Source organism: Capricornis sumatraensis, chromosome 8, assembly GCF_032405125.1.
Source record: "Capricornis sumatraensis isolate serow.1 chromosome 8, serow.2, whole genome shotgun sequence".
In the NCBI taxonomy this organism is placed as follows: Eukaryota; Metazoa; Chordata; class Mammalia; order Artiodactyla; family Bovidae; genus Capricornis; species Capricornis sumatraensis.
Window position 1 is genome coordinate 106,453,130 of NC_091076.1, and position 70,382 is coordinate 106,523,511.

At 53.2% G+C, this 70,382-nt stretch overlaps 1 protein-coding gene across 4 annotated transcripts; it reads right to left on the reverse strand.

Annotated features, from left to right (window-relative positions):
* Positions 1-15,747: 15,747 nt before the first annotated feature.
* Positions 15,748-32,632, reverse strand: GPRC5C (G protein-coupled receptor class C group 5 member C). 4 transcript variants are annotated; one of them, XM_068976850.1, is made up of 5 exons: positions 32,594-32,632; positions 23,808-24,893; positions 20,939-21,033; positions 18,659-18,814; positions 15,748-17,054 (listed from the first exon to the last, which is right to left on the reverse strand). In XM_068976850.1, the coding sequence occupies exons 2-5, from the start codon at positions 24,859-24,861 to the stop codon at positions 17,022-17,024; spliced, it is 1,338 nt and encodes a 445-aa protein (XP_068832951.1). In that variant the 5' UTR covers positions 24,862-24,893; positions 32,594-32,632; the 3' UTR covers positions 15,748-17,021. The 4 variants fall into 4 exon arrangements, with proteins under 4 accessions (XP_068832951.1, XP_068832949.1, XP_068832950.1 ...); XM_068976848.1 differs by lacking the exon at positions 32,594-32,632 and adding an exon at positions 31,653-32,143; XM_068976849.1 differs by lacking the exon at positions 32,594-32,632 and adding an exon at positions 31,266-31,370.
* Positions 32,633-70,382: the final 37,750 nt, after the last annotated feature.

Genomic DNA, 70,382 nt, shown 5'->3' on the forward strand with positions numbered 1-70,382 from the left:
GACCCGACCCTCCGAGGGCCCAGGCAGCTTGACCAGCCGATGTTCTGGGGCCAACGACCACGACCAACCTGAGGGCCGCCAACACGCTCTCCTGCCTGGGTCTGAATGCGCTGTGGTCCAGACCAAGAGAAAGAGGAAGCTGCAGGTGGGCGACCGCGCCAGCCAAGGCCTGAGAGCCCTCACGGCCCCCGAGGGGTCCTCCAGGCTCTCTGTCATGTGCAGAGCCACCACTCATGGGGCCTGGCCCCAGGGACACTCTCTCCACCCTGGGGAGGGAGCTGGGGCTGGCACCTGGTCCAGCAGGGGCCTGGGGAGCTCACCCAGCACCCACGGTTGGGGTGGGGGTGGTCAGCAGGGGGGCGTCCACCTGCGGCCTCTCCTGCCCCTCTACAAGGTGGTCAAGCGCTCCCCAGGGTTGGACACAGGGATGGGGCTCCTCGAGCAGGAGGGCTGTGGCTGGCTCTTCATCCTCAGACCCCCCTCCCCCACCATGCCTGTCACTCACTCTCCCCCAGACAGGCTCAGCTACCTTCTCAGAAGACCCCCTCCTTCTCCCGGCCCCTCTGAGCCCCTCAATGCCTCTTTCCGATGAGATCACCTCTGCCCAGGTGTCACCGGGTGCCCTCTGTTTTATGGAAAGGCTGAAGATCTCACAAAAGCAGGGACCACCAGCAGCTCCAGGCTTACACACACCCGCGCCCCTCCTCTGCACTTCCCAGGGAAGGAAAACCAGATTGGAGACGTGTCCAGAGAAGGCCAGGCCACCGAGGTCTCTCTTGTCTTCTTGCTAAACAGCACCGCCAGGGAGAAGAAAGGGACAGAACTTAAAATGGTGCAAGCCTGTTAAATCTGTCCAACCGAGCTCGTGAGGCGTGTGCATGTCACCTAGGTTACATCGCAAATGAAGTTCAAGCAGAGGCCAGCAGCCTGACGCCAGGAAGGGGGAAGCAGCAAGCTCTGGACTGACCACCAGCCCCTCCCAAGCACCCAGGACCACTGAGCGGCTGGTGTCTAAGCAGGCAGCCTTCTCCTGGCTCTGGCCTCCAGCATCTCTGCTGAATCACCTAAGATCTCTGCAGGGAGCCGGGCTGAGGGTGAGGGGTGGGAGAGGGGAGCTGGCTTCCCCAGGACCCTGGATTGTGACGATAGGGGGGAGGGGCCAGCCTTTGTGTCGGGGACCCGAGCGGCTTTCCGGCTTTTTGTGTGTCCTTGTTCAGTCAGCTTCTCCTTCTGTGAAAGGGGAACCCTACTCCTCACCCTGCCTCCTTGGCGGGAAGGCATAAAATGAGATCCGAGATGTGAATCCATCTTCCTCAACATCTGCTGTGTACCCGTGTTCATTTCTACTCCAGGCAGGAAGATGAGACATCGCACTTGTCAGAACCCACATCCATCCGTGGTAAACCTGAAACTTCTGCCCACCAGCCCGTGACTCAAAGGGCAGTGAGCACACAGGCCGGGGCAGGGAGAGGGTGCTTCCGGAAGGCGTGGAGGGCACCCACACTGCTGACTCGGGAGCAGGGTGGGGAAGAGGGTGTTGCTGCCTTGGGAACCAAACTGCTTTGCCAGGGCGTCCCTGCCCGCCCCGCCCCCATCATCACCACCTCCCTCTGTCTCCTTCTCTTTCTCAGGCCACCCCAGGCGAAGGCACACCTGCGCCTGCAGGGGAAGGCCTGGCTGCCAGACCAGGGACACCTTCCCTTGTGCTAGTAGGGGATCAACCAGGAAGTGGTCCACTTACAAATGTCTATTCTTTGACTTTGAGAGGCACACTTTGCCTTGAGCTTGAATGTGTGAGTTTCATGCTGAAGGTGACCCTAGCTCCCAAGGCTGACCTCGGGAAGGTCAGAAGCTTTCTCCCCACCCCCAGCACTCCTTTAAGCCTCCTGATCCTGGGCCTTCCCTGATGCTCCAGTGGCTAAGACTCCGTGTTCCCAATGCCAGGGGCCCAGGTTCGATTCCTGGTCAGGGAGCTAGATCCCACAAGCCAGGGCTAAAGATCCTGCATGACGCAATTCAGGCCCAGCACAACCAAAGTAATTAATAAAAAATAAGGGAATATTTATTTTAAAAAATACATCCTGACCCCACTGCTCATCTGTCTCACACCACAGCAGCCTTCCTGCAGACGTTTTTCAGAAGCTGATAGAATGTGTATGTTTCAAAGGGCCAGTGCAGACTACAGGGCTTTGTAATAGGAGAGCGCTAACTACAGAGATAGATGGCATCACCGACTCCATGGACATGAGTTTGAGTCAACTACGGGAGTTGGTGATGGACAGGGAGGCCTGGCATGCTGCAGTCCATGGGGTCGCAAAGAGTTGGACACGACTGAGCGACTGAACTGAACTGAACTGAACTATAGACAAGAGCTTCCCAGGTGGCGCAAGTGGTAAAAGCTAACCCACCTGCCAGTGTAAGAGACCTAAGAGATGCAGGTTCAGTCCCTGGGTCGGGAAGATCACTGGAGGAGGGCCTGGCAACCCACTCCAGTATTCTTGCCTGAAGAATCCCCTGGACACAGGAACCTGGCAGGCTACAGTCCATGGGGTCCCAGAGAGTCGGACATGACCGAAGCAACTTAGCAAAAACAAGAAAAAGCAATTATAGACAAGGATGTGTCTCCATTCATGTTCCAAGGCATTGTGTTGAATATTACATGTCCTGCCGGTTAGGCAAAGCCAGCCATGCTGACTTACCTGGCCCTGTGTCTTTTGTCTTCCCTTTATCTCTTTCTGGTTTCCTGTGCCACCCTGATACTCAGAGAAGTCTAGCCCACTTCTGTTTTCTGAGCCTGTTAGCATGTTACAAAATGAAGAGACACAAAAAAGAACTAGTGAAAATTACGTATTTAACAAATCAGAGTTTTTGCAAAACACACAGAGCAAGAAATTGGACTATTCTTTAGACTTCTGCAAGATTTGTAAAAATATTAATTCATGGTGCAGGCTGGTCATGGGCCCCAAGTGTAGAGTTATGGGAAAGGCTCCCTCACCCTCTCTTTTCTGGGAAGTCCCATAATTTCTGAGCCTTTATGGAGAGACTCACTGAAAATAATGTCAATACTAAGTTTGAGGAAATGTTCTGAAATTGGGTTCTGGTGATGGTTGTACAACTCTGTAAATGGAGTAGACATTATTGAATTATACTGATACTTCTGGAGCTTCAGAGGTAAAGAATCCACCTGCCAAGCAGGAAATGTCGGTTCAGTCTTCTGGGTCAGGAAGATTCCCTGCAGAAGGACATGGTAAACCACTCCAATATTCTTGCCCAGGAAAGCCTGTGGACAGAGGAGCCTAGTGGGTTACAGTCCATGGGGTCGCAAAGAGTCAGACACACTGAGCAACTGAGCACGCACGCTTGCCTGCTTCATGCTGTGGACAGGTGGATTGCTGAAAGGAGAAAAAAAGAAAAAGTGGAGTTGAAGCCGGTTATGAAGATGAACCAAAAGACCTCTCTCCACCCCTCCCCACCCTATCCATCGTGCTGGGCCCTGCAGGTCTTTCTCCTTGGGTTTTGTCCCCTCATCTGTCCCTTGCCACCAGACCCTTTCTGATCAAATGTTACTACACCAGATGGCTGATTGCCCCTTTCCCGCAAAGGGGGAGGAAAACAGGGGAGGCTGTCAACAGGCCGGGACAAAGCCATCAGAAACTTTCAGCAGAGGGCATGGGTGTCTACCTGTCTCTCCCTGGGGAGCCGGGAATTAAGGGCTGTGGTGTGGGTGCCGCTTGTCAGCAGAGCTGAAAACAAGACAGCTCGCTGCCCTGGCCTGGCGTCCACTCCGTGTGCCCAAACCATGCCCATCTCCTCCATCACGCTCTGAATTCCGGCACCTTCTATGCTTCAGCTCCCAAATGCCCACCTGGCTTCAGAGCCCTGGGTATATCTGGGCTCCTCCCTTGCTTGTCTGCCCCGCCTCTGGTCAGCCCCAAGGGGACACATGAGAGCCCCAGGGATTCAGGGTGACAGGGAGAGGAGTCAGCAGGGGCTGGACAGGCGAGTTGGGGTGGACCAGATGGCCAAGCCTGGCCTTGGCCCGGGCGGGTCTTGGGGCGGCGGTGCTGGGAGGTCCCACAGGCCTGGGCCTAATTCCCAAGGTGGCCAGAGCCTGGGAATGCTAGTCAGGCAGCTGAGAAGTGGTGCAGCAGGGACTAGAGACGGAGGAGCCTGGTGGGCTACTGTCCCGAGGGTCGTAAAGAGATGACACGACTGAGTGCTGAGCACGACTGGCCCCCACAGGGACAAGTAAAGAGGCTTCCTTAGCACCCCTGCAAGGATGCAACGGGCCAGCCGTGAGCAGTCCCTGTTGCCATCTGGTGGTGGTTGCCAGAACTGTTGGCTTTCTGGGGCCGGTAACGATGCTTTTGATCTGTGGTGTTGGAGAAGACTCTTGAGAGTCCCTCGGACTGTAAGGAGATCAAACCCAGTCAATCCTAAAGGAAATCAGTCCTGAATGTTCATTGGAAGGACCGATGCTGAAGCTGAAACTCCAATATTTTGGCCACCTGATGCAAAGAATTGACTCATTGGAAAAGACCCTGATGCTGGGAAAGACTGAAGGCAGGAGGAGAAGGGGACGACAGAGGATGAGATGGCTGGATGGCATCACTGACTCAATGCAGATGAGTTTGAGTAAACTGCGGGAGTTGGTGATGGACAGGGAGACCTGGCGTGCTGCAGTCCATGGGGTCGCAGAGTTGGACATGACTGAGCGGCTGAACTGAACTGAACTTTATTTCTGTTTCTGCAAGTCAGGAAGTGCAGAGGCTTCTTTCCAGGTATGCAGGGGTGTGGCACCGATCCTTCCAGATCCCCCAGCCAGGAGCCCAGGAATAAGGGGAAGGCTGAGGCCCTTGAAAGGAGGATGCGGGGGCTTCAGAGAGGTGGTGGAGGAATAGGAGATGAAAGCAGAAGGGATGGAGCTGGAAAGAGAACAGTGCCCGGCTCTCAGACCAGGAGGGATGGGAGACACTGGAGTTCAGGCTCTGGGGTTTCGTGGGCTCCTGGTCCGCAGCCAGCAAGACCAGGAGCGACTCAGATGCCCAACTAGACCCTCACCTCTGAGGCCAGCCAGGGATGGTCCAGCTGCCCCATTAAGGTGGGTAGGCTGGTGCTCCACTTCCGGCTACCTATGGACTGTTCTAGAAGAGGGGCGGGACTGAGGCTGCAGGTGGCAGAGGGTAGCAGGTTGGGAAGCAGAGACAGAGAATCAGGTCTCACCCCTCCCCCCGCCACACACACACACATGCTCTGCCCTCCTGGTAATGTCCTCCACCACCAGGCTCTGCTCGGTTGCTGTCAGCAGGAGCCCTGGCTGTTGCAGCCTTGCAGGGCCCCCTGCTGACAGCAACCCCTTTCTGAGCATGTGTTTTGGCCACAGGGACCAGAGCATGAGAACTTAAACACTGTGAGGTTTCTAGCGCTAGAGAACAGGAAGCCCAGCTCTTGTCATGGGCAGTTTCAGGGGTCAGAGTGCATGTATGTATGGCTCGGGTAGGGAGGGGGAGAGGGTAAGAACCAGCAGAGCACTGTGGGGCCTGGGGCAAGGGGAGAAGCAGAAAGAAGCATAAACCTAATTGGGCTCCTCCATCCCACTCACCAGCTCATTTGCACAGAAGCTGCCGGGGGTCTCCACCCTGGATGCATATTACACTCTCCCAGGGAGCTTTCAAGAAAACACCCAAGCCTAAGCCACCTCCTTCACCTCCCTCCCCGTTTGCCCTAGCCAGCTGGACCCTGAGATCCTGACTCAGTTGTTCTGCGTGGAGTCCTGGCAAGCCATTCATGCCCCCAAGGCAGCCGGAGGAGGGAGGATGCACCAAAGGAGAGAAGATGTTCCGGGCAAACCCTGGATGCATCCTGGAGCCAGTGCAGGCCGCACAGAAGTCCGCCAGGGACTCACTCCAAGGAGCCACTCTCTGATCCCCGGACCACCACCCAACAGCTCTCCTGGGAAGGAGAGGACTCAAACAGAGGCACTCAACATGACAGTGAAACCTGTGACCGGGGGATTTGGTGCCCACCGCAATCATTCCACGGGGTCAGATCCACAGTGGTGGTGCTGAAAATGAGCGGACGGATGAAAGGATGGATGGACGGACAGATACTGAAAGCGCTTAGGAGCTTAGACTCTGGGTCTCACTACCTGGCTAGCCCTGGCTATCCTAGGAGAGCCATGCCTTTCAAAGGCCCAGCCCATTCTTTCCCCTCAGACTTTGTCCAGGGACCCCCACCCCTAGTCACATGACCTCACACTTGGACAGGCTGCCCTGACACGGACTGCCAGGACAGGTCCCTCCAGGTTTATTCCAGGCGAGATCCAAGATCCTGCCATACTATCTGTCTCCACCAGGGGGCGCTCTATGCCCAGGCACTATTTATCGGTCTGTTTGACAACTATTAACGGAGACCTACATTGTGCCAAGCGCTGGGTCCAAAGACGGGGGTAGGTAAGGTTAGTCACTCAGTCCTGTCTGACTCTTTGTGATCCCATGGACTGTAGCTCGTCAGGCGCCTCTGTTCATGAAATTCTCCAGACAAGAATACTGGAGTGAGCTGACATTTCCTTCTCTAGTTTCTCAATAGAATTCTTCAATTTTTTTTTACTCAGTTCAGTATTATCTTCTGAAAGTCAGAAACTTGTAAAGTCCTTTTTTTGTAAAAGTGCCACAGTACAAAACTATCTATAAATGACAAAAGACTTAAAAGTCATGGTTAAATATCTGATAAATTGATAAAGACAATTGGACAATACTTATTCCTTAGTCAAAGTAACCAGAGATCTCAAAATCAAATATAAGTCACTTAAAGGCAGAGAAACTCATATAATCAGTTTATCAAAAATGCATTCCAACCTGAAGATAAAAATACAGCCTGGGATGGGCTTGCCCAGGGGCACCTGGAGAACTGGGTCTTGCTGGACTGGGAGGAGGGAGCTGGAGATGAGAGACCCCAGGGGGAGGAAAGTCAGTCCCTGGAGGAGGTGGGAGGGGAGGGGGAAGGGAGCGAGTGTATGGCAGCGCAAAGGATTTTAGGATTTGAAACTTGGAAGAGGAGGGAGTCCGAAAAGAAACTCGGGACCCTTAGGAAGATAAAACCGGGAACTTCCAAGGTCAGCAGCAAAATAAACAACATTCCTCCTGGAGGTCCTGACTCGATCCCCGGAGCCCCCCTCCCCTGCTGAGATGTCCAAGGGTGGCCAGAAAACCTTCCCCTGGTCACCGCTAGGACATGAGGGCAGGATGGTCATCTGAAAAGATCCCTCCTCTCTCTACAGCCATACCACCCTGAGCATGTCCAATCTCGTCCGAAAAGACCCCTCCTCCATGCCTTGCACCCTGGAAATGCCAGGGTGGGGGCTCTCCCTCCTGCCAGACAAGGTTGAACTTCCTTCATAATCTCAATGAGCCCGAAACTGGTCAAGAGGACCACGGTCCCTTGTGGCCTCCAGTTGGAATACGACCCTGTGTACAAGTTTCACCTCCTTGGAGGACGGGATCTTTAACTACCCACCCAGGTGGTCTTGGGCTGAGAGCTGGTGAGTGATGCTCCCTCCTGGTGTGGCTGACACTTGACCGAGGTTCTCTGGGATCTGGATGGGGAGATGCCCGTAGCTTTTAAGGCTTTCCTTGTAGGCAACAGTGGGTCGCAGGTATATCCAATCACAGCTCTCTTACCTCACTTGGGATGCTGTGGGGGGTGGGGGGTGGGCAGCCCCTTCCCTGTTCTTTTATTGACACAGGAAGGGCAAGGATGCAGCTTCCTAAACAGAGACTTTCCATGTGACGTGTGCTCAGTGTCTGCCCTCCCTCGACCCAGATCTGTAGCCCATATCTGGGAAGAGGCACAAGGATGTCAACATTCTTGGCTTATGGACAAGCGAGATAATTGTCTTCCTTTATTTATTAATGCCATCTGCTTTCCTGGAGGAGGGAAAAAAAATCTCAGCGGGGTGGTGCCAGGGAGTCTCAACCTCCAGGCAGGGGCACCCAGCCCAGAGAGAACCAAGTGAAGTACGCACGCACGCACGGGGCGCTTGAAACAAAACAAGTGTCTGCAAGTCCCCGCTGACTGAGAAAAGACACATTCTCTGACTTTCACTTTCAACCTTCGAGTTAAAGCCTAAGCTAAATAGTGGTAATATCTTGGTTCACGAAGAGATTTTCTTGGCAAGAATTTTGGTTTCATGCTATATTTGTGAATTAGAGAATAGCTGTTAGTCATTATTTTATGGATAACTGATTTGCATATGATTGGTTACAAATAAAACCTACTAGAATCCAAAACCAAAAAGGCTTCATTATGCACCCAGTCCCTTTCTGGGGTCCTTCTCGTCAAGCCACCCCAGCGTATAGCCCACCCTCCTCAACCTCACCCGAGACTGGTCCAGGAGGGTATGGGAAGGATTGTATCTCCCCACCCCCTGAATCCATATGGTGAAGGAAGTCCTAGGGCCTCAGAAGGAGACATGATTTGGAGAGACTCTCCTTACAGGAGTGATCTAGTTGACATGAAGTCGTGAGGGTGACCCCTGGCCCAATATGACTGGTGCCCCCTTGAAGAGGGGACATTCGGACTCAGACACACACAGAGGGAACAAGTGATGAGACAGAGAGGAGACGGCCGTCGGCCCGCCAAGGGGAGCCTGGAACAGGCCCTTCCCTTGCAGCTTCAGGTGGGACCAGGCCTCCTGACTCCCTTCATTTTCCTTTGGTTGCCCTGCACAGCGTAGCCTTTGCTGGTGGCTCAGGGATAAAGAATCTGTCTGCAATGCAGGAGCCGCCGGAGACACAGGTTTGATCCCTGGGCCAGGAAGATCCCCTGGAGAAGGGAATGGCTATGCACTCCAGTTTTCTTGCCGGGACAATCGCCTGAGCAGAGGAGCCCGGTGGGCTACAGTCCATGGGGTCACAAAGCGCTGGACACGACTGAAGCGACTTAGCATACATGCACACACACAGCACGTGGGATCTTAATTCCTCGACCAGGGATGGAACTTGCAGTCCCTGCAGTGGAGTCTCGAAGTCTTAACCACTGGACCACCAGGGAAGTCCCTCGTCGCTGTGATTTTGGACTTCCGGGCTCCAGAACCATGAGATGATACATTTCTGTTAAGTTGCCCAGTCTGTGGTACTTTAGCAGATGGTGAAGCAGCAAATATATCAGATTCCCTACTCACTGGCCTCCGTGGAGAAGGGACCTTCCGATGACTCACAAACTCCCCTGTTGGCCTTGGTGATTCTGACCAGGGAAGAGACCCCCTCGCCCCACCCAGGCTGGTCCCCTGGGCTCCACATTCCGGTCTGACCACCTCCCCCAGGGAAGCCCTCAGCCCCAACACAGGTACTCGGACACCTGCACACTTATGGGTAACCGTCCTTGCAGCCCAAGAGTTGCGCAGCACCTTACAGAAACGGTAAGGCGGCTGTAGAAATCACACGGGCGGTGGGCGGTAGTGTAAGTCCCAGAGACGTCTGATTCGGAGCTCAAGTGACACCCAGAGACCGAGTTCACAGGTCTGAGGTGTTAGGAGGATCGTGTACCTGATGGAGTTCAGTTTGGAAACAGACGGCAGTGAGCCTGATAGCAGGGGACAGCCTTTCACAAATACTGATGAAGAACTAAAGAATGAATGAGGGACTCCCCTGGTGGTCCAGTGACAAGGCTCCACCTCCCAGTGCAGGCGGCCCGGATGGGATCCCTGGGCGGGGCACTAGATCCCACGTGCCCTAACTAAGAGTTCACGTGCCACAGCTAAAAATCCTGCATGCCACAGCTAAGACCTGGAACAGCCAAATAAATCAATGACAATATTTTTTTTTTTAATGAGTGAATGAATGAACCAGCTAAATGTTGTCCCCAAGTCTGTTCCCATGCCGTCTGGACACGGCATGTTTTATAACCATGAGCTAGCTACACAAAGAAAAACTGCAAAGAGCATACCAACCTGTGCCGTGAATATCACATCCTGAGTTCTCCGAATTGCAATTATTTAGCAAGGAGGGGTGGGGTGGGCGTGGGGAGGGTGGGTCCCATGCCCCTACATGCAAAGAACACACACAGTCTTCCCTAGGGCCTCAGCCTCAGCCTTCTCAAAAATAAACTCCCCAGGGAAGAATGTAATGGAAAAAGCAGGCAGGGTGAGGGAAGCTTATCTTTCTCTGTGACTTCGCAGAGTGGCCTCCGTAAGGGCAGGGCAGGGACCACACAGGCCCGTGGGAAGAGAGGCAACTGCAGGGGAAGTTTCACTTTGGGGCATCTTTTCTTTCTTTCAGATCAATTTTTTAAAAAAATATGTAATTTATTTTTGGAACTTCCCAGGAGGTCCAGTGGCTAGAACTGGACCCAGTGCGCTCCCAGTGCAGGGGGCCCGGGTGGGATCCCTGGTCAGGGAACAAGATCCCACATGCTGCAACGAAGTCAAATAAATTAAATAATAAATATGTTTAATTAAAAAATAAAAATATGTAATTTATTTTCATGGGGAAGGAAAGAATGAGAAGAAGGAGGAAAGGAAGGGACAGGAAGGAGAGAGAGAAAAACAGTGAAAAGTCTTCCTGTCCTTCATCTGCCTGGTCCCCGGGACCCAACTCCTCTTTAATCTGCTATGATGGCTTGCGTCTCTTTATGCAAATACAGGAAAATATGGATACAGGGAAAGAAAAAAAGTGAAAGTCATTCAGTTATGTCCGACTCTGCAACCCCACGGAGAAGTCCATGGAATTCTCCAGGCCAGGACACTGGAGAAGGTACCCTATACTAGAGAGAGGTCTCCCGCATCGCAGGCCGATTCTTTACCAGATGAGCCACCAGGGAGGCCCAGGGCCCAGCAAAACTCCCCTCTCCAGGCTGAGGCTGGAGCCTTTTGAAAATTCTACTTTGCATGTGGTCGGGGGTGGGGGAGAAACGTGGCAGGGGTGGGGACCAGCCAGGAGCGCCGTCCCGCCCTCCTCTGTCCTTCCTCTGTTTGTGCCGACCAGCCCCAAACGGGCCTGCTTAAGGAGCCCAACAGAGCCTCCTCCAGCCGGGACCGAGTCACTTTTCGTCCCTTGAAAACTGCTTTCCCCTACCCTCTACCTCCAGGTGTGTCTGTGTGTGTGTGTGCGCACAGGCGTGCATAAGAGGTTGTCTGATGTTTTGCCTGTGGAGAGAGGGGCTCCCCAGGTGGCAAAGTGGTAAAGAACCTGCCTGTCAACTCAGGAGGTACAGGAGACACGGGTTTGATCCCTGGGTGGGGAAGATCCCCTGGAGGAGGGAATAGCAGCCGGTTTCAGTATACCTGCCTGGCAGAGGAGCCTGGAGGGCTACAGGTCGCCAAGAGTCAGACATGACTGAGCAACTGAGTACACTCAGGCACACATGTGGAAGAGGAACAGAGGCTGAGCCCGGCCTCATCTGGTTGACCCCAAAGACGGGTCCACAGCAAAGCCCCTGCCGACGGGGACGCCCCCTCCTGACAGCCTGGGCTCAGCCCCCTAAGCCCCCTCCCCAGATCCTCTCTGTGAGCAGGAAGCTGCCCAATGGATGGACGTGCCCTGTAAGTCTCCTTCTGGTGCCCGGACTACACTGACTGCTAATGACCGAAAAACATCTGGGTCTCCCACACCTTGGGTCCCAGGGCCTTCTGCGCAGCACCCGCTCAGGGAGGAGTGGAGAAGGGCTCCCACAGTGAGAGGAGCTGGCTGGTCACATGCTGCCTGAATGCTGTCAGCTGAGGGTCACGGTCCTCAGGCTGGCCTGAAGCACCTGTAAAACAGCTGGGGGAGGGGAAGCCCAGCAAAGGCAGAGTCCTGGACTTGCGGGGGGCGGTCGGGGGTGGGGAGGGAGGGGAAGACCCCCAGCTTCAAAGCCAGTGTCTGGGAGCCTGGCTGGATGCCCACTGAAGCACCCCAGAGGAGCGACTCTCAACCCAGGAGTCTGCCTCCAGGGGACACTGGGCAATGTCTGGAGACATTAGCGGAGGTGGGGGGTGGGGTGGGGGAGGGGTGGGGGATGGGGTGGAGGCGGGGGTTGGAGGGGCGGGCATCTAGACGTGGAGGCCAGGGATGGGCCCCGAGTCCTCCCTGGATAGCACGGCCCCCACCGCAGACAATGATCTGGCCTGGCAGTCTGGGAAATCCTCCCCCCAAAGGCAAGGCGGGCGTGAGGCGAGGCTCCCCGGGCCTCATCACACCCACCCGTCCGAGCTTCCTGAGCCCAGGAAGGCGACTTCTCTAGGGAACAAGCCCCCGCGTCGCGCTGGGCCCAAAGACACAGGCATGAACACTGTATCTCACAGATGCTGGGCTGGGTGATCGGCTCGCAGCCAGGGAGGGGACGGAGAAAAGGTCCCCAGAGGGGAGGCTGAGTGGAACGCCCGGATCTTGGCCGGGCCGGGCCCTGAAGGCAGAGAAGAGGCAGGACCTGCCGGCCCCAGACGGGCGGGCCGTCCGGCCAGCCGACGACACCGGTGGAGCCAGCGGGTCCGGGCCTGCTGCCCCCGCGGCGGCGATCGCGTAGCGGAGGTGTCGGGGTGCGGCTGGGGGTGGGGAACCGGAGGCGCCCCGGGGTGGCTGGGGGCGGGGGGCGGGCCCGCACGGAGAGTGACGTCGGCACGCCCGAGGCTCGTCTCCACCCCCTCCGCCCGCAGCCCCAGGTGCGCGGGAAACAGCAGGGTGTCTGCGGAATTCGTAATCGGGAGCCTGCCTCCCTGCGCCCCCCAGCACCTCCCCCAGGGGGGCAGGGCCGGAGAGGCGGGGCAAGGGGGCAGAGAGCGGGCTAGAATTCCAGAGGTACCCTCCCACAGCGCCCGCGCCTCCCACACCCAGGGCCTCCGCTCCAGGCACGGCCGGGCAGTGGTGGCCCTGAATCTGAACAGTCCTCCAGACCTTGAGGGCTTCCCTGGGGGCTCAGACGGTAAAGCGGCTGCCTGCAATGCGGGAGACCAGGGTTCCATCCCTGCGTCGGGAAGATCCCCTGGAGGAGGGATGGCAACCCACTCCAGTGTTCTTGTCTGGAGAATCCCATGGACTGAGGAGCCTGGGGGCAGCGGTCCATAGGGTCACAAACAATCGGATATGACTGAGCGACTTCAGTTTCAGTTTCCAGACTTGAGTCGAGGCCCCAGGGCTCACCTTCAGCGCAGTCTTGTGGTTTCCGGGTCCTCTTATTCAACAGCTGGCGTCCCTTCAGTCAGGGCTTTAGGCAGAGCTGGAGGCTCAGGGTCTATTTTACAAATGAGGTGAACCAAGCAGGGTCAGGGGACCTGCCCAGGGTCGGGGAGCTAGTAAGAACCTACTCCACCGCAGGAGGAGCCTCGTTGACAGCAGAGGTGCTGACTTGGGGGGCTGGCAGGAGGGGGCAGCTTGGTGGAAGTCTAATCTCTCCACCTAATGCCAGCACGGAGCCAGGATGGAACCACCGTCACCGTACCCACTCCAGCCACTGGGTCTGACCTGGGGACAGAGGAGTGAGGCTGAGAGCCCCTAGCCGGCAGGGACCAGATCTTTCCTTTGAGGTCCCCAGGAGCTAAGTAAGCATTTGCTTATGGACTGAAAGCTGTTCAGACCTAGTTCTTCAACCTGACTCCTTGACTTCCTGTGCCCAGGGGACCCTCTTAACACTGTGGTAGCCAGCCCCTGCCATCTGGGCCCTGCCCAGGTCTGGCCCTCTCCACTCTCAGCAGCCTGCCGTTCCACCCACTGGGCGCCCATAAGAGATGGCCGAGGAAGTACGTGCCACCTTCTAATGGTGCTGCTGCTACTGCTGCTAAGTTGCTTCAGTCGTGTCTGACTCTGTGCGACTCCATCCCTGGGATTCTCCAGGCAAGAACACTGGAGTGGGTTGCCATTTCCTTCTCCAATGCATGAAAGTGAAAAGTGAAAGGGAAGTCGCTCAGTCGTGTCCGACTCTTAGCAACCCCATGGACTGCAGCCTACCAGGCTCCACCGTCCATGGGATTTTCCAGGCAAGAGTGCTGGAGTGGGGTGCCATAAGGGTAGAAGATGGCAAAAACTGGCCTAGAGAGCAGCCTGTCTGGGCAGGGAACACTAGACCAGCGTATATGGCGATGACTTCCATGGAGTGACCTTGAGGAGCTCAATACTAAATATGAACGCAGTGTTACACTTCCATTTTACAGATGAGGAGACCGAGGGAGGGTCAGGAGAGCTGCCCAGCGTCACACAATTAGTGAGCAAGATCCCGGATCTGAGCCCATGGCCGTTTCATTCCTGGGACTCTTCTCTCCTCTGCGGTCGTCTCCTGCTATAAGCGAGCAACTGGTCCCTGGCCCCCACCCCTTGCCGGAGGGTACCGATGCCCCTGTCTGTCACCCACATCCCAGAGGGACCCACCGCCCCAGCCTCTGCTAATCAGCCGCCTTCCCTCAAGGAGACCAAGGTCAGAGCCCCGCCCTGAGCCTGGGGAGGATGAGGTCAGAGCATTACCGGGCTGATGCAGGTGCTAAATAATTCATGCAATGCTGTGGGGGGGGGGGGGGGTGCTGCAGCTTCCGGGAGGGCCCAGAGTGCAGACAGCAGGCAGGAAACAAAGTCTGGTCACTCTCATCTGTGGCTGAGCATCCAGGTCCCCCTGGGGCTGGAAGTGCTAGGCTGGGTAAGAACGGATTGGAGGGCTGATGGACCCTTCCTGGCCGCGTGACCACAGGCGAGTCATTTAACCTGTGCTTTGCTCCTACAGAAACTGTGAGGTACCCTGAACAAGTCTGGGGACCACGTGTGTAAACTGCATGTGGACGATTGTGCTCGGCAGGTCCTCCTGACTCAGGGGAGGTTTTGCTCCTCCCTGGCTCCAGCTCATTTTTCCATGAGTCCAGAATTTCACCCAGTGATGCCCCCTCCCCGCAGCTCACCAAGCAGTAGCAGGAATTAAGACAAAGGTGGGTGCCCTCTCTTGCCCCATCCTTGCATCACCAGGCCTTGCTTTTTGTGTTTAGGGGGAGAAGGGGAGAGCGGAGAGACAGTGATCTTGGGTCTGGCTGGTTTGGGAGGCCTGGTCTCTCCTTAGAATAAATCCCCAACCAAGAAAAAAATTCAGTTAGAATCAAGCAGTCTTTGTTAGTCTAGAAGGCAAGGAGTCAAATTCAAAATATTAACAAATTCCAGAAAAAGTTTTTTTTTTTTTGGCCCGCCTCGAGGCATGTGGGATCCTAGTTCCCTGACTAGGTTCGAACCCACGCCCCCTGCAACGGAAGCACAGAGTCCTAACCACTGGACTGCCAGGGAAGTCCCACAAAAATTCTTAATGAACACACAGGGATTGTGCAGTATTGGGCTTCCCTGGTAGCTCAGTTGGTAAAGAATCCACCTGCAATGCGGGAGACCTGGGTTCGGTCCCCAAACGGAGGATAAGTTCATTTAATCCTGAACAGTGACGAAGCCATAACTGCTCCACATGGTTTGACAGAGATGGGTGTGCAGTCTACATAGGTGTCCCCTACACCCGGCTCGGGCCTATGCTGGTTTTTTCCATTTGAGGTTTGTGTGTGATGCAGCTGGATCACCTGGGCCAAGACTGGAAGCAGCAGGGCCACAGGGTATTCTCACATCCGGGCAGGCCTGCATCGGTCAGGAGCCTATCCCTGCTCGAGCCTCACCCACAAGCCCCCAGGGGACTCAGACTCTGAACAAACCCACATTCACTGCCGGCAGCTCCCCGTGGCCGCTTGGTGCTGCCAGAACTCACACATGAGACTATCAGCTCAAAATGCAAGACAGAGCCTTTATTCACGGCGAGGTTTTGGGGCCACTAACCTAGATCTCGAGGAGTCAGGTGCACAGAGCTCCCCTCTTCCTTTTCATCAGAGTAAGTTATACTCCCTTCCTGGAACCGGGCAGCCCAGTGCAAGGATCAGTCAATGGTGAGGGGGTTGTCACACTTGGGGTACAGACCTACTCTCTGCAGGGTCTGTTCAACCAACTTAGCCCTCTAGAAATACCCCAGTGACAAAAGCAGAGATGCTAGGGTTAGGAGGGTGCCACCAGGGGGCTGTGGGACTGCCCTTGGAGTCAGCACCTGACTTGGGCTCACTCCATCTCCGCACACAGAGGTGAGCTCCATGGGTACACCTGGCGTGGGCTCCTTGGATGAGCCAGCGGTGGTACCCAAGGGCAGGAGGAAACCACAGAGATGACACGACAGAGATCTCCTTCCCGAGTCTGAAGCTGTGTGCACATCCTTGTTGGTGCCAGCCTCGTTCAGGTCCCAAGGATGCCCCCACTCCCCTTGGTGGCTGTCAGGCCCTGATGGAGCAAGTCGTGGGTGAGGATGGCACCACCAGCCCTTCCAGGTGCCCAAGGTGAGGTAGACACCCGCCATCTGCTCATCAGAAGTGGCACAATCTTCGGTCATGGATGTCGCTTATCTAAGGGACTGTCCCGAGTCCCACAAGTCTCAGTCCTGGGAGAGGCCCAGGACTCTCCATTCATCCCTGAGAATGCAGCCCCACTCCCACCTTGTGTCTTGACGGGACCCAGTTCACCGAAGGTGTGGGGTGGTGATGCTGAGGGGCTCGGAGGCCATTCAGAGAGGCACAGTCTGTCCAGGCCTCGAGGGAGCTGTGCCCAGCCCAGTGGCCTTCCACGGGCCAGGCGGTGGCAGGAGGTCCTGGTGAGGACTATGGGCAGCTTCGCCATAGCTTGGCTCCACCTTGGAGCAGAGCGGGACAGACACTGCAGGGTGGCCCTGCGGGATGGCCATCTGGAGAGCCGCAGAGGGGGATGAAGGAGCTGTGTGGGGGGAGGGTGTCCGGAGGCAGGCTGGCTGTCTGCAGACCGCTCCTGCAGTCTCAAGTCCCTCGGGGACCAGGAGAGGCTGGGCTGGGCAGGAATCGGGGCGGGGGTGGGGAGGGGGTGCCCTGAGCCCCGGCCACATCCTCAGAGTTTCACACGGCCCCCGACTCCACCACTCCAGATGGGTGACCTCAGGGCCCTCCCAGCACCAATGAGAAAGGCCCTGCCCAGCCTGGACATACAGGAAAGAGGACATCTGAACGCCGTGTGGTCCATGGAAGAGGGCGTCTACCATCTCGTGTTACTTTGCAGGGACTGAGCCTAAAGTGACCAGAAAGAACATGTGTTTGAACAACTGAAGAAAGAACAAGAACCACAAAAGCGCATCCCCGGGGGGATGGTGTAATCTGACATCGAAGGAGAAGTCCGATTTATTTTTCCTTCTGGAAGCCTTTCTCCCCCTTGCAACAGAAACATTTTCTCCCCTATAGTTTGTGTCAGAAAATAGCTTCTGGGGAGTTGGGGAGAAATATTCCCAAGCCGAGGAGGGGCTCACTTAGCAGACCCCTCGCAAAGCCTTGAATTAGTGTCCAAGAGTCAGAGCAAGGTTGCTGGTCTGAACACAGGCCACTGGGATCGGCTAAAGTCTTGAGAGCTGAAAGCAGGCCACTTCCAGAGGCCCTGTGGTCTCTCTGGGCCAGTCCCTTACCTGTCAGGGGGAGGGGGCAGGGAGCTACATTGATCACTCAGGCCCAAGACCCCGTCTAACCCTAAAATGGTCTGGCTCTGGGATTTGACTCTGGAAAAGGGAAAGTACCGTCCTACCCATCTCTCAGGGTCAGCTCCAAGGATTAAAATGCACTGCTGTGGACAGGCTTTACTATAAAGGACTGAGCAAATGGGGATTTAAATTCCCACCCAGGAATGAAACCAACCAGAACCTGGCCCGCCCCCTCCACCTTTGTAAACAAGGGCTGGTCCTCTTTGAGTCACGCCCCAGCACACACACACTGAATGATCTGAGATGGAGCAGTGGTCCTCCACCGTATCCCGACAGATCTTCATCACTGTTTCCACAAAGAGGGGCTGAAGCCTTCCCCTACACATACACTGCACAGAACCACCTGCTGCTGGGCCGGCCTTCCCTGCCCTCCATCCAGTAGACGGGGTCCCCGAGGAAAGCGGCCTGGTTTCAGACAAGCCCAGATGCCAGATGAGACCCGAGATGGGAGCCGGGCCCCAAGAGCCATCCTGGTCACACAGGACACGGACCCAGGCTCAGCTGAAGACCCATTCCCTGGAGGGAAGCGTCGGCTCCTTCGCTGCATGGAAGGAGAGCTCAGCAGTGGCTTTCCTGGGACCTGGACTCAGAGGGAGGAGAAAGAGGAGACACCCACAGGCCAGGGCAGAGGGGCGGATCAACCGAGACAGAAAGCCCAGATCAGACATGACATTCCCAGAGGAAGGGTTAATAAAGCAGAAACGTGTTTATTAGGCATCCGTGCTCCTCACAGAGGAACAAGGCCCAGGACAGAAGCGCCTGCGACGTCGCCCGAGGTTGCAGGAATCTCTCTGAAGAATCCAGAGAACGTAGGTGCTGGCTGGCCACCACCCAAGAAGAACAACACTATTTGGCTGGAGCGTGGCCACCGGAGGTGACCCTGGCAGGAAGCTAGAGCTGGCTCCTGGACTCCGCAAACACTGAGGAGCGGGCAGGGGCACCAGGACGCCCATCTGAACACTGGCAGACGGGAGGGTCTCCCGGGTGAGACCTAGGCCCCCGCTCTGGGACAGCGAGGAGGGAGGGGGCTGGGGAGAGCGCGGGCTCCCGGCGGGGAGAAGACCCTCTCCAGGGGCCAGGTCCTCCAATCTGCCTGCCTCTTCCAGGGGCCGGCTCAGTCCCACACATAGGGGTTTCTAAACACCTGAGAGCTCTTGCCTTCCTTGGACAGCGTGGCTTCCTGGCGGCTGTGGGCCGCGTAGATGTCCTCAGCCCGCAGGGTGGAGTTGGCACTGCCTGTCACCTGGCTGTTGGCGGTGGCCCGCGGGAGGATGACGTCGTACGCTCCAGCTCCATCGGACTGGAAGGAAGAACAGGCGGTCTCACAGCCGGTTCCGCCGGGGCGGATGTGCAAACAGTCGGCTTCCTGCGGGCCGTGCCTGCCAGCTTCCCCGCCCCTCCCCATCACCAACCGCCCCCACCCCGAGCTGGGCCTGGGATGGTGACTCTAAGTCTGGAGCCGAAGGGGCTGCCCTCTGACCTCCAGCCCCTTATCTCACCCTGAAGAGGGCTGGGCAGCGAAACGAGGCTCCAGTTGCCTCCAATGGTCCGGGGGCTTCGAGCAGGGGAGGTTCCTCCTCTCAAGCCCCATCCCACTCCCTATACCGTGGGGCCCAAAGGAGGGTGAGCCAGGCTGAGCTCCTATGACCCAACCCACCCTGCTTCCTCTGGGGGTCTTTCCTGAGCCCCACCAATGAGGCCACGTCCCCCACAGCATCACAGCTGGTGTGCAGGGCCCAGGACACTCTTCTGTCCGGCCCTAGATATCACATGTTTAGCAGTCTAATTTAGAGACTTAAAACCCTGGTGGTTTGGGGCTGGCGAGTTTTAAGTTTTGGAGACTTAAAAATCCAAATTCGTGGCCTGGATCCTGGTCAGAGCAGCAGTGGTTCTGTTCCTGGGTGGGTGAGGCTGAGGCGTTGTTCCCAGGGCCCACCCTGCAAGGAACGTGAGCCCCACCAGCCTCATCCCCAGGCAGAGAGCCGCCACCAAAGCCCTGTAGCTCGGGGGTGGGGCGGCAGCTCTTCCACATACTGGAACCTGGAGGCCGGGGGATGGGGGTGGGGGAGGGTCCTGAGGGGGGAGGTCCTCCCACCCCTTTACTATCTGCCCTCCCCCACCCCCTGTAGCTCCTAGAACATCGAGACCCTCGAGACCCTCGGTTCTCAAGCCTGGCTGTGCATCACAATCACCTGAACTGCTGAGCCACAAGCATACCTACAGGGCCCCACCCCGAGGCGAGCTGGTCACTGTTCAATGACCCTGATCTGTGACGTCAGCAGATTTCCTCGGTCACTCCTACTGTGACTTGGGTAGCTCCACGTAATCAAGGTGACGTCACCGAAGCGATGCTAATCATCCGCTCCATCACACCACCGGCCCTTGTATTTTTAGTAAGTTCCAGGTGACATACAAAGGAGCCTGGTGGGTTCCAGTTGACTGGGTTGCAAAGAGTGGGACCCAGCTGAGCACACACACAGGTGATGGGAGTGGTGGGGGTCAAGGGACCATGGTTTTGGAGCCACTATGAGATAAAATATCTGTTCGTCCAAAGTCTTCCTGAAGGAGTGGGGCTCAATGCACACGGGTAGAGTGGGGCGGCCAGGCAGGGGACCCTGGGCGGCTGGGGGCTGGCAAACCCTGCTCCCACCCTTCCAAGATTCCTCTGCCCTCCCAGCTCCTGGCCACGGTCCGCTCTTGCAGGACACAGGTTCAGGCCCGGGGAGAGCCCAGGACTGGAAGTGTGGGATGCCCTGGCTTCACCCAGCCCCCAGGGCTCCAGGCGGGGAGAGGATGAGAACACCACCCCACTGACCTCCCTGCTTCCTGTTCCCAGCCTCCTGCCAAGGGGGGGTCACTGACCTCTCTGCACAGTGACTGCCAGCCAGCCGGGAAGGAGGAACACCAATGGAGTGAGACTCTAACCCTCCGGCTTCCTGTTCCCACCCCCCTCCCTTGGCTAAGGGAGCATCTGGTTTCCAGAACCCAGGGGAGGTGTGAAGCTGAGAGTGTGGCTGCCTGCTGGCGGGGGGAGGGGAGCTGGGGGCCCTCCTGGGACAGCTGTGGTTGCGGAGTCAGGATTTACCCAGACCTGCCCTGTGCACCTCTGTCCACCAGGAATGCACATACCTGGTTGAGGCCCCCTTGTCCCTGCGTGGGGGACAGCTAGCGGCTCCCACCAGTGTAGAGAGAGACCGTTCTGAGCATCTAGCCTCAGAGGGTTGTGTGATACCCTGATGACACGGGGCAGGCAGGCCCCCTGCAGGGATTGTCACTCCCAGAAAAATGGCATTGGAGGCCCTGGGTTCCCCAAGGCTGACCCATCGGACACAGAGCCAGCCTTCTCCCTGCCGCCTCCACCCACCCTGCTGGCACTGGCCCCCTGGCTCCAGCAGGGTCACGGGGACCCGGGGACTCCACTCACCGGGGCTTTGTGCATCAGGGTCATCTCGGTGGGCTGGTACATACTGGTCAGCAGCTGTCCGTTGTACCCGCTGTATGGTGACACCGGTCTCTTAGCTGCAAGGAGACATAGGTGCTGCTCCAGGGCTGGTCTCTCAGCTCCCTTTCCCACTCTCAAGGGAGGCTCCCCAGGGAGCAGGGAGACGGACTGGTGTCAGGGGCTGGGCCAGCCCTGGGGGCGAGGCCGTAGGTGTGGGGCCCCCCCACTGGAGCCCAGCATCTCTTTGTTTGGAGGCACAGAGAGCATGATGTTTACCTTCCCCTCGGGTTTTCCTGCAGCGCAAGACCCCTTCCTACCAAAAAACGCTCCATCAGCAACCTTCACATCCCTGTCCGCCCTCTGGGGCCAGAGGCCAAGACAGGCACACGGACCTTCGGCGGCCTTCCAAGATGGCCAGCCTCCAGCTCTGGCCTCTCCCGCTGCGGGCCAGCTGCCAGGCGCTGGGGTAAATACAGCAGGGAGCCCACCGCCTGAAAGTCTCCATGGGGCAGAGCTGGGTGCTGACCGCCCAGGACCCAGAGTCACTGCCTGCTCCCCTCAAGCCCCCCACGGGACTGAAGGCACATCAGTGGCCTAACCCTGTGGTCCCTTGGCAAGTTTCCAGAACTATTTTCAGCTTCAGAAACACTCCCCCGTGTCTTCGGGGCTGTCGATTTCCTGACCTGTCCTGCCCTGCTGGGCGCTGGGGCCATGGAAAACTGCTGACCGTTCCTGGGGTCCGGGGGTCGGGCTAAGCCCTGGGGGCTGGGGCAGCGGATGCCGGTCTCCGGCCAGCGGATGGCCCCGAGGCTCGGAGGGACCACAATTCTATAGGGCCTCCTAAGTGCAGGGCTCACTCAATTGATTTTTCCATTTAGAAAAAAAAATAAAAATAAAAGGAAAAAAACCTCTCAGAGCCCCAGAAGTGTTTGCCTTGAGGACAAAGGCTGAGAACGCCTGGGCCTGACAAACAGGCAGCGGATGGAAGCCAAGGTGGGGGCGGCCACGGCTCCTCCCAACACTCATCCATGAGCCTCACCCACCGCCCCCTGCCCTGCTCCCCGAGTGGCCCCAGGCTGTGCGTGTGCCAGGGCCATCCTGGGGGCCAGGTCAAAGATCAGCGCTTGGCAGGGTGAGGATTGAGCCTTTCCCCAAAGCTGGGATCACAGGGACCTCAGCTTACAGAGAAAAGGCCGCGAGCTCTGACTCTGCATCCTCCCTGGCCTCTGACCCCTGGCAGAAGCCCCAGAGCCGGTCATTGCTCCACAGTCAGGCAGGTCAAGTCTTAAGCCCCCAAAAGCCTCGATCAGCACAGGCCGGGGTCAGAGTCCAGGCTTTCCGGGTCAGGGCGGATGAAGGGGCTGCAGCCAGCCGGCTAAGAAAGCACACGAGATGTGGGCTATAGAGCAAGTCCGGAAAGGCTCAGGCCCTGGCGCTCGGTTCGTGCTCTGTAAACACTAGTGGTCCTGATGAGGAACCACAGAAGGCTCCTTCCTTAGGGAGCCGGGAGCGTGTCCAGACACGTCTCTAGGAGAACGGCCACCAGCTTCTGCCTCCCAGGCTGCTCCCGAGGGGGGCCCGGCTGCGGGGGCTTCTCTCCCCAACTTCCTGCCACTTCCACCTCCGGGGCGCCCTTAACTCCCAAACCCGAGGCTTTGTTCCTGCCTGGCACCCCAAGTGCTGGTTCCGGAGGAGAACCTCATCCCATTAACAAAGAGCCGGGGCAGGAGGTTGGGGCCAAGCTGGATATTGAATAGTGGGTGCTGCATAGGTCAGCATGTGGCACACACACTTTCATGAAAAAGGGAAAATTTTTAACTGAAAAAGCTTTTAAAGGAAGTTAAGACTATGGATATGTATGTAATAGAAGAACAAGCTCTGGAGGGATAATAATGACAGAAATGCAGTAATTGGGGAATTTCCTGGAGTTCCAGTGGTTAGACCTTTGTGTTTTCACTGCACGGGGCATGGGTTCGATGCCTGGTTGGGGAACTAAGATCTCCCATGCCACAAAGCATGGCTCAAAAAAAAAAAACAAAGATGCATTAACGGAATCCTCAAAAGAATCCTACGAAATAGGAGGCACTATATTCCCCATTTTACAGATGAGGAAACTGAGGCACCTAGTGGGAAAATATCAGTCCACAGGGATCAGTTCTGTGGACAGAAGAGGAAGGAACAGGGTAGAATTAGGGAGACAGTGGAGGGTAATTTTATCCCTAATGTGTCAGATTTTACAATGAAAATACACTAATGAATTGCATGAGTATAGAGAAAAAAATCTTTTTTAAAAATGGAGTTTAGGAACTTGATGGCAGAGAACTCTGGATATTCTCAGGCACCTCCCATTTGGCTCAGGAGACTAGTCCCCGGTCCTGCAATAAGTCACCTGGAATAAAAGAAGAGCTGGCAGGGATTCCTCGGCAGTCCAGTGGTTAGGACTTGGTGCTTTCACTACCATGGGCTGGGTTCAATCCCTGGTTGGGGAACTAAGATCCCACAAGCCACATGGCATAGCCAAATATTAATTAAAACAATTTTTAAAAAATTAGATTCATGTGTAGGCATGGTTGAGTCCCTCTGCTGTTTCCCTGAAACCATTAATATCACAACACTTAATCGAATATCCCCCAATATAAAATAAAAAGTTTCAAAAAAAATTTTTTTTTAAATAAAGGGGACCTTCCCGGAGAAGGAAATGGCAACCCACTCCCATATTCTTGCCTGGGAAATCCCACGGATAGAGGAGCCTGGCGGGCTACAATCCATAAGGTCACAAGAGTCAAATATGCCAACTAAGCAACTAAGCCACCACCAAGAGGGGACCCGAGGAGGGTGTCCCGTGACCCACCTGAGGCTGGCTCGTCCATGGAAAACGCCTTGTTTTCCACAAACATGCTCTGGCCCTTTTGCTCTTTCAGAATGGTCTCGTAGCCCACGCCCCGGGTGGGGTACAGATCCCCCTGGTAGCTCTGCTCCGGGCTAGACCTGGTCACCTGGGAGACCTCCGGGATGACGTAGAAGAGGACAAAGGCCCAGGCGTTGGTGGCGAGGGCGATGGCCAGCGTGGGGTCGTCCCACGTGGGGCTGTTGTGCTGCCGGTTGCCGTAAGTGTACATGACGGTCCACACCACCCAGACGGCGATGGAGGCGGTCGTGGTGAGGAGCACGAAGACCCCGTGCTTCCGCCAGCGCTTGAAGCGGCCGCACAGGGCCGACCAGGCCCCAGTGAAGGCGCAAAGCAGCAGCAGCATCACGTAGATAAGCGCCATGACAAAGTCCGCGTTGGCGATGGCGCAGGGGGAGACGGCCACCCAGCCCGCACTGCCGTTGCCTGGAGCGTCGCCCTCGGCGCCAGCTCCCCGCACCAGCGTGATGATGAGCCACTCCGTGTTGATGATCACCTCCACGAGGCTCAGCAGCAAGGCCACGAGGAAGATCACCCAGCCCCGGGGCCCGTGGTTCTTCCGAACCAGGAAGTGGAGGGCCAAGACGTGGGCCACCAGGCAGGAGAAGCAGATGGCGAACAGGACCCCGAAGAGGAAGCGCCGGGAGGCACAGGTGGAGAAGTCAGGCTTCACCACGCAGGCGAAGACGAGGCAGAAGAGGCCCAGGGTCCCCAGCAGGAAGAACACCTGGGTCCCTAGCAGGCTCCGCTTCTTGGCGTCCTGCACGAAGGGGAGGCTGGCCACCAGGATGATGGTGAGGACGAAGGTGGTGACGACGCCTGCCCCCGCCACGGCTTCCAAGATGATGCCCCAAGCCTCAGAGCGGTCACACAGGTTGTAATAGAGGGGGTTGAGGTTGGGGCTGCAGCCGGGCGGGGCCTGCTCCTGGGCCCGGGCCCCTGGGAGCAGGAAGAGAGGCAGTCCCAGACACGTCAGCACCGCTCTGTGGATGGCCATCCTGGATGCCAGGCCAGGCTCCAGCTGGGTCCCTAGAGATGGAGGGGAGAAGAGGCAAAATCAGTCCCTCAGGCCAGACCCCGACACACAGGGTGCTGGACCAGGGTGCACTGATCTGGGGTCTAGCCCTCTGAGCTACTGAATCCTTTTTCCCTCTCTCTTTTATGGCAGCGCCGAGTGCCATGTGAGATCTTTGCTCCCTGGCTAAGGATCAAACTCATGCCCCCTGCAGTGGAAGTGTGGAGTCTTAACTACTGGACCACCAGGCAAGTTCCCAGAATCCTTCTTTATTTTATTCTTATTTATTTATGTATGTATTCATTTGACTGCACCAGTTGGGGCACGTGGGGGTCTTGGATCTTTTTTGTGGCACGTGAGCTCTTAATTGCAGCGTGTGAGATCTAGTTCCGGGACCAGGGATCAAGCCTGGGTTCCCTGAATTGGGAGCACAGAATCTTAGCCACTGGACCGCCAGAACCCTTCTTAACACAGAACTCCCGGGACTCTTCTCAACTAACCAGAGGGACGAACGAGATGAAGCCCAGTTGTCATTCCTCTTCCCAGGCATGGAAGAGGAGGAAACTGTGCTAAATTTTCACCTCCCTCCACCAACTGTAACCTGGACCCAAATACTCCCTGAGCTCTTGCAGCTAGGATGGGGGTGAGGTTTACGAGCAAGTTCACCAAGCACTCAGCTCCTCTCTGCCCCGGGACTCCCAGAGTTCAAATGGCCAGCTGCTTGGCCCTCCTCTCTGTCCCTGTGATGCCCAAGGCCACAGAGAATCAGCCATGCATTCATCCACTCAGTGAGTATTTAACAAGCACCAGGAACAGGTACAGACTGCTACCAGACAGTGAAGAGATGACCGAAAAGTTGTATGTGTCAACACTTTTCCCCGATGTCTTCCTACCACTGACCCTTCTGGCCCTTCATTTTCCCACTTTTGGTCCCAATGCTTCTCTTCAACACTTCTCTTCGGAATCCAAGTTCCTTGGAAGCTCAAGTTGTTCAAAGAGTCTCAAAGATAAAATTTAACAAATTTCCCAGCTAGGGAGTTAATGACTTAACGCAAAAATCCTCCTATGAGGCATTAACATTTTAAAAGCAAGAACGAGGCAAGGGCAAAGCAAAACCCAAAGGAATTAATCTGTAATGGAAGACATCATGACCCTGTAGCTAGAAGGCAAGAAGGCGGTCTTTTATTTGCACTGTGGTCAAGTAAATGGTTGATAAACCTGCCTCTTCCTCTCTTACATCTTGGACCCAGGCACTTTCTAGGACAGCAACCTGGACATGCTTTCCTGGGCTATAGTGACTACTAGTGGCTGGGAGGGGAATGGCACAATCCTCCTCCCTATCTTTCTTCTGCTTTGAAGGTGGAGGGTGGATTTGTACACCACTAACCAATAACCTCAGATATGCAGATGACACCACCCTAATGGCAGAAAGTGAAGAGGAACTAAAAAGCCTCTTGATGAAAGTGAAGAGGAGAGTGAAAAAGTTGGCTTAAAGCTCAACATTCAGAAAATGAAGATCATGGCATCCGGTCCCATTACTTCATGGGAAATAGATGGGGAAACAGTGGAAACAGTGTCAGACTTTATTTTTTTGGGCTCCAAAATCACTGCAGATGGTGACTGCAGCCATGAAATTAAAAGACGCTTACTCCTTGGAAGAAAAGTTATGACCATCCTAGATAGCATATTCAAAAGCAGAGACATTACTTTGCCGACTAATGTCCGTCTAGTCAAGGCTATGGTTTTTCCTGTGGTCATGTATGGATGTGAGAGTTGGACTCTGAAGAAAGCTGAGCGCCAAAGAATTGATGCTTTTGAATTGTGGTGTTGGAAATGACTCTTGAGAGTGCCTTGGACTGCAAGGAGATCCAACCAGTCCATTCTGAAGGAGATCAGCCCTGGGATTTCTTTGGAAGGAATGATGCTAAAGCTGAAACTCCAATACTTTGGCCACCTCATGTGAAGAGCTGACTCACTGGAAAAGACTCTGATGCTGGGAGGGATTGGCGGCAGGAGGAGAAGGGGACGACCGAGGATGAGATGGCTGGATGGCATTACTGACTCGATGGACCTGAGTCTGAGTGAACTCCGGGAGTTGGTGATGGACAGGGAGGCCTGGTGTGCTGCGATTCATGGGGTCGCAAAGAGTCAGACACAACTGAGAGACTGAACTGAGCTGAACCCTTCCTCAGATGGTACAGAATCTGCCTGCAATGCAGGAGACCTGGGTTCAAACCCTAGGTCGGGAAGATCGCCTGGAGAAGGGAATGGCAACCCACTCCAATATTCTTGCCTGGAGAATCCCATGGACAGAGGAGCCTGGCGGGCTACAGTCCACGGGGTCGCAGAGGAGTTGGACATGACTTATTGACTAAACAACAACAAAACCCTTTAATGTTTCCACTATTCCTGGCTAATTAATGTCTAACAGGCAAAGAAAACTGATTCTCCATAATTGATAAGGGGAAGGACACTGCTACTAAGTCAGGGAAAATAAAACTCACAAATTGAGACTAACATAATAAAAAGATCATCAATTTTCAAAGTCCTTTAAGATATCCTACAAAGTCCTTTAAGGTATCCTAAAATACCTAAAAGTATTTTAGGTCTCTCAGCGTTCCTGGCTACCACCTCATCTGTCAATTAAAGCTTGCTTTTCCCCAAACCCTGACCATTAACTTTTAATAAATTAACAATTTTATGTGAGTTTAGTATATTGTTTTCCTAAATAAATGGTACCATAACGCAGCTAGTTTCGCTTGACTTCAACGCAAAAGCTTGTTTTCCCTACATCACAACTTAAATAAGCTTTTGTAGGGGACTTCGCGTAATTGTAAATCAATAAGGCACACACTGTACTTTATTTACAATGACTAAGAAGAGAAAAAAGGAATCGGAGCGGGCTAATGGATAAAGTGTATTGAACCATTCCAGGAGATAATTTATGGATAACATGCTAAGGGATTCTAAGCACTCAGGCCTATCTTGGGTGCTTCTGCTTCATAGCCAAGCAGCTATAACTTGGGGTGAAGCTGTGGTACTGAACCCTGAGAATGGTCAGTCAGACTTAGGCTCCAGCAATCTGTGCATCTTCGAGAACTGCTCATCCCACCTCCCTCCTCCAGGTTGCAGTTTACAACAATTAAGCCCAGTAGTTCTCTGAGACGCAGTGAAAAATACAAAGATGAACAAACACAATCCTTGCCAATAATGTCATTTCAAACCAAAAAGAGAGAAAAGATAGGTCCATAAGAACATCTCCCAAGAAGAATCAGGTAAAGAGCCACACAAAAGAATCGACCTCTGGAGAGAGAAAAGCGATACAGGAACACAAAGGAGGATCCAGGGTGGAGAAGACCTCTCAACAGCACTTTATTCAGTTTCTAATCAATTTCACCAATATGCACGTATGAACCGAGTTTGTAAACGGAGGTTGCAGCTGGCTGGCGACAGATGAGAGACGCTCCAGGGAAGGAGTTCGGGGCACGACTCTAAAGGCAGTGGGGGCCACTGAAGACTATTTTTTTGCACAGTGAGGGCATTACCAGGGCTGTGCTTTAAGATCTGAGTCTGGCAAAAAAGCATCGGCAATCCATTTCCTGAAGACATGTTCATCCCTGGTTAAAGATGGAGGCCAAACGTAAGGCCTAATGGAGGTTCTTACCCAAATAAAATCTAAGGTCTGGAGACTTCACTATTGGGCCAGTGGTTCAGACTCTGCCTTGCAGTGCCGGGCACAGGTTTGATCCCTGGCCAGGGAACTAAGATCCCACGTGCCACAGAGCAACTAAGCCTGCACTCTGGTGCTCGGGCATCACCACTACTGAGCCCGTGAGCCATAAGTGGAGAGTTGTGCACTGCAAAGGAAGATCCCTCATGCAGCGAAGACCCGACACAGCCACATAAATAAATAAAGATTAAAAAAAAAAATCTAAAGCCTGGTTGGATTCCAGGGAAAGGCTACTAAGCCCATGATACAAGTTCAAATCTCCTAACAGCCATTTCATTACCAAAAACCAAGCCAGCTCCCATTTAGTCCTGGGACTCCTATGTAAATCCTTCTTGGTCTGTCACTCTTAGAGCCATACCTGCTGGTACCCCACCAGAATCCAGCACCTCAAAGGAACTTGGGCCAGGGCCAGAGCAGCTTCACAGCCCTCACCCCAGCTTCCTTCTCACTTGGTTGTTGGTCCCAATCTTATGCTTTAAGCCTGTTGGACCCACCAACATAGGAACCTCCATGTGGTTGAGTGGGGAGAGAGGCACACACCAGCTCATGAGGGAAAACTGGGCCAGGTGGGCCTGGTTCTTGTCTACTGCCTAGGACAGCGACCCCTGGAGGCCAATGTGAGACTTCAAGAGCTCCGCCCAGGGTCCTTCCACATCCAGGAATGCAGATTCAGCCAGTCAAGGGATGCCATATTTGAAGATGGTGGCAAGGGGGAAAGGATTTGGAGGAAACGAACCAGCGGTGTCCAGACTCTCCACCCTGCAGCTCGCTAGAGCCTGCATTTCCAGGCTGTCTTCTGAGCCTCGATGGTTAGAATCATGTGTGTGTGCGGTGTCTCCTTTACCTGGCTTTAAGGTCTACCAGAGTGAGCAAGATGTGTTTATCTCAGCATCCCCCGCAACATCTAGTCTTGCACTGAACACAGGAGGCATTGGAAAATCGCTCACCCCCATCCCAGCCCTGCATCTTCTTTTTAGAGTGACTGCTTCTGCTCGAAGGTTCTCTAGGACCAAGGAGGGGGACCTCCTTCCACCCTCTGAGTGCCCCCCAGACCACGGCTGCAGCCCATAATCACGCTGCAGATTATTTTCGGGACAAAGGAGCCCTTTTGCTTCACCTCCCTGGAATCAGTTACACAAATAGTTTTAACCATCTCTGAAATCAGCCTTTCCCCAGGCTCAGTCACTCTGCCCCCATCTCGGGTCTGAGTCGGCCCAATCCGGTTCCAGAACCCCCTCCTCCCTCTTTCCCTCCGCCGAGTGGTGGGCTCCGAGGCCCAGCCAGCCCCGAGTGGGCTTCACTGGGCAAGGATGAGGCAGCCAGCCACACGCAAGCCTGAGAAACATCCTGAAAAGAGGCACCGGAGCCTCTCACGAGCTTGCCGGCCTGGTCTGTCTCCCCTGCTCAAAGGGGCAGAGGAAAGGTACAGACCCACAGTCAGTGGTGACCTTCAAGAGGGCCATGGCCAGGTAGAGGCTCCGCGCAGACTGCCACTGAGCAGCCTCCTTCCTCCTGCTCTGCCACCACTAAGCAGCCCACGAAGAGAGACGGGTGGACCCGCTGACAGCCTCCCACCGCCTCCCCGCCCCAGTTTAGGTCTTGCCATCTTCCTCCTCTGCTCTGGGTGCTCTGGCGTTTAAACCAACCAATAGGAGTCAAAGAGGCCTGTAAGGAGCTACCTCTGCGCCCAAGTTGCTGCGGGGGGTGAAGAGGGGGAGTTAGAGGGCTTCCGGGAACCCCAGCCTACACCCTCACACCCGAGGGTGAGCATCTGGCCCCCAACTGCCTGAGCGTTCAGAAACACGTGAGTCCTCAACCCAAGGGTCCGCTCTAGAAAGCCACTCCGGAATGCGCCCCACCCCCAGCGGCATGCCCTCCCCCAGCCACACAAAAAGGCTCCGGGAGGGACCTTCCACGAGCACAAAACCCAAATTCAACACAGTCCAGTCCCAGAGTTTTAGGATCGACAGCGTGGAGTTTTCAAATGATCGCGTTTGGCGGGGTTTAAAACTGTGGGTCCCGGCAGGAGCGCCGCAACTCCACCTCCTCGGCTGGGAAGGGCGCAGGAAAGCCCCTGGGTGGGGGAGGGGCGGGCCAAGGGAAAGGTTCTAGAAGCCACGATGCTAAAAGCCGCGAGTTTAACGACGGACCGAAATCCCGAACTTCGCGCAGGAGGATTCCGAGCACTCCCCTCCCTGTCCTCCCCGGGCCCGGGGTCCACACCCACGCTCCCGGGATGGCGGAGCAGAAAGAGCAGGCTGCAGCCTCTCTCCCGTTCCCTCCAGCCCCAGAAACCTGCCCTCCCGATCCACGGTCGCGGGGAGCGGAGAGGACGCCGGCCCGCAGGTCACTGTTGATCGCGGACGCGCGCAGCGAGCCTGCGAGGGCGGAGGGGACGGTCGTGCGAGACCCCGATGGTGGAGTTCGCCCTCGCCGCCAACTTGGAGCCGCGGCGCCGGGCTTCTCGCACCCCCTAGTCCCCAGCCGGCTCGGTTTGGAAAGTTTCTGCGATCGAGCGGAGTCGGAGCGGCGCCCTCCGTCCCCCGGTTCTCCCAACCCCGGGCCTCTACCCTCGCCCACTCCCCGCCAGCCCGACCCGACCCTACTCTTCCCAGCGGCCGGCGGGAAGGCGGAGCGAGCGGGCAGCAGCCCTTACCTGGGACGCGCCGCCGGCCCAGCTCCGGCGCGGCGTTTGGGGCCAACTCCAGGCGGGGCGCGAGCGCGGCTGGGAGGGACTCGGCGCAGGGCGCGGGGCCAGGCCCAACCCTGGCCTGGGGTGGTGGGGCCCTGGCGGGGGATCGGGGCGCAGGGCCTGCCTCTCAGCGGGACCCGGCGCTGGCTGCGCTCCTGCGCTCGCTGTCGCGCTGGCCTCTCCGGGCGCTCGACTCCTTTCTCCTGACGAGGGTGGGCCGATGCCTGCATCGCCGTGACATCACCTCCATTCAGGCGCTTATCGGGCGCCCGCGGGGCTCCAGGTGCAGGCAGTCCGCTCACAAGGTAACAAAGCCCGGTCGGCCCTCCCCCCAGCCCATCCCGGACTCACCTCCCAGCTCCGACTAGACGCCCTTTCCGGCTGCGGAGGGAGATCAGAGTTTCTAGTCCAGCTGGCGAGTGGGTTGTTGCTGTTTACTGCCACGCCCCCGCACGCGGGCGCGCGCACACTCACGCGCACACCCTTGGAGGACTAGGCTTTCGCTCCCGAAAGCGGCTTGGGGAACGGCCCCGCACAGTTCGCCGGAGGGCTGTCGGTCTCCGCGAGTCCCAGCGCGCGTACACGAGCAACGCGCGGGGGCCACCTTGGTGCGTTTCTCTGGGGCGGACACCTAGCCTTTGTCACCTTCGTCCTGGCTCTCCCGCGAGACGCGTGTGGGGCAGTTCGCCGCTCCGGACTAAAGCGAGGGGCACACTCAGACGCAAAGTCGATGTCTTTGTCACGCCTTCTGCGCCCCCTGCCCTATCCGAGCTTGCATACGTGGACACAACACACACCGAGTGTCTTGCACGCGCGATCCTTCCCCCGCACCTGGGTCACCTACTGTACGTAGGAGCTCCACCCCGCGCGCCTCTAAGCGCGGTGGGCCGGGCCCAGAACCACTGGGGACCGCGGGCAGAAGTATTCCTGGGTCCGACTGCCCCGCGCCTGGGTGTCCTGGGATCGTCCCGGACACGGTCCACCTTAGCGCGCGCTCCCCTCCCCGCTCCCGGTTCCCTGTCCCGACCTGTCCCCATTAGCCTTCACGGCTCAGTTCCCCGAGATACAGTGTTTCACCCGGCCCCCGCGGCCTCTGCGCTCCGGGACACGCCAGCCTGATCGCAGAGTCCTGCCCCTCCCTCCGCCCGGGGACTTTTCCAAAAGTTCGAGCGCCTCCCCTCCCCGTACCCCTCCCGACTCCCAATCCGCCGATCAGCTGGTGGCCACCCTTTCCCCTCCGGCGTCAGGGATCGGCAGAAAGGGAACTGTAGAAATGGGGAAGTGAATCCAACCTGGGATCGCCGCGGCCCAGTAAACAAGAGATTTTCCGGACACCTTGAACTGAACTGAACTGAACTTCCCGCTGGGGCTGCGGGCGGCGTGGGAGGTGGGCTGCCGCAGCGGGGCTCAGTTGGCAAGCGCGGGAGGCCCAGAGGGGCCACGGCGCACCGAGAAGGGACTGGTTGTTGGGCCTGGCTGGGACCCAGGGGGCGCGGAGGCAGGGCTGGGCGCCGGGTCTCCGGGGTGCTACTTCTCCTGACGCCGAGTTGCCTGGGGGATCGCCAGCAGAGCGCGGTCGGAGCCAGCGGGTGGCAGGGCGGGCGGCTGGGCTTGCGGGTTCTGCCCGGAGCGCCCGGGAAGGGGAGGCGGCTGGTCGCAAGCCAGGGGGTAGCAAGATAGGGGAGGGCGCAGGGAGGAGGGAGGTAGCTCCCGGGCTGTTTGTTTGCCTGCCTCAATCTATGACAACCAGAAGTCAAACTCCCTGAAACACCCAGCGCTGCCAGAGCGATAAAGCCCAGGTTTGCCTTGCGGCCTGGGCTGGCGCTGGGGCCCTGGTTTTCTAGAACTCTCTATGCGCCTGGCCTTCGCTGGCCGGCCTGGGGAGTGGGGTGAACACTGAATTGTTTCCGTTCTTTCCAGAATGAAGAGGAAGAGGGATTTGGGCTGCAGAGTTGTGACTTCAACACCCTTCCCCCAACTCCCTCTCCCACGCCACTTTTCAGGGACCCCCGAACAGTGAGGGTGTGCAGCCGCTTGTAAGGGCCAGACAGTGGGGACCACCCTGAAAGGGGGAGCTGAAAGTCAGAGCTCCCTGAAGCCGACCAGTCACTCTGGCCTCTGACTTTGTTGTTGTTCAGTTGGACGCTGACCCTGTGGGCTGTAGCCCACCAGGCTTGTCTGTCCTTCACTATCTCCTGGACTTTGCTTAGATTCCTGTCTGTTGAGTTGGTGATGCTATCTAACCATCTCATCCTCGGTGGTCCCCTCCTCCTTTTGCTCTGGCTAGCTTTCATTAACTAGGCAACCAATGCTGAAACCAGTTTGATGAGAGGGGTCCCTCATTAGCATATGTTTAAAGCCAGTTCAGAGAAGGAAATGGCAACCCACTCCAGTATTCTTGCCTAGAAAATCCCATGCACCAAGGAGTCTGGCTACAGTCCATGGGGTCACAAAGAGTTCAAAACGACTAAACAGCTGAACAGCAAAGCCAGTTCAGGACTCCTCTGGCAGTTGAGTAGTTAAGATTTGGCTCTTAATATTCAGGGGGCACAGATTTCAACCCTGGTGGAGGAACAAAGATACCACATGTCACATGGTGCAGTCAAATATGTATATATATATTATATACCATATAGCATTATATTAACACCAATATATACCATCCTATATATATCAGTTCAGTTCAGTCGCTCAGTCGTGTCTGACTCTTTGCGACCCCATGAATCGCAGCACGCCAGGCCTCCCTGTCCATCACCAACTCCCAGAGGTCACTCAGACTCACGTCCATCGAGTCAGTGATGCCATCCAGCCATCTCATCCTCTGTCGTCCCCTTTTCCTCCTGCCCCCAATCCCTCCCAGCATCAGGGTCTTTTCAAATGAGTCAACTCTTCGCATGAGGTGGCCAAAGTATTGGAGTTTCAGCTTTAGCATCATTCCTTCCAAAGAACACTCAGGACCAATCTCCTTTAGAATGGACTGGTTCGATCTCCTTGCAGTCCAGGGGATTCTCAAGAGTCTTCTCCAACACCACAGTTCAAAAGCATCAATTCTTCGGCACTCAGCTTTCTTCACACTCCAACTCTCACATCCATACATGACTACTGGAAAAACCATAGCCTTGACTAGATGGACTTTTGTTGGCAAAGTAATGTCTCTGCTTTTGAATATGCTATCTAGGTTGGTCATAACTTTCCTTCCAGGGAGTAAGCGTCTTTTAATTTCATGGCTGCAATCACCATCTGCAGCGATTTTGGAGCCCCCAAAATAAAGTCTGACACTGTTTCCACTGTTTCCCCATCTATTTCCCATGAAGTGATGGGACCAGATGCTATGATCTTAGTTTTCTGAATGTTGAGCTTCAAGCCAACTTTTTCACTCTCCTCTTTCACTTTCATCAAGAGGCTTTTTAGTTCCTCTTCACTTTCTGCCATAAGGGTGGTGTCATCTGCATATCTGAGGTTATTGATATTCCTCCTGGCAATCTTGATTCCAGCTTGTGCTTCTTCCAGCCCAGCGTTTCTCATGATGTACTCTGCATAGAAGTTAAATAAGCAGGGTGACTGTATACAGCCTTGACTTGCTCCTTTTCCTATTTGGAACCAGTCTGTTGTTCCATGTCCAGTTCTAACTGTTGCTTCCTGACCTGCATATAGGTTTCTCAAGAGGCAGGTCAGGTGGTCTGGTATTCCCATCTCTTTCAGAATTTTCCACAGTTCATTGTGATCCACACAGTCAAAGGCTTTGACATAATAAAGCACCAATAGATGTTTTTCTGGAAGTCTCTTGCTTTTTCCATGATCCAGCGGATGTTGGCAATTTGATATATATAAATAGTTCAGTTCCTCAGTCATGTACTACTCTTTGCGACCCCATGGACTGCTGCACGCCAGGCCTCCCTGTCCTTCACCAACTCCTGGAGCTTGCTCAAACATGTCCATGGAGCTGGTGATGCCATCCAACCATCTCATCCTCTGTCATCCCCTTTTCCTGCCTTCAATCTTTCCCAGCATCAGAGTCTTATATAAATAATATATATACTATTGGGGCTTCTACTGATTAAGAATCCATGTGTTTCTGTTGCAGGCAGAGCAGGTTTGATCCTGACAGGGGGAATAAGATTCTGCATGCTGCGAGGGGTGGCCAAAAACTAAATTTTTTTAAAAAGCCAGTCTAGGGAGTCTGGGAAAGGGGTGGGTCGGGGGGGGGTGGGGAGTAGGGAGATTGGGAGGCAAGTGACTTCAGGGAGACACAGGTGAATTCTAGATTCGTCTCAATTGCTTCCGAATTTCGGGAACCCCTTCACCCTCCAGAGACCTCTCCCATGAAGCAAGTGTACCTCGCTCTCTATGGGCACAGGGAGGGGTCAGGTTGGGGTAGGTGGTGCCTGACCACCCACTGATGGTAGTCTGGAAACCAGCTGGACACCCCAGTGGCTGAACCCCACCCTCAGCCAGTCCTGCCATCGTGGTGGAGACTTGGGGCGGTTTTCTGAGAACGGTTTGTTCTGGTCCTTCCTACCCCATCTCATCTGGAACAGGATCTGCCTTCAGAACAAAGCAAGGCACAGGAGGCAGATATCCTGGGGCTTCTGAGGCTGCTGGGTCCCTGATGCCCGTGGCTTTAGTTCCCCAGGGCCTGAGGGCCTATCCTGGGCAGAACTCAGGAGTGGAAATCCTGAGAGCTCCACCCCAGCCCTGGGAGCCAGACCACGTGGGCGCTGTCAGATGCAGCCAATGAGCAGAAGAGACATTCCTCCGAGGGAGGTGCCATGGCCTCAGAGACCCCGACCACAGGCCCATCGGCGCCCCCAAATACCCTTTACCCAATTTAACAACCCATAGCGGCTTCCCTGGCGGCTCAGTGGTAAAGAATCTGCCTGCAAGGCAGGAGCCCCAGGTTTGATCCCTGGGTTGGGAAGAGCCCCTGGAGGAGGAAATGGCCACCCACTCCAGGATTCTTGTCTGGAGGATTCCATGGACAGAGGAGCCTGGCGGGCTACAGTGCATGGAGTCCAAAGAGTCTGACAGAAAATAAATAAATTTTAAAAAAAGAGTCCAACACAACTGAGCGACTAACACTTCACTTTCAGGTGTGTAAGCCTTCACACAAGGACACCCACCTTCACCAAGAGATAGCACTTGGAGAAGTGGTCCCATACATCTAGTATTTTGGTCATCAGGTGTGAAGAGACAGCTCATTGGAAAAGTCCCTGATGCTGGGAAAGTTTGAGGGCAGAAGGAGCAGAGGGCATCAGAGGATGAGATGGCTGGATGGCATCACCGATGCAGTGACCATGAAGTTGGGCAAACTCCGGGAGATGGTGAGGGACAGGGAGGCCAGGTGTGCTGCAGTCCATGGGGTTGCAAAGAGTCGGACACGACTGGGCGATGGACCAGCAACAGCCCGTGAGCCTACTACCCGCTGGCTGTTCTGAGAGATCTTGGATGGATGGGTTGTCTGGATGGTGTCTGTAATCCCTCCCTCTCAGTATGGTTCACAAATTCCTGCTGGCCACTGGCCAACTGAGACTACCCTTATTCACTGGAATACTTCCTTTTTGAGCCGTATGAGTCTAAGCTACCGACAAGGCCCAAGGTGGGGCGCAGCTTTGTCATCTGCCAATTATATGGCGTGGATAAGTCACTTCGCCTCTCTGAGCCCCGCTTTACTGTAAAGGGGGCATGATAATACCCCCCCCCCCATCTTGCTGTCACATCCAGATAAAGCCACGTCTAGAATGTTCCTCGCACAAGCCAGGCACTCATGGGTGCTCAGTGGTCAGCCTCTCCATTCGTAGTCCGTCCTTTTTGAATCTCACCCCTGCCGGTTAAAGAAGCCGAGCAGTGGAAACTCCCCCCCAGTCCATTGGTTAGGACTCTGTGCTTCCACTGCTGAGGGTCTGAATTCAGCCCTAGTCAGGGAATTAAGATCCCACAAGCCTTGCATTGCGACCAAAAAAAAAAAGAGGCCTAACAGTGTTTAGGGCTTCCCTTGTGGCTCGGATGGTAAAGAATCCACCTGCAGTGCGGGAGACCTGGGTTCGATCCCTGGGTTGGGAAGATCCCCTGGAGAAGGGCATGGCAATCCTTTCCAGTATCCTTGCCTGGAGAATCCCCATGGACAAAGGAGCCTGGTGGGCTACAGTCCATGGGATTGCAAAGAATTGGACATGACTGAGCGACTAAGCACAGCACAGCACAACAGTGTTTAACTCAAACTCTTGCAGAAGCTGCTTCTCCAACGCCCCCTAGTCCCCCACTGAGCTGAGTGTGGGGCCCCGGGCTCCCTGCCAGGTAGGTGCCTGGAATCTTGTGCTTGGTGACTGGGTGCCCCACAGCTAGCTGGTAAACAGATATTGTATTTGACCTCTCCTTGCTCCCAGAAAGAGTCTCCCATCATCCCCCATTCCACACCTCCATCCCGTCACTGTCGTGAGAATATTTCAGGGTGGGAGCAACCCTCCCATTGGGATTACATGCACCCAACCTGATCACCCTGCTTGCAGCCTTCCTTCCCCTCCCTGATACCTCCAGTCACCTGCAAACCCCCATCTGCTGTGGGACAGCCCCTGACATCTCCCTGGCGTTCTTGGCTCCTAAGACCCTCCTTGACTCCCGTGCATGCGTGCTAAGTCGCTTCAGTCATGTCCAGCTCTTGCGACCCTGTGGACTGTAGCCCACCAGCCTCCTCTGTCCATGGGAGTCTTCAGGCAAGAATACTGGGGTGGGTTGTCATGCCCTCCTCAAGGGGAGACCCAAGGATCGAACCTATGTCTCTTATGTCTCCTGCATTGACAAGTGGGTTCTTTACCACTGGGGCCACCTGGAAAGACTTCATTGGCTCCCACTGCCCCTAAACTAAGACCAAACTCCTTTGCTCAGCGGCATTCAAGGCCCTTGCAATGTCCCATCCCTCCTGTTCCCCACAGGAAGTGGAGATCCCAGCTTGAGGTCCGCTCTGAGTCTGGCCATGGGACCTTCCTGTGGCTTCACTCACACTGTCCCCCACTCTCAGTCCAGTACACTGAGGCCTGGCCTCTCTGAACCAATCCCCCTTTAAAGCCCCCTGCTTCTCCCAGAAGCTTTGGCCGGCAACCCCACCCATAGCATAGACCACCCCCCTCTGCTCTCCCAAAGCTTCCCCTCTAGCATGAATTGAACGATCTGGCCCTGCTTTGCACGGTTAATTGTTTCATATATAGATACCTGGCTTCCCTCATTCTGTGATGGGCTCACTGGGGAACAGATTTCATGCCTAGCTGCCCTGCAGCCCTGGAATAAGGCTCTGTACTTACACTGAATTAGGTGGAATGATTGGAATGATTGGCCAAGACCTGAGGGTTGCTGGGGCCCTTCTCTCAGGGGACGGGGCAGACTCCAGTCTAGGCTTGGACTTGCTGCTGTCCTGAGCCCCACACTCAGATCCCTGGTTCCCTCTGGCTCTCAGAATCGCAGGCCAAGATGCTCAGAGAAACACTGCTGCTGCTGCTGCTGCTGCTGCTAAGTCGCTTCAGTCGTGTCCGACTTTGTGTGACTGCCATTTCCTTCTCCAATGTATGAAAATGAAAAGTGGAAGTGAAGTCGCTCAGTCGTGTCCAGAGAAACACTGGCTGGTCTAATAACCCAACACCCATAATCGTTTACTTCTGTGTTGTTGTTTAGTTGCTAAATTGTGTCTAACTCTTTTGCGATCCCATGGATTGTAGCCTGTCAGGCTCCTCTGTCCTTGGGATTTCCCAGGCAATACTGGAATGGGTTGCCATTTCCTCTTCCAGGGGATCTTCCAACTGTACAATTTCCCAAGAATCTTTTGTATATATTTGATCTTAACAACCCTAGGAGTTCAAAAGGTAGACATTATCTCCATAGTGTGGATTTAAAACTGAGGTTCATACAGGCTAAGTGACTGGCCCTGGATTAGAATCCGCTGGTTTTAGCTCACTGCTCTGGCTCGTCACTGTTCTGTGCCCCAAAGCACTTCCGTCCTGTAGCTTGTTTTCTGAGCTCTGAACGTACACTTATGTATATGTCTTCCTTCCTCTACCAGGATGTAAGCTCTTCTCCCGAAAAATGTGCGCCCAAGCATCCTTGTGTCCCTTGGTGCCTTGCCCCTTGTAGGGCCTCGATCAGTATTTGCGAGGGAATAAACAGACGAAGCGAAGCGCCTGCACGGGCTATCAGAAGAGAAGGACGCTGGAAACAGAGCCGACCTCTAACCTGCAGCCTCCCTTCTTAGCCATCCTCCCATCTCCCAACAAAACTGTCACCTTGAGAAGCCAGCCCTGTAACGGCGCTGCCCTAGGCAAGTGCCCGACCTGCTGCAGGGCGCTGTGTCTCCCTCTGCCCCTTCTCCCTTTTTCAATCCTGTTCTCCCGAGGCTGCCAGCCTACTGTGGGCACGTCCTCTCTGCGTGTGCTGCAGCCTGTCCCGCCTTCAGGGCCCTTGTTCACCAGCCTTGCCAGCCACCAGCCTGGATCAACTACCAGTATTCCAAAGACCCAGCCTCAGCCTGCACCCCCTTGCCTGGGATTTGAGGGCCCCTTGAGTCTTAAAGTCAGCCAGGACCCCGAGGGAATGGGGTGGGGGTGGAGAATCAAGGTGCCACGGGAGAGCCAGCTGTGCCCGCACTCACCAGAGCCGGCGCCTCTGCTGGGGCAGGGCCCGCCAGCTGGCATCTGGGTGGAGCTTGGTCCCAGCTGTTCCTGGTGCTGCTTGAGGCTTGATTCCGGCTGCCTCTCCGGAAGCCCAGGCGTGGTGCACCGAGGCTTCTGGGAAATGCGCTGCGCTATTCTGGGACAGTGATGGGGCTCCGGGACGCCTGGCAGCGGCTGAAATTTCAGCCCCTTTGGTCTGTGTGCTCTTTGCTTCCCCTCTGATGATAAGGCAGAGTTCGGTCAGGATGCCAAGTTCAGAACCACTGATGGCGCATTTGAGGGTCTTAATAGCAGTTGTGGTTTTGCTAAAGTGGGGCCTGGTGTAAACAACCTATACTTCAGTCCTCCGAGGCGACGGCCTTCATCCTTGTTGTCACTCACGCCGCACGACCCGTGGTCATTTTCTGTTAGTTTTACAGCTCGTCCGCATACCCACCCCGCGACATTAACCCATCACTGCATTCTGATGCAGTGACTCAAATTTAAATCCAGTGGTGAGTCTCCTCTGAAAGCCTTCTTCCTTCCTTCCCTCCCGCCCCCTTCCTCCACCCTGCTGTCCTTCCTTCTTTCTGAAATTGACCCTGGAAGACTTGCCTACGCAGGGTAAAGCAATCAAGTATGATGGCTGAGCCTGGGTGACAGCATCTTAGAGTCATAATCAAAACCAGCTTACAACAAATTTAGTTCAGTTCAGTTCAGTCACTCAGTCGTGTCCAATCCTTTGCGACCCCATGAATCACAGCACGCCAGGCCTCCCTGTCCATCACCGACTCCCAGAGTTCACTCAGACTCACATCCATCGAGTCAGTGATGCCATCCAGCCATCTCATCCTCTGTAGTCCCCTTCTCCTCCTGCCCCTAATCCCTCCTAGCATCAGAGTCTTTCCCAATGAGTCAACTCTTTGCATCAGGTGGCCAAAGTACTGGAGCTTCAGCTTTAGCATCATTCCTTCCAAAGAAATCCCAGGGTTGATCTCCTTTAGGATGGACTGGTTGGATCTCCTTGCAGTCCAAGGGACTCTCAAGAGTCTTCTCCAACACCACAGTTCAAAAGCATCAATTCTTCGGCACTCAGCCGTCTTCACAGTCCAACTCTCAAATCCATACATGATTACTGGAAAAACCATAGCCTTGACTAGACAGACCTTAGTTGGCAAAGTAATGTCTCTGCTTTTGAATATACTATCTAGGTTAGTCTTAACTTTTCTTCCAAGGAGTAAGCGTCTTTTAATTTCATGGCTGCAATCATCATCTACAGTGATTTTGGAGCCCCCCAAAATCAAGTCTGACACTGTTTCCACTGTTTCCCCATCTATTTCCCATGGAGTGATAGGACCGGATGCCATGATCTTCGTTTTCTGAATGTTGAGCTTTAGGCCAACTTATTCACTCTCCTCTTTCACTTTCATCAAGAGGCTTTTTAGTTCCTCTTCACTTTCTGCCATGAGGGTGATGTCATCTGCATATCTGAGGTTATTGATATTTCTCCTGGAAATCTTGATTCCAGCTTGTGTTTCTTCCAGCCCAGCATTTCTCATAATGTACTCTACATAGAAGTTAAATAAGCAGGGTGACAATATACAGCCTTGATGGACTCCTTTTCCTATTTGGAATCAGTCTGTTGTTCCATGTCCAGTTCCAACTGCTGCTTCCTAACCTGCATATAGATTTCTCAAGAGGCAGGTCAGGTGGTCTGGTATTCCCATCTCTTTCAGAATTTTCCGCAGTTGATTGTGATCCACACAGTCAAAGGCTTTGGCATAGTCAATAAAGCAGAAATAGATGTTTTTCTGAAACTCTCTTGCTTTTTTCATGATCAAGCGGATGTTGGCAATTTGATCTCTGGTTCCTCTGCCTTTTCTAAAACCAGCTTGAACATCAGGAAGTTCATGGTTCACGTATTGCTGAAGCCTGGCTTGGAGAATTTTGAGCATTACTTTACTAGCATGCGAGATGAGTGCAATTGTGCGGTAGTTTGAGCATTCTTTTGCATTGCCTTTCTTTGGAATTGGAATGAAAACGGACCTTTTCCAGTCCTGTGGCCACTGCTGAGTTTTCCAAACTTGCTGGCATATTGAGTGCAGCACTTTCACAGCATCATCTTTCAGGATTTGAAACAACTCAACTGGAATTCCTTCACCTCCTCTAGCTTTGTTCGTAGCAATGCTTTCCAAGGCCCACTTGACTTCACATTCCAGGATGTCTGGCTCTAGATTAGTGATCACACCATCATGATTATCTGGGTAGTGAAGATCTTTAAGCCCCCGTGATTAACCTGTTCCGGGAGAGCCCTCGGAGAAGCCTGCTGAGACGATGCCCAGCCTCCGTGTGGGAACTGGAGGCCAGGCTGGGAAGAGAGCCTCCCTAAAGTTACAAGTGATGGACATAAAGCTTAAGCTTGGTGCTCTGACTTCTGCGGTGGGATCATAGAGTTTTAGAGCTACAAGGAGCAATATATGTGAGTGTGTGTGTGTTAATCATTCAGTTATGTCTGACTGTTTGTGACCCTGTGGACTGTACCCCACCAGGTTCCTCTGCCCATGGGATTCTCCAGGCAAAAATAGTGGAGTGGGTTGTCATTCCCTTCTCCAGATCTTCCCGACCCAGAGATTGAACCTGAGTCTCCCGCATTGCAGGGAGATTTTTACCATCAGAGTTGTCCAAAGAGCAAGAACTTGCTTTTATCTAACATGGGGCCACAATTCCGGCCCCTACTCCCCTGCTGATTGCTGTAGAGATTACAGGAAACCACAGAATTGAGCATCCCTGGCCAGAGCTTGGGACCTTCTTGTCCCAGGCTCATCTGCCTCCACTGCCCGTCTGTGTAAGGAGAAAACAGCTCATGAAAATGGAGGCAAAGGTCTTTAGGCTTTCCCAAACTGAAGGGCACAGCTTTAGAGTTTGCTGTGTTTGTTTAAGAAGCAGATTTCTGGGCCCCATACTGAACTCTGGAATTTTGGTCTCTAACCAAAAAGAAGACTAAGTGCCTATTTTTAAAAATCTCTGCTCCCCACCCCCAAATATGATTAATGACCCACACTGCCTTTGAGAACCAAGGTGAAGTCAAGAATTGTTCAAATATGAAAATTAAAAAAAAAGAAGAATTGTTCACGTCAGCTATGAGGAGAGGAAAGTGGAATAGAAGCCAAACGCAAACAGCACAGATGGTCCGTGGAGGCTTCTGTGTTGCCACAGCCAAGGGGGCAGGTTCCCTGCTTTCAGGGGATGAGGGTCATTGGAAGATGGGCATAAGTGTTAGAGGAACCACTGACCAAGACCACCCACACTGGCCAGACAAGATAGGTTCACTTGCATGAGTTATCTTAAAACAGGAGGTCCTGGTAAGCAACGCGGAACTCACAAGCTACGGACAAAAGTAAGAATTCGGGAAAGGTCAAAAGGAGTGAAGAGACACCAGTCCGTATGTCCTACCAACCCCCCGAACCCTTCTGGATGGAGTCCGTCGTGGCTGAGAGATGCACACGCCACCAGGAAGGCCCCTGTGTCGGAGCGACTGGCCAGAGACAGCCCCCAAACTAACCCCATCACCATAAAACCCAAGGCTCTGAGCCAGCTGGCAGAGCCGTTCCCCGGGGCTCCCTGACCTGCCAGCTCTCCACCCAGGCGCCCCTTTCCAGCAACACCTCTGGCTTTGTCAGCAAGTGGTCTCCCCGGGCAAGTCCCACCTCTGGAAGGAGTCCCCTCCTGCAACAGAAGGCTGGAGCCAGAATGGGAAGCGCAGGGCACCCACGAGGGATGCGTTCCAGGAAAGGAGAGTCTTGCACTTTTCTGTTCCGCTGTGGCACAGCCACGCTTTGGCTCTCCTGGGCTGAAGGCATGACTGAGGATCCGGAAGCCACTGTTAGGTTTCTCTCCCTTTGCCTCGTGCTCCTGTCCCGAGTATTTTCCAGCCAGGTCTGAAATCATTCCAATTAGAGGCATGGTTCCTGCGTTTAAGATAACCTCAAGTTATCCTAGAGTTGATCATAGCCTGAAGTGTATTATCAAGACTATACATTTTCTATAACACGGGGAACTCTGCTTAACATTCTGTAAGGGTTAGATAGCATCACTGGCTCAATGGACAATTGCAGCAAACTCCGGCAGATAGCGGAGGGCAGAGGAGCCAGGCGTGCTGTGGGTCGTAGGGTCGCAGAGTGTCAGATGGGACTTCACAACTGAACAACAGCAACAAATGAGAAAAGAATTTGAAAAACAATGGATATTTGTATATGTATAGGATCACTTTGCTCTGCAGTTGAAACTATCACAACATTAATCAACTATATTCTAATATAAAAATTAAAAAAAAAACAGTAGTTCTTATGAATCCACCCAGACTGTATTTTATTTTTATGTTTTGTGTTTATTTTCAGACTCTGTATTTTAGGAAGTTCTCCAAGTGATTGTTGTGTCTAATAGGATTTGAGAGCCACTGAAATACCAATCTGTTTTAGAGACAAGCAAATACTTCCCAGGAACGTAAGCGATGGGCAGAACTGGGGCTCAGGAGTGGAGCGGCAGCTGACTGGAAAGTAAATGATTGCAGAGCTGTCTGATTAAATGAACGCACTCCTGGGAGCTGAGTTTTCATGGGAAGTGAAGTAAGGAGAGTGCGTGAGGGTGTGGAGCCCTTGGGGGGATGATGTTGCCGTGACGGGCATTGGTCGGACCCATAAACTGAAGCCCCCTGACTCTTGCCTGTTGAAAGATGAGGATCCCAGAGGTGGGAAGGGAGCAGAAGGCAAGAAAATGTGAGCCAGCCCCCAAAGAAATACTTTTCAGGAGCTGATTCCTCATAGGTTTCCTTTCCCTGGAGATCAGAGGCAGTTATCGTTGAATTATTTTCTGTTGGTGTCTGGTCTTGCTCCTTCTTGTAAACAGGGGAGAATAGAATCTGACTTCCTGTTGGATCTGTTTCTTTCACTTTACTTTTGCTCTCGATGGCTTTTGTTAGATAGGATGCTGTGTATAGCTGTACCATGCATAATGGCCTGCCTGGGGAACCCTGCCCGCCTGTGAATGACTGCAGAAAAGAAGAAATTAACACATCCTGTCCCTGATGCTGACCAAGCCAGCAGATATTCTGCAAGACTTACAGCCTTTTTACTTCCTCATCTCCTCCCCTTCTCTGTTTTATAAAAGAAACTGGCATCAAGACGCCGATAAAATGGTACTCTAGGGCATCTTCTCGGATGCTTTCCGAAAAAAGTCGAATGGAGTCGCTATTTCTTGCCTCAACACCTCATCTCCTGCCCTGAGCTTGGATTCAGTAACATTCTCACCTGGACTCCTTTTTTTGGACCTGGTAGAGCTTCAGAGAAAAAGCAAGTCAGCTGAAGTGAAGGCCTTGGATGCTGTCGAGGGGCATCTTAGGTCAAAGTGACAGAGAGGAGGAAAGAAAAGTTTCCCTCCACTCTTCTAAGTTCTGCTGGAAACGGTAACAAAACACACACACACAAGACACATTTATTAACATGTATACCTTGTCTGCACATGGGGGACGTGTGCATGCTCAATGGTGTCCCACTCTTTGGGACTCCCATGGACTATTGCCCACCAGGCTCCTCTGTCTATAGGATTTCTCCAGGCAAGAATCCTAGAGCGGATTTCCGTTTCCATCTCCAGGGGATCTTCCCAACCCAGGAATCAACCCTCGGTCTCCTGCATCTTCTCCTAAATTTCCTGCTTTGTGGGCCAATTCTTTACCTACTGAGCCATCGGGGAAGCTCACGCAGGCGGGGATAACCAGAGGGGAAAGTGAGTAACTCAAAGAGGCAGCTCAGAATTCTGACCTTCTGTCTTCAGCAAAAGACAAAAGAGAGGTGTGAGGGAGACTGCTTAGGGGGACGTAACCAAGAAAGGCGTGATCCACAAGAGGACGGGTCACAGACTTCTGTGGACACCTCCTCCATTGATACGATTGTCAGGATTTAGAGTTGCCATCCTCTTCCTGGCACAGAGAGGGAGACGCCTCTACAAATGGAGATTTCTTTCATAAATAGGAGTTTCCCTTGCCAGAGGGTAACTGTGGCTCCGCCTTCAGAGTTTCTCCTGCATGTGCTGTTTCTCAAAATAGTCCTTGTGCCTAAGAGGCGTATTTGGGGGTGGGATATTCTACCACTCTTTAGTGAAAGTCTTGGGAAAGTCATGCCCGGTAACCTCCCTTGATGTTCTCCAAAGGCTCCACTTGCCACGAGGAGGCACACCTGGAGATTCTTTGCATCCAATTTTCATAGATGATACTGGTCATTCAAAAGGAAATTTCGAATGCCACTGCTTTTTCTTATTTCCTTTCTTCCCCATTGCCTCATTTCACTACAAGCATTGGCTGTTTGCTGCTATCAGGTGGGGGTAGGAGCCACTAACTTAAGGGGAAAGAAGGGGAGTGGGTACTTCTCCGAGAGGGAGCCCGTGGCTCCTGGACCTCTGCTTGTCCAAGGTCATTTTGATCTGCTCAAAAGAAAGCAGCCGGGCACAGAGATTTACTCCCGACAACCCTTTCGCCCTAATACTGTATTACATTTCAAAATAGTATTCCTGCTCGCTCTTGGGCCATTCCTAATCAGGGCTGAAAACAAAGACTCATTCCTGTTCTTAGACCCACCGTGGCAATGAAATGTGATCCAGAACGGCCCCTTCAGAGGGTGCCCAGCCTGCTGCTGCCTTTCTAATGCTTCTCCTCCAAAGACTGAGGGGTTCCCCCCAGGGCCCAGGACAAGAGCTACAGTCTGACCCCCACTGGCTGTCTCCCCACCCCTAGCACAACGTGCAGCCAGCTGTTGATGGTGCTTTGCAGCTGAAACAACTGGCTGCAGGGGGAGAGAGGGATCGAAATTATAGACTCACGGAGCATCTGACTTCCTCAGCCATTCAGTTAAACTATGAGCGCTAGGCAGGGAGTCAGGAGACCTGGGTCCAGGACTCAGCCTGACTGCTGAGTAGCTGGTGGTACAGCTAGGAAGACTCTCTATAATAACAATAGCTAGTGTTTACTCTGGGGGCTCTGTAGTAAAGAACCTGCCTGCCAATGAAGGAGCTGCGGGTTGGATCCCTGGGTCCAGAAGATCCCCTGCGAAAGGAAATGACAATCCACTCCAGTATTCTTTCCTGGGAAATCCCATGGATAGAGGACCTGGCGGGCTACAGTCCATGGGGTCGCAAAAGAGTCAGACACGACTTAGTGATTAAACAACAATATTTACTCTGTGCCAGGCAGGTATAAGTTCCATATTAACTTCTTTGTTCCTCCCTACAGTCTCTAAAGTCGATACAATTATTCTACATGCTTATAAAATGAGGAAACTCAAAGAGGCCCAAATGAGGGGTTCAAAGTCAGTAACTAGCAAGTGATAGTTGACTCCAGAACTTGTGTTCTTAACTACTATGCACACTACCTTAGCTGAGATAGAAAAAAAGTATTTGCTGTCCTGTGAAATCTAGTGGCATAAAAGCAATAATATTTGTTATGACTCTGTTTCTAGGAGTCAGGGATCAAGGAATGGTTACCTAGGAGATCTGGTTGGGAGTTTCTCATGAGACTGAAGCCAAGATGTTGGCTGGGGCGGCAAGTTCATCTGGATGAAATCGTTCATGTCAGATTAAGGTTTGAACCCATGGGCCAGGTCTCGATCTCAGCCAAAACCTAGTTTGGGACTCAAACCCATGAGGCTGCTACTTGAACCCAGCCAAAACCTACAGTCTTCTGACTGAGATCACAGACCACATTTCGGTACCTAATGAAGCTCAGATTCTTGATATCTCATCGCAGAAAGAAATCAGTAAGAGACAGCGTGATAGGGCAAGAAGTGGATTGATTTAGTGTGAAGCAGCCAGAGTGTGGGTCATTGCAGAGTTAGTGTGGCCTTGAAATGCGGTGTGGTTAGCTTTTATGATCTGGGTAATCTCATAAGCTAATAAGTGGGAGGATTACTCCAACTATTTTAGGGAAGAGGTGGAGATTGCCAGGAATTGTGCCACTGCCCACCTTTTGGTCTTTGATGGTTGGCCTTGGAACTATCATGGCGACGTTGGGTGTGTCATTGGCTTACTGATGTGTTATAATGGGCATATATTGAGGACCAAGGTCTAGTTGAAGTTGACTTGTCTGCCGTCTTGGACTCATATGATTCTGATCAGTTTCTGTTGTGCCCTTGGTTCAGTTCAGTTCAGTCACTCAGTCGTGTCTGACTCTTTGCTACCCCATGGACTGCAGCACGCCAAGCTTCCCTGTCCATCACCAACTCCCAGAGTTTGCTCAGACTCATGTCCATCAGCTCGGTGATGCCATCCCACCATCTCATCCTCTGCCATCCCCTTCTCCTCCTGCCTTCAATCTTTCCCAGCATCAGCATCCTTTCCAGTGAGTCAGGTCTTCCCATCAGGTGGCCAAAGTATTGGAGCTGCAATGTCCTTTCAATGAATATTCAGGAAGATCTCCTTTAGGATTGACCGGTTGGATCTCCTTGCAGTCCAAGGAACTCTCAAGAGTCTTCTCCAGCACCACAGTTCAAAAGCATCAGTTCTTTGGGGCTCAGCTTTCTTTATGGCCCAACTCTCACATCCATACATGACTACTGAAAAAACCATAACTTTGACTAGATGGACCTTTGTTGACAAAGTAATGTCTCTGCTTTTTAATATGCTGTCTAGGTTGGTCATAGCTTTGTAACAGTAGGGAAAGAGGCTGGGCACAACTTTTGGAAAAATGACGTCACCCAAGGACACAACATAAAGGATTAGAATCATACGGGACCAGGATGGCAGACCAGACTAGACCTTGCTCCTCAGTCAGTAAGTGGAATGCCACACCCAGAAGTACCATGACAGCTCCAAGGCACTGTTAAAAGACCAAGGAATGGGCAGTGGCCCAAATCCTGGAAATCTCTGCCCCTTCCCCAAAATAGTTGGAATAATCCTCCCACTCATTAGCATAGGAAATTCAGTTCAGTTCAGTCGCTCAGTTGTGTCTGACTCTTTGCAACCCCAGGGACTGCAGCACGCCAGGCCTCCCTGTCCATCACCAACCTCAGAGTTTACTCAAGCTCATGTCCATTGAGTCAGTGATGCCATCCAACCATCTCATCCTCTGTCGTCCCCTTCTCCTCCTGCCTTCAATCTTTCCCAGCCTGTAAAAACTAACCACACCAAATTTCACGGCCACATTCGCCCTCTGCGATGGCCCACACTCTGTATCTGAATAAATCCATTTCTTACCTATCACTTTGTCTCTCACTAAATTATTTCTATGATGAGACATCAAGAACCTGAGCTTCATTAGGTTCTGAAACCAGGTAAAAATTCTCCAAGCCAGGCTTCAGCAATACGTGAACCGTGAAATTCCTGATGTTCAAGCTGGTTTTAGAAAAGGCAGAGGAACCAGAGATCAAATTGCCAACATACACATTGGATCATGGAAAAAGCAAGAGAGTTCCAGAAAAACATCTATTTCTGCTTTATTGACTATGCCAAAGCCTTTGACTATGTGGATCACAATAAACTGTGGAAAATTCTGAAAGAGATGGGAATACCAGACCACCTGACCTGCCTCTTGAGAAATCTGTATGCAGGCCAGGAAGCAACAATTAGAACTGGACATGGAACAACAGACTGGTTCCAAAAGGGAAAGGAGTACGTCAGGGCTGCATACTGTCACCCTGCTTATTTAACTTCTATGCAGAGTACATCATGAGAAACGCTGGGCTGGAAGAAGCACAAGCTGGAATCAAGATTGCCGGGAGAAATATCAATAACCTCAGATATGCAGATGACACCACCCTTATGGCAGAAAGTGAAGAAGAACTAAAGAGACTCTTGATGAAAGTGGAAGAGGAGAATGAAAAAGTTGGCTTAAAGTTCAAGATTCAGAAAACGAAGATCATGGCATCCAGTCCTATCACTCCATGAGAAATAGATGGGGAAACAGTGGAAACAGTGTCAGACTTTATTTTTTTGGGCTCCAAAATCACTGCAGATGGCGACTGCAGCCATGAAGTTAAAAGACGCTTACTCCTTGGAAGAAAAGTTATGACCAACCTAGATAGCATATTCAAAAGCAGAGACATTACTTTGCCGACTAATGTCCATCTAGTCAAGGCTATGGTTTTTCCAGTAGTTATGTATGGATGTGAGAGTTGGACTGTGAAGAAGACTGAGCGCCGGAGAATTGATGCTTTTGAGCTGTGGTGTCGGAGAAGACTCCTGAGAGTACCTTGGACTGCAAGGAGATCCAACCAGTCCATTCTGAAGGAGATCAACCTTGGGATTTCTTTGGAAGGAATGATGCTAAAGCTGAAACTCCAGTACTTTGGCCACCTCATGCGAAGAGTTGACTCATTGGAAAAAACTCTGATGCTGGGAGGGATTGGGGGCAGGAGAAGAAGGGGATGACAGAGGATGAGATGGCTGGATGGCATCACTGACTCAGTGGACATGAGTCTGAGTGAACTCCAGGAGTTGGTGATGGACAGGGAGGCCTGGCGTGCTGTGATTCATGGGGTCGCAAAGAGTCGGACACGACTGAGCGACTGAACTGAACTGAACCGTGGGTTTTGCCTGGATTCGAGTCCCAAGCAGGGGTTTGGCTGGGTTTGAGTCCTAGCACATGGGTTCGAGTCCCAATCTGTGGTAAACAGTTTCAGCTTTTCCTCCAAGGAGCAAGTGTCTTTTAATTTCATGGCTGCAGTCACCATCTGCAGTGACTTTGGAGCCCAGGAAAATAAAGTCTGTCACTGTTTCCACTGTGTCCCCTATGCCATGACGTGATGGGCCTGGATGCCATGATCTTAGCTTTTTGAATGTTGAGTTTTAAGCCGGCTTTTTCACCCTCCTCTTTCACTTTCATCAAAAGGCTCCTGGGTTCCTCTTCACCTTCTGCCATAAGGGTGGTGTCATCTGCATATCTGAGGTTATTGATGTTTCTCCCAGCAAGCTTGATTCCAGCTTGTGCTTCCTTCAGCCCGGCGTTTCGCATGATGTACTCTGCATTCAAGTTAGATAAGCAGGGTGACAGTACGCAGCCTGTATATTGTGTTGTGTCCTCAGGTTCTGTCGTTCTTTCAAAGGTTGTACCCTGCCCCCTTCCTTCCTATTTCATCACAGCTGGACGGGGGCTGCAGGATCTGCTTCCAAGATGGCGCCCTCATGTGGGGCTGATTGTTGGCTGGAGGCCTCAGTTCCTTATCACATAAACTGCATGGCCTCGGGCTCTGGGTTTTCCCAGTGCAGGCGTTCCAAGAGAGGGTGAGGCAGAAACTGAACACAGTGACTGACCCAGAGATGGTATGCACTGTTATTTCTACAAGGTCTTATTGGTTATGTTATCCAAAAACTGAGTTCGCCTCTTGGTGGGTGTTTGAGCCAAAAGACACAACCAAGCCAAAGACAGGGAGAAGAAAGAATTCATTACTTGCAGCAGGTAAAGAGAATACCTGGGATTTTTCTCAAAGCAGTGTCTCTCTGAACAACAAATTTGCAGAAGTTTTAAGCTAAGTGAGCTTCCGTGATGGCTCAGTGGGCAAAGAATCTGCCTGCAATGCAGGAGACATAAGAGACAGGGGTTCTATCACTAGGCCCGGAAAGCTCCCCTGGAGAAGGAAATGGCAACTCCCTCCAGTATTCTCGCCTGGGAAATCCCATGGACAGAGGAGCCTGGCGGGCTACTGTCCATGGGGTCACAAAGAGTCAGACAGGACTTAGTGACAGGGTTTTGTTTTGTTTTGTTTTGTTTTAAGCTAAAGGTACATGCATATTCATGAAGGGGCTTGGGCAGCAGAGGACAGAGTCTAAGCTTTAGTTGATTAAGTCACGAGGGTCAGAAAAAAGTCATTGTCACCCCTTAGGTGCCCTTGATCTGTGAGTACTTCAGACTAATCTTTACCATTGAAACAGAACTGGGAGCCTTTACAATTGACACTTTATCTTTGTTATTATTAATTTTCTTGCTTGAAAATAGTCCTTTGTTTCTGCTTTCTTTTACTCCCTGAAGACCATTAATTACTGAGACCTGTTCAAAGGCAAGGACTGTGGGCAGGCTTAGATCACAAAATGGGTTAGGCCAAAAATGACTTTTTGGGATTTCCCTGGTGGTCCAGTGGTTAAGATTCTAAGTTTCCACTGCAGGGGACCCAGGTCAGGGGATTAAGATCCCACATCCCACGTCAGGTGGCACAGCCAAACAAAAAAAAAGACTTTCATCAAGAAAGCTGGGCCTGGTTCTCTTTCTCCAAGGACATTTGTCCTATCTGCTTACAGGTATGCAGGTCAGCCTTATTCCGTGTGGAAGGAAACTACACAGAGAGGTGAATGTCAGGGGGTGGGACTGTTAGGGGAAACACATTGGCTGAAACTGCTTACCCTGGCTGGGCACCAGAGTAACCATTTGCATGAGTTATTTTCCTGCAGGAGGTCCTGATAAGGACCACAGAACTAATAAGTCACCAACAACGAGAAGAGTTCAGGAAAGGTCAAGAGGAGATACCACATGTCCTGTGTGTCAGTCGCTCAGTCCTGTCTGACTCTTTGCGACCCCAGGGGCTGTAGCCCGCCAGGGTCCTCTGTCCATGGGATTTCCCGAGCAAGAATACTGGAGTGGGTTGCCATCCCCTCCTCCAGGGGATCTTCCCGACTCAGGGATCGAACCCAGGTCTCCCGCATTGCAGGCAGATTCTTTACTTCTGAGCTATCTGCCACATGCCCTACCACGTCCCAGAATCCTTCTCGATGATATCCATCTTGGCTGAGCAATGTGTGTACCACCAGGAAGGACTCTAAGTCAGAATGATTGGCCACAGAAAATCCAGAAACGAATCCCATCACCATAAAACCCAAGACTGTGAGCCACGAGGCAGAGCAGTTCTCCTGGGTTCCTTTACCCTGCTGCTCTCTGCCCGGGGGCCCTTTCCCACTGAAGTCTCTTGCTTGTCAGCTCGTGTGTCTTAGACAAGTCATTTCCAAATGTTAGACAAGAGCCCACTCTCAGGCCCTGGAAGGAGTTCCCCTTGCTGCGACAGGACCGCTGGGGCCATACTGGAGGCTGGCTATCACAGATGGTAACATACATGAAGTAACTGGGTGGTTGGGAGGATCAAATTAAGAGACTGATGTCAACACGTGCAGTGAGTTTCCCAGGGCTGCTGAACCACAGAGACAGTGGCTTCAAACACAGGAAAGTGTCTTCTCACAGTCCTGGGGGCTGGAAGTCCAGAGTTGAGGTGTCGGGTGAGCCCTGTGCTCTCTGATGGCTCCCGGGATAAAGTCTTCTGTGTCTCTTCCAGCAACTGGTGGTTGCTGGCAATCTTCGGAAGTTTTTTTTTTTTTGGCTGCCCCATTGCATGCTGGATCTTAGTTCCCCGACCAGGGATCAAACCTGTGCCCCTGCGTTGAGAACATGGAGTCTTACCCATTAGACCACCAGGAAGGCCCCACATGGTTTTCTTACAAGGACACTGTCACATTGCATTGACATGTGGCAGTGGTCTAGTCACTTCAGTCGTCTCTTGACTCTTTGTGACCTCCATGGAGTATAGCTTGCCAGGCTCCTCTGTCCATGAGATTTCCCAGGCAAGAATACTCGAGTGGGTTGCCATTTCCTTCTCCAGGGGATCCTCCTGACCCAGAGATAGAACCCAGATCTCCTGCATTGCAGGAGGATTCTTTACTGACTGACCCATCAGGGAAGCCCAGATTGGATTGAAGGACCACCTGATCCAATATAACTTCATCTTAACTTGATAACATCTGCAAAATTCTGTTTCCAAAGAAGGTCACATTGACAGCTACCAGGTGTTAGGACCTCAATATATCTCTTTCTGGGGTTGGGGGGGGTGCTTAATTCAACCCTTGCACATGCTATGCAATGTGTAAAACCCTGTACATAGGAATAGGCCTCGTCTTAGATCACAGAGGTGCTGGTGGGAATAACGATGATGGGAGCCAGTGGTTAGAATGGTCAGCCTAGTCAACAGTCTTCTCACTGTGACAGCAGCTCAGGGACAATTCTTTAGGGCACTTTATGTTTTATTTTATTTTTTTGGCTACATCACATGGCACATGGAATCTTAGTTCCCTGAGCAGGGATCAAACTCACATCTTCTGCATTGGAAGCTCAGATTTTTAACCACTGTATTACCAGGGAAGTCTCAAGGTCACTTTAAAAGTCCTTGATGTCTTGGCCATTTTCTCAGGTCCTCTCATTGGAACTTCCTCATGGATTCCAGTGGGTTCTAGATTCTGGCCACAGGCTTTGTGTCTAACACTTCCCAGAGGCTCCTTCTACTCCAGAACCTCCTCTCCTGACTTCCCCACACATCTCCATGGCCCACGTCTCCTCCCTCTGTTTCTGAAGCCACCGTGTCTCTAAAAATCATCTCCTGGCAGAGTCCCGGCACCCCTCAAGAAACGCAGCTCAGTCCCTCATGCCGACTCTGAAGCCAAACCCACCGCTGGTCAACGTGCAAGAAAAATGCTGGCAGGGAAGGGATTTCCCGTCACAGCTCTGCCTCTGATTATCCTCCTCCAGCAAATCCCTTCAGGACCCTTTCTACCCTAGCCTCCTGATTCCTCAGGCACATGTCTTCAGATGCACACTGGATAAGTGTGTGCAAGAGGCAGGGTGTAAAGGAAACCGAGTCAGTCTCTGCCTTCAAACACGTATAATCTAATCAATGAGGTCAATGACAACAGTCACTGAGATGCGGGGTGATAGTCACAGAAGAGCACCAAGACCTTGGGCATGAAGACGGGGGATGCCATGGATGCATGGATGCTGGATGGAGGGTGGGGGAATCCGGGAGAGGGTAAGAAAAGAGGTGGGATTTGAGCTGGACTGGGAACAATGAAAGGAATGCCAAGGCAGGACGGAAAGGAATTCCAAGCATGAGAGGAGACCTGGAGGCTGTGGGGTCTTGGTGGGTTCAGAAAGCAACAAGTAACCCCTTGTGGCTCATGCCAGAGAACCCCCTCTGACGGCTCCTGGGAGAGGATCCCTCCTTGCCTCTTATTTTTATTTATTGTTTTTTCTTCGCTTGCCTCTTATAGCTCCGGGGTCTCCAGGCATTCCTTGGCTGGTGACAGCCTCATTCTCGTCTTTGACTCTGGCTTCACGTGACCTGAGCCTCTGTGTCTTCTTTTCTGTCTGTAGAAGGACACTTGTCACTGGGTGTAGGGCCCGGCCAAATTCAGGATGATCTCATTTCAAGATCTTTATCTTTTTTGTCCTGCCCATTCGGCAGGGCTTCCGAGGTCTCAGTTCCCCAACCAGGGATTGAACTCTGGTCACGGCAGGGTGAAAGCACCAAGTCAGGGCCACTGGACCTCTAGGGGACACCTAGATGTTTATCTTAATTATATCTGCAAAGACCCTTATTCCAAAATTCAAAGTGAAAGTATCTTTTTTTTTTCCCCAGTAGAGGAGAAGGGGAGAGATAGACACCATTCAACCCACTAACTCCCCCAGCCCCAACCTCATCGGTTTTGGTTATCTGTTGCTATGCAGCAAATAACCCCTAAATGTAGTGACTTCAAGCAACAACCATCTCCTTACCTCTCGTGTTTCTTCTGGGCTAGGAATTCAGGAAGGGCTTGTCTGGGCAGTTCCCCCTCTGCGGGCTGGTTTGGGCTTCCTCACAGCATGGCCGCCAGGGGAGGTCAACCCATTCGTGCAGAGCGAGGCAGAGAGCTTCCGGGTTGTGACAGCTTCCAGCATTACCGGGAGCCACTTCCGCGTGTTCACCCTCTCCCTGGGTTCACAGTAGCTCTCTGCAGACCAGAGAGAGCATCCCCCTGACAGAGAGACAGGCTGAGCAAGGTGAGCAACTGCCACCTGGTCACAACCATGGGCTGCAATCTTGCTGAGTCGCTCAGTCATGCCTGACTCTTTGCAACCCCATGGACAGTAGCCCGCCAGGCTCCTCTGTCCATGGGATTCTCCAGGCAAGAATACCGGAGTGGGTTGCCATTCCCTTCTCCAGGGGACCTACCTGACCCAGGGATGGAACCCGCATCTCTTATGTCTCCTGCTTTTGGGAGGCGGGTTCTTTACCACTAGCACCACCTGGGAAGTCCAAGGGCAGAACCCAGGAAAGTGACTTCAGGGCCTGTAATCATAACATGATCATAGAACCTGTGCTCACTTTCTCTTCTCCAGTATTTTGTTCTTTTGACCTGGAAAGGGCCTGACCCGCCCCAGATTGCTCTCTGAATGGTTTAAGGACAATAACATTCTGCGCAAAGAAGGCCTGGGGATGGGCGGTCAGGTGCCCTGGCTCCCAGCCCTGGCTCTGCCGCTCCTGTGTGGTCTTGTGTGTACTTTCCTGTTCAATAACAAAGTGAATCATGCCTGCCCCGCTCCTTTCACGGTCGTCATGGGTGAAATGAGGTTCAATAAGGTAGCATGCTTGCTAAGCTGTTTAATGCTCTTCAAATAAGAAATGTCATATGCCATCTCTCTGAGCTCCTCAGAGGGCCATGAACCTCCTAGCTGCTTGACAAATATTTGTTGATTTTAATGTAAAGATTTCCTACCAACCCTAGAAAGAGCAGCGCCTCCCAGCAACTCAGCCCCCTTCTCAGGGCTGGTTACCAAGGGAGCCCATTGGGTCAAATCGTCAGTGAGGGACCATGGCCTTGGAGTCTGGGTGTTGTAAAGGGGCTTTCTTTTGCCCTGAAGTAGCCAGTGAATCGGAGAAGGCAATGGCACCCCACTCCAGTACGCTTGCCTGGAAAATCCCATGGGCGGAGGAGAGTGGTAGGCTGCAGTCCATGGGGTCTCGAAGAGTCGGACACGACTGAGCGACTTCACTTTCACTTTTCTCTTTCATGCATTGGAGAAGGAAATGGCAACCCACTTTAGTGTTCTTGCCTGGAGAATCCCAGGGACGGGGGAGCCTGGTGGGCTGCCGTCTATGGGGTTGCACAGAGTCGGACACGACTGAAGCTACTTAGCAGCAGCAGCAGCAGCCAGTGAATAAGACTGGGTGACTCTTTCAGGGTATTCCTACCACTGAGAGCTTTGTAAACAAGCTACCCCCAAATGTAATAGCTTTAAAGCAGTCTTTTGAACTCTCAATGTTGTGTGGCTTGACAGGGTTCAGCTGGCCCATTCTCACTCGGCCACGGGTTAGGGGCCTCTGTGCAGCTGTAATTAGGAAGCAGCCGGGGCCGCGGTCATCTGAAAGCCCCACTGGATGGAATATCTGAGGTTGTCAGGGCCTACCCCCATGTAGCCTCTCTGTCCAGGGGGACCGCCCAGCTTCTTAAGTGGCAGCTCACAGCTCCAAGGGGCTTCCCTGGTGGCTCAGACGGTAAAGCCTCGGCCCGCAAAGCAGGAGACCCAGGTTCGATCCCTGGAGTGGGAAGATCTCCTGGAGAAGGGCATGGCAACCCACTTCAGTATTCTTGCCTGGAGATTCCGCTGGATAAAGAAGCCTGGGGGCTATAGGCCATGGGGCTGCAAAGAGTCAGACACGACTGAGAGACTGACACTTTTCACTTCACTTTTACAACTCCAAAAGCAGGTGGAAATGCCCAGTCTTGGAACTTCTGTGGTGTTCCAGTGGCTAAGACTCTATGCTCCCAACACAGGGGGCCCAGGTCCCGTCCTTGATCTGAGAAGTAGATCCCACATGCCCACATCTAAAGATCCAGCATGCCACAACAAAGATTGAAGACCTTGAAACTAAGACCAGGCGTGGCCAAATAAATAAATTTAAAAACAAGAAAGAAAAATGGCCAGTCCTCTCGAGAGCTGGCTCAGCTTCACTTGTGCCATATCTTCTCAGTCAAAGCAGCCACAAGGCAGCGTGGCTACAAGCAGGTGGAGAAATGGACTCTAGCTCTCGAGAGGGGCGTGGTGTGTACACACAAGGAGGGCAGGAATTGAGAGCCACCGTCTCTGACGCAAGCTACCACCCAGAATAAGGGACAGTCTTCACGACTCAGACTCCTGAGCTGCCTGGCTTTGACCGGCTGTTGCTATGACAACTCCTCCTTTGGAGGAGTGTGGGGGGACGGGGAGAAACCCCTCCACGGAGCACCTACTGGGCAGCCTTAGGCCCCTGCACCTGTCCCCCGGGTGCTGCTGGCTTGCCCAGGGCCACGGGAATCCTATAGAGCTCGGCCCTGGGGCACCAAGGTCAGAACCACAGTTCAGAGGCCTGTATGTGGCCACCATCCAGCCTGGCCGCACGCCCTCGTCTGAGCACAGCCCTGACCTGGCAGTTGAATGGCTTTCTTGGGTGGCTTCTGATTGTCCGCTGGACAGCTGTGCAAGCAAAGCCCCTGTGTGGGGGCGGGGAGGGCAGCTTGAAGTGGAAGGGAGAAGCCGACCAACAATGCATCATCGAGTGGCCGATCTCTCTTCAATAAAGAGCGTGTCACCAGGCCCCGTGTATTTGCAGTTCTCAGGCAATGGAGTCTTGCTCAGCCAGCCTCTCCTCCCATTTATTTCCTGACTACACCCCTATTCCTGGTCCTTGCAGTGGCTCCTGTTAAACTCTATGACATCCCCCGGCTTTCCAAACCCACACTTGTCCACCAGCAGATTTCTCCCATCCTATGTCCTTTGGTTGCCGCCAAAATCTCCGCTTTCTCACCCAGCGAATAAAAAATACGAGACAGAGTTTGGAAGAAATAGGAAGATGGCTTGAATCCTCTGCCAGGAGAGGGTAGAGCACAGTAGGCTACCGCCTCAAGAACTGTGCGAAGGGGAGCCCAGAGACTTGACACAGCCTAGGCCTCATGGTAAATGCTGAGGCTCAAAGCAATGAATGTCTTTGGGCTTCCCTGGTGGCTCAGTGGTAAAGAATCTGCCTGCCAAGGTAGCAGACACAGGTTTGATTCCTGGGTCGGGAAGATGCCCTGGAGAAGGAAATGGCAACCCACTCCAGTATCCTTGCCTGGGAAATCCCATGGACGGAGGAGCCTGGCGGGCTATGGACCATGGGGTTGCAAAGAGTCAGACATGACTGAGCGACTGAGCCCGCACAGGCAGTGTTGTGTTAGCTTCCAGGCGTTCAGCCCAGGGAGTCAGTTATTCTACATAGATACCTTTTATTTTTTCAGATTTTTTATTTACCCTTCCCTTTTGACTGTAACTAACTCTGTATGCCCTGGGGGAGACATTGCTTCTCTGAACCTCAGTTTCCTCACCTGTAATGTGGAAATAATAAGAGCTACCTCATAGAGGGGCTTCCCCGGTGGTCCAGTAGGTTAGGAATCCACCTTCCAATGCAGGAGACGCGGGTTTGATCCCTGGTCGGGGAACCGGCATCCCTCACGCTGCGGGGTAGCTAAGCCCTTGTGCTCTGGGGCCTGTGCTCCGTAACAAGGGAAGCCTGCATGCTGCAACAAAGACCTAGAGCAGCCAAAAAAGAAAAGATTTAACCTGGCAGTCCCTAGCACAGGTCTGATGCATGCAAGAAGGAAGCTAACAGCCCTGCCCCCAAAACATATTAGGTGTTAAATGCTTTACATGGGTAATCTGATCCAAACCTCAGGGCTCCAGGAACCAAGGACTATTTTTATCTCTATTTTATAAAGCAAAGAAATTATAAAGCTTAGAGAGATTAAGTAACTTGCCCAAGGTCATTTGGTTAGCAAGTGACAGCAACTCGGAGACTTGAACCCATTTTTTTCCCAGAGCAGACTAATCCTAAGCCCTGTGGCCTCTCCCCAGGCTTCCCGCTTTTTCTCTAGACTCACATCCCCCTGCAGACGGGCCACTCCATGTTCATTTTTTTAAGTGGCCTATCCTGGAGATTTATGGAGCTACAAACACGTGTTCACAGGGGAGGCATCTGATCAGGTCGAGTTAAACTGAGCACATTTCCCAGGGTTGGCGCGGGGGGCTCAGTTCAGCAAAAATCTGCTTCCTCTCCCCCCATACACACTTTCCTCGGGACATCCCTGTAGTCCAGGGGCCAGGACTCAGCACACAGTGCAGGGCGCCTGGGTTAGTCAGGGAACTAGATCCCACAGGCTGCAACCAAGAGTTTGCGTGCCACGACTAAAGGTCCTGCGTGCTGCTACTAAGACTGGGCACAGTCAAGTAAATAAGTATTAAAAAAACCCCAAACTGTCCTGTCTGCAATGAGGGACAGTCAGGCCCTTGGGGAATTCAGGATAGCTACTGCAGGTCCAGGGTTTAGGGAGGATGGCTAGTCCTAAAGGCTGCTCTGACCTGCCTGGGCAGGAGTCTGGTGAATTACAACAGGGGTCAGTAAGCCATACAGGCCAAAGGCTGGTCCTCTGCCTGTTTTTATAAATAAAGTTTTATTGGAACACAGCCACGGACATGTGTTGGTGTGTTGTCTGTCTACGTTCATGCTGCAGTGGCAGTGATGGAGACCATATGGCCGAAAAGGCAAAAACCTTTGGGACTTCCCTGGCAGTTCAGAGGCTAAGACTCTGAGCTCCCAATGGGCCTGAGTTCGATCCCTAGTCAGGAACTAGTTCCCACATGCTGCAACTAAAGGTCCTGAGTACTGAAACTAAGACCCGGCAGCCAATTAAAATAAATCTTTTTTTTTTTTTTTTAAGCCAAAAATCTATGCTCTTTGGCCCTTTACAAAAAAAAAAAAAAACACAAACACCCATTGGGCTCTGAATTAGGGAAGGCCTCACCCTGCCCTCTGCATGACAGTCTCTGTCTGGGCTGCTAGAGGAGAATCATGTTTTCAGTAGGAGACTGTCTGTCGGAGAGGGTGTGGGTGTCTCTCCAATCTGATGGGCTGGGCTTGTTCATGGTGAGATTGAGTTGAGGTCTCAGCGGTGCTGACTCAGGACCCGGGTCATTTTTCACTCCTGCCCTCAGGCTGTCATTGGCCACTGGGCAGCTACAGCCCCCAGCAGAGAACCACCGGTTCCCTCGGTCCACCAAGTCCTGGGTGGCTCAGGAGGAAAAGACAGAATTTGTTCCCAGCACACGAAGAATTTCCGGCCCCTTGCCCCAAAATAACTGTGGCCGGAGCCTGGGGGCAGGAGGTAAATTCCAGAAGGGTGAGAACCGCTGTAACGTGAGCTCAGCTGTGACCTGGTATACTCAGGGGCTCCGGATCTCTGCCATCCCACCTCCCCCTTCTTGAGAGTCATCCTGGGGACCCGCCCTCCCATCATGGGAAAATGACAGTGGGCGTGGACACCCCCTGTTAGGAACAACAGCGGTCTCCTTATTTGGTCCTTTTTCTTGCTCCTGAGGTCTCCTGGTTCTCCTCCATGGACTGTGCCCCCAGCCGCTTTCCCAGACCTGGGAGGGACTGTGAGCAAGGGAGGGCTTGTCCTGGGCAGACTCCAACCCTGTGGGGAAGTCTGCACCCCCACCCGTGTGCAAGGAGCTCTAAACAGCAAATAAACAAGTACAAATGTGCACAGCCCCATTGCTCCTCGCCGCCTGGTAAAGGTGTGCCAGCCCACGCTGTGCCCTTGGGCACTGAATACAGTCAGCCAAGGCTGGCCCCAGTGTCTGCTGAGCTATCAGAATGCCCAGAACCTCCAGCTGCAAGCTGGCTTCTTGGGATGATGGCCCCGGCACCCAGCCCTCTTACTCTGGTGGGCTGCTGCCCTGGCGATTGATTTTTTAAAAATGTGTTCCGTGCTGACTCCACTCTGTTCTGTAGCATCCCTCTCTCCGGTACCACGGCTCCTTCCTGCAAGCTGGTCTGGCCAGAGACCAAGGGAGAAGCATATGTCTCATACATGGGGGCTTGGGGGGGGGGAAGGGAGGAGCCAGCCAACCACCTGGAGTCACACCATGCCTCTGTCTCCTACCTCCCCTGGAACCCAGGTCCCCATCCCAGCCGATTTCATTGGCATCCTCCGACTAAAAGCATCCATAGCTGGGCCAAGTGACCCACACACAGGCATAGGAGAGCTTAACAGGGCTGGAAATTTTTTGAAGACCCCAAAATACATTATTGTATTACCATATTTAGTTACTGTGAAACTTTACAAACTTTTTTCAGTCACAAAAAGGAGTTCATACTTGTTACAACATTCAAAATAAGATCAGAGTTGGCTGAAGATAAGACATGTCCTCTGACCCCTCCTCTCCACTGTCCCCTGCCACTCCCCACAGAAGCCAGTCTGGGCTGTATCTGTCCAGATGTTTTCTGTGCTTGCTCGTTGGAGCCTCGCCACAATTCCACGAGATGGGCAGGTCTGAGAGCAAGTTCACAGGGGAGCAACATGGGGGCCCAGGTCTAGCATCAAGAGCAGAGGGCCTGGGAGTGAATGGGGCTGAAGGACAGCGAGGTCTCCAGTTCCAGGACGGTCTCCGGTCCAAGTAGGCCGTGGGGAGAGGGTGGTCCCAACTCCAGGCTCTGGACGGACCAGCGGGAGCTGGCGGAATCCACTTCCACTTCAGCTCTGCTCTTAGCTTCCGTGTTGAGTTATAGCATTGTCTGTTCTAGAAACCAGGGAATTGGAGGGCAGTGTGCGCAGACTTGACAATCACAGAACAAGACCACACAGATCCCCTCTCCACCTATAGAAGAAAAGATATGACCTTTCATCAAAGCTATTTGACCTTGATGAAAAACATGTTTGCAAGGGGTAAGTCAGAAGTGCTGTGATCATTTTGCTGTCAGAGAGTGAACACAGGGCTTCCTGGGTGCCCCAGTGGGTGAGACGCTGTGTTTTCACTGCAGGGGGTGTGGGTTTGTTCCCTGGCCAGGGAACTAAGATTCCACAGACCCTGCAGCATGGACAAATGATTTTTTAAAAACTAGAATGTAACACACCATGTGAACGTAAGAGCTCCATCACCTCATGTTATCCAGGAGCTAGTACTTGCCTCTCAAGCACTGGGAGTTATCCCTTTCCATTATGGAGGTGGGGAGCACATATTCTAAAAACTGTATTTTCTTTCTCAATATGTAATATATTCACACAGTTCGGAAGGTTAAAGTTATAAAACAGTGTCTAGTGAAAATTCTTGTTCCTAAAGATACCCACAAAACCAGTTTCTTGGGTATCCGTCCAGAGAGATTCTTTGGCACACTCAACCAGACAAGCAGATATATGGTTTTTTCTCACCCTTTTTCACCTGAATGGTAGCATGCTGTTTGCTTCATTCATCGAGACTGGAAACCAGTGAGCCCCATAACCTGTTCTTCTGCTTTGCTTTTCTGTGTCTGCCCACGTTACAATGTGTCTGAGCTGTGTTTCCATATCCATCCATCCATGGTTCTGATTCTTTGTCTGGGGGCTGCATTCCATCACCTGGGCATACCACGAGGGTGGACCTGTGGAGAACACCTCCATGTCTTGTCATTCTTATAAGCAACGCCACCTGTCGCTTCGCCAATGTGCAGGGGTAACTAGAAGGTGTGTGTCCAGAAGTGGAATTGCTGGGTCAAGGAATTTGTGCATTTAGTAGAGAGTGCCAAATTACTCTCCAGGGACATTGTGTGGGTTACAGTTCTGCTAGCAAAGCATGAGAAAGCCTTTTTCCACCCTTGCCAACTCAGTGTGTGATCAAACCTTTGATGTTTGCCAGTCAGCTTGGTGGAAAATGGGACCTGGGTACAGTTTTCATTTGACTCTTGTTCTAAGTGAGGTTGAGCGTCTTTTTGGTGTGCAGCTCTGCTGCCAGCCTCAGTACCTTTCCCTGCGCAGCCTAAGGCCTTGGCCTTGCTCGCTATCCCTTCTGCAAGACCCAGGACTTGGTCTGTTTTCTGTCAGCCAGCTTCCTGCTGAGTCACTCACGAGAAGGAAAGGGCAGCCGGCTCAGGTTATTCTGCTCCAGGAGCCATCTGAGCCGCCAGTCCTGGGAGGACCTCGGGCTCTGGCATCCCCTATGGGCGCCCAGCAGCATGCACTGGATTATTGCACCTGCCAAACTGCAGACCCCTGGGTCCCCTGGGAGAGATGGGGTTTGTAGATGGGGATCTGATCAGATGCGTGTGCCAACTGGGCATGCAGAGGACCCAGCTAGATTCAGAAAGGGGATGTTTGGAAGGAACTAATGTGAGCAAAGTCCTAAGTTACCAGTGACAGAATGAGAGGAACCACGCTGGGTATGGAGAAGGAAGGATTTAAGTTGTTGGAAAGGATTTGGGGCAGAAAGGGTGGTGAGCCACGGTGAAGGAATTGGGGGGATGCTGGGAAAAGATTCTCACTTTAATCTCTAAATGGGGACCTCCCTGGTGGCCCAAGTGGTTAAGACTCCAGGCTTCTGTGTCAGGGAATGCAGGTTCGATCCCTGGTCAAGAAATTCAGATTTTTCATGCTGTGTGGCCAAAAATAAAAGAAGAAGAAAGAAACAAAATCTCTACAGATACATCCTGAATGAGATGCGCTCACCATCAGTTCCTCAGCTCATCGTCACTGCAGGGTTAGTGCTGAGATCTGCCCGGATGGGAAGCAGGGGTACCCCTTTGGCTATACATGGAGGATTCAGGGCTCTTGTGTAGCCACCTAGACGTATGGGGAGGCCTAGGGACCCTTGCTGACCCTCGCTGAGTGGGTTCTGGGCATCTGTGGGACAGCCCAGGTCAGCTTATTGTCATTATCTCAGCTGGTAAAGAATCCTCCTGCAATGAAGGAGAATCCTGGGTTCGGAAGATCCCCTGGAGAAGGGATAGGCTACCCACTCCAGTATTCTGGCCTGGAGAATCCCCACAGACAGAGGAGGCTGGCGGGCTGCAGTCCATGAGGTCACAAAGAGTCGGACACGACTGAGCGGGCAAGCAACTGAGTGCGCAGCAACCTCCAAGACGGCCTAGGCGTCTGGTCGGATTTTTGCTCACAGACTGGAAAAACCAGCAGGAGCCAGTGGCTAGATTGCTGGGCCCTGGGGAGTCTGCCACTATTTCTTCCAGGCTTCAATCAAAAGCAAATTTGCCCTGGAAATTGCTGAGGCAGAGGCATCTTCCTGGAGCCGTCTGAACAAGGGGCTGTCGTGTAAGTCTAGGCCCTCCAGGGCATCCTGATTCCAGTTGGAGCTGGGCTGTGGTATTCGTGAGCCACCACCGGAGCCTGCCCGGGGCCTGTTGGACCTGTTCTAGGCGGCTTGACCATCCACAGTCAAGCCTGTCCTCTCTCTGCTGAGGCTGGAAACCCAGAGCTGTACTCCAGGTGTGGACAGCCAGTTGGGGCTCTTGATCTTGGTCCCCGCTCCAGTCCCTTCCCGGGCTCCCCACACGGCTGCTATAGACAAGAGGATGGGTTCTTTACACCGGAGACTGCCGCGGGCACAGGAGAGGGCACCGCCGGCAGCAGGCAGGGCGGGGCTGCCTTTCTGCCAAGACTGCTCGGAGTCTTCTGCCCGCCACACCACTTAGCAGAGCCTTCAAGAGCTGCAGGTACAGAGGCTCTCCTCCCCCATGCCTCAGCCTCCCTGGGGGGAAAGTCCAAAAAAGCTGAGGCTGTCCCTGAGGCCACCAAGAAGCGCGTAATTGCTTTCTGAGAGAGTTGTAGCCTCTGGTCTCCTCTCCTCCCCCCATCAGCCTGGGCCGCCTCTGCTCCCAGCGCTGGCAGCTCTGGCTCAGAGAGCTGAGCTTGAAGACGTGTGTTCCCTGGCTGTGTCCCAAGGAACCAGAGGCCTGGGTGCTCGCTTTTCCAAATTTATTGCTGCACCACCTTTGCTGAAAAAAAAAAGAACCCTATGTTTTGGGGGAATAAACGTGCATTTTTCTGTGAGCCAGGCACTCATCGACAGCAGATGGATGGTGGCCCAGGCCAGCTGAGTCAGCCAGACTCTGGAGCAAACAGACAGCCTGAACCAGGATGAGGACTGGAAAGCCAAGGGCAGTGAAACACAGGGAATACTGGAGGTTTTCACACCAGGAGTTTAGACAGCACCTTGTGCAATCCGATTCAGGTCGAGGGCCAAGTAGAGGGATACACATCATAAAAAGTGGGCTGAAAAGCAGTAACAAATAGACCCTCAAAGCATAATGGTCTAAATATCTTAGAAATTTATTTCTTACTCTTTTAACACACCAAGGCAGGGATTCTTGATTGGCCAGTGGCTTAACTCCAGGAGTTGGTGATGGACAGGGAGGCCTGGCATGTTGCGATTCATGGGGTCGCAAAGAGTCGGACACGACTGAGCAACTGAACTTTCTCCATATTGTGATCCAGGGACCCAGGCTCTCTCCATCTCAAGGCTCTGCTGTTCTCATTGTCACCTCCATCCAGCTGGCCGAAGAGAAGATGGATGGGAGAGGGACACCTGCTTCTTTCCCTGCCTCCTAAGGCATTGGTACGCATCTCTTTGGCTCACATACTATTGGTGGGAACTAGTCACATGACAACACCTGGTTGCAAGGGCAGCTGGGAAATGTAGTCTCAGTGCTTTAGCACCAACTCTATACTATGAATGGAGAAGGCAATGGCATCCCATTCCAGTACTCTTGCCTGGAAACTCCCATGGACGGAGGAGCCTGGTAGGCTGCAGTCCATGGGGTCGCTAAGAGTCGGACACGACTGAAGCTACTTCACTTTCACTTTTCACTTTCATGCATTGGAGAAGGAAATGGCAACCCACTCCAGTGTTCTTGCCTGGAGAATCCCAGGGACAGGGAAGCCTGGTGGGCTGCTGTCTATGGGGTCACACAGAGTCGGACACGACTGAAGCGACTTAGCAGCAGCAGCAGCAGTTATATTATGAAAGAGTAGTATGGATTTTGATGGACAGCTCACCATCTCTGCCAAAGGATGAATCAAGTCACATAGATCATGGGACCAACAGAGAAAGCAATCCATTCTGAGCTTTAAGGAACTCTCTGGAAGAACAGTCTGGGTCCTGGATCAGGGAGTCCGAGATAACTTGCTGGAAGGGATTTAGCTTTTGTCAAGGACTAAGTGATCCAACAGTTTCGGCAGAAATACAGGAAAAGTTAACAGAGAAGCAAACAGGTAAGAAACACAGATAATTAGGCCCAAGAAGCCATCCTGTTCACGGTTTGTGTCCAAACTTCCTAGTCCAGTAACTGGAGCTTGGAGCCTCTGAGTACTTGCGCTCAGTGTCAGACGGCGACTCCATGGACTGCTCCTTCATCCATGGGGTTCTCCAGACAGAATTACTGGAGTGGGTTGCCGTTCCCTTCTCCAGGGGATCTTCTTGATCCAGGGATCAAACTGGGTCTCCTGTGTCTCTTGCACTGCCAGTGGATTCTTTACCCGCTGCATCAGCTGGGAAGCCTGGGGCCTCTGGCAGAGGCTAATGGACATAGATTTGGATGCCTCAGTGTGGAGGAGGGACATAAACGGAGTGAAGGAGGAGCCTGCCACCTCCAGGTCATGGGTGAGTCAGAATCATGCCTTTTCCTTCTCACTTGGGTCAACATGCATGATAACCTGAACCCTTCACTGTAGGTACGATAGTTCCCGACTGCCAAGTAACAAGTCACCATGAGCTCAGAGGCTTAACAAGCCTGATCTGATAGCTCCCTGCTTTGTAGGTCCGAGGTCTGGGGTGGGCTTGACTGGGTCCCTGCTTAAAAATTGAAGGCCAAAATCAAGGAAGTGGCGAGGCTGAGCTCTTACTGAAGGTTCTGAGGAAGAATTCGCTCCCAAGTTTGTTTAGGTTGCTGGCAGAACCAGTTCCCTGCAGCTGTAGGATTGAGGCCCCTGTGCTCTTGCTGGCTGCTTGCTGGTCTCTGTTCCTGGAGGCAGCTCTCACGTCCTTTCCCTGCAGCCCCCACCCCTTGGTGACACTGCCCCCTCCTTCAGAGCCACTGATGGTGCCTCAAATCCTTCTTGTGCTTGGAATCTCTGATTCTCCTTTTGCCATCAGAGAAATTCTCTGCTTTTAAAGGGCTCTTTTAGTTTAGGTCAGGCTCATCCAGGTAACCACTCTATTTGAAGGTCTGTTGATTAGTAAATTTATTCCATTGTGAATCCCTTTTGCCATTTAATGAAAAAATAATCTTAGGGGCTTCTCAGATGGTGCAGTGGTAAAGAATCCACTTGCCAATGCAGGAGACACAGGAGACGTGGGTTTGGTCCCTGGGTCGGGAAGATCCCCTGGAGAAGGAAGCAGCAACTCACTCCAGTTTTCTTGCCTGGAGAATCCCGTGGACGGAGGAGACAGGCGGGCTACAGTCCATGAGGTCTCAAAGAGTCAGACACGACTGAGCACGCAATCACAGGGGCAATTCTCAGGGCGCATCTTAGAATTCTGCCTTTCACAATGCCTGGGACATTGAGTCTGAGACCCAGTGGTGTCCTTTGGAGCTAAAGAGACGCTTTTGTCTTCTGGCAGAAGAGTTGTCCCACTTGGTTCCACCCCATGTGGGTGGGTGACCAACAGCCTTGGCCCCAACTCTTACCAGATACACTCTGGAGATCTAAAAATAGAGAGAGAGAGAAAAAAAAAAAGGCACTCCTCTCCCTTGGAGAAAACTCCTTTCTCTGAAAGCCTCATGGACACAGGACTCCCCTAAGAAGAAGCTCAACACTGCACTGAGCTCTCTGTCCCCGAGAGAAAGAAAGCCAGGCTCTGTTGGTTGGCTCCTGGCTTCCTTGAGGGTCTGCCCTTAACAAGCTCCCAGAACTTTCTGTACCATATTTCTAGCTCCTTTCAATGCTTGTTCCTTGTAGCAAGGCCAGGTGGGGAGCCTCCCTCCACCCCCTTCTGGGGCCTTCTCCCCTCCAGCTATTCAGGAATGTAGGTGCCTGCAGTAAAAACCACTAAAGATGTTTCCTTAGCTGCAGGCCTGCCCACTGGGGCCCCTCGATGCAGAAGGACCCTTTGTGCAGATTCCTCCTCCTTCTCGCCCAGGAGCTGGCATCTCAGCTCCACCTCAGCTTCGACCTTGCTCTCCGCTCCTGTGGGTGAGTTTCAGGGCCTGGAGGACTGGAAGGGGCCCCTGTGCTGCTGGTAAAACAACCTGATCCAGAGCTCCCACCAGGGCCCTCTGCCCCGCCTGCAGCCCTTCCTTTCCCCTGGAGCCCCACAGAGGGCAGCCAGTGGCAGGCAGGCAGCAAGGCGTGGGGACGATAAAGGCCCAGGTCATCCCCCCCAGTTCAAGGGGACCCAGACTCTCTCCGCAGAGCCGCTGGACAGCACTGTATAGCAAGGGCGCTAAGACTGGTGTGCACGTAGGTGCTGTCTGCTCCGCTCGTAACCTCAAAGCTAAAAGAAAACTCTCCGATTGGCCAGACTGCCTGTTATCATTCACGCACTTGGTACCAATTTAATGGAGAATAACACCCATTTGTCAGGCACTGAGTAGGTGCCAGGAATCTGACAGCTTGGCTGGAGCGTGGTTGGGAGGGGGCATGGGGAGAAACAGGCCGAGAGCCTGGCAGCTAGTACCTCAAAGGGCGGCATCTTACCCCAGGCAATAGGAAGCCAACAGAGGGCTTTGTGTGGGCTTCCCAGGGGGCACTAGCGGTAAAGAACCCGCTTGCCAGTGCAGGAGACGTAAGAGATGTGGGTTCCATCCCTGGGTCTGGAAGATCCCCTGGAGAAGGGCATGGCAATTCACTCCAGCATTCTTGCCTGGAGAATCCCATGGACAGAGGAGCCTGGTGGGCTACAGTCCATAGCATCAGAGTCAGGCATGACTGAAGCAACTTAGCATGCTTATCCCAGGATATTGAATAGACAGGAGGACCCTGTTGTTTAACCACTTGATAATTTGCATCTACCAACCCCAACCTCCCTCTCCAGCCCTCCCCTACCTGCCTCCCCCTTGGCAACTACAAGTCTGCTCCCTACGTCTGTGAGTCTGTTTCTGTTTTGAAGATAAGCTCATGTGTGTCGTATTTCAGATTCCACATATAAGTGATATCACGTAGTGCTTGTCTTTCTGACTTACTTCCCTTAGTGTGATCATCTCTAGTTGCTTTTTTCTTCCTTTAGTTTTTCAGGGAACCAAGCCGTCTGGTGGATGCCTTTCTGGGGAAAAGAAGAAAGAGAGAGGCTGATGGAGGCAGAGCCACGGAAACGTCTAACGGCACCGTGCAGGCCCTGCCCACTTCCTTTCTCTTGCAGTGAATTTCGTCCACATGGTGTCAGAAGGCCCGTGAGTGGCGGTGGCGAGGGGCCAGTCACCTCCCCAGCCCTGGCTCAGGCTCCTGATGCCCAACCTTTGTGTGTACTGAGTGGGCTGGCTGGACGCTCAGGTCTTTATCAGTTGTGACCACACCCTCCTGTAAGGCCCCAGGGAGAAAGCAGAACCAAGCCCTGGGAAAGATCAGCAGCCACTGCTTTTTGGTTCTTCTAGGTGCAGCCCTTCCAACCTGAGGTCGTAGAGGAACTGAGGCTGCAGAGGGTGGGGTGGGAATCCCACAGGTCCAGGGTCACCGCACCCACATCCGGAAGTGGTTTCTTCTGCTTATTTCTGTCCATGGGACTGAACAGCCGCCTACATCCACTGGACCAGCATCACCCAGGCGAGCTGGCCTTCTTCCTAGCCTCTCCTGGCCTCAGAGGAATCCAGATCACAATTGGCAGGGTTAGATTGCTCAGGCCAACCGC

Coding starts and splice junctions, on each gene's coding strand:
- GPRC5C (XM_068976850.1), bottom strand. CDS start 24,861: ATGGCCATCCACAGAGCGGTGCTGACGTGTCTGGGACTGCCTCTCTTC. Junction 18,815..20,938: donor CCCTGATGCACAAAGCCCCG/GTGAGTGGAGTC, acceptor TCTTCCTTCCAG/TCCGATGGAGCTGGAGCGTA. Junction 17,055..18,658: donor AGGAAGGCAAGAGCTCTCAG/GTGTTTAGAAAC, acceptor TGGTCACTTTAG/GCTCAGTCCCTGCAAAGTAA.